This window comes from Lipophrys pholis (genome assembly GCF_963383615.2).
Source record: "Lipophrys pholis genome assembly, chromosome: 6".
Classification (NCBI taxonomy): domain Eukaryota; kingdom Metazoa; phylum Chordata; class Actinopteri; order Blenniiformes; family Blenniidae; genus Lipophrys; species Lipophrys pholis.
The window spans coordinates 11,526,919-11,599,007 of record NC_137629.1 but is presented as its reverse complement, the minus strand read 5'-3'; the positions used below and the strand labels follow the sequence as shown (position 1 = coordinate 11,599,007).

Genomic DNA, 72,089 nt, shown 5'->3' with positions numbered 1-72,089 from the left:
GTGGTTTAGAATTGGTTTAGAATTGGCAGCAAACACAGACATCATCCATGCAAGCAGCAGCAGAAGTGACCCATCACCTTCATCCCACTACAACAAACACTAACTGGGGCTGGTTGACATGGTTCTCTAAGAGTTTACAGTCTAAACTGTTCAAACCGACAGGAACCAGAGAAGAGCTTCTGTTTACTGGGTCAGTTTGTGAAGGTTTGAGCTGAGAAGTATTTATGAGTGTTGGTGAGGATCACCTCGGGCTGTGGCTACTTCTTGGCTTCAGGAATGGAAGCAGACAATGGAAGGACATCACAGAGAAAGGCAGGCCGAATATTTTTTTTTTTGTTTTTTGAGCTGATAGTAGGAGGGGTGTACTGTGTGCTCGGCTCTTCTACGCTGCGTGCAGACAATACAATTCTGTTTCAGCAACTGAAATAAATTCACCCCGGTGTCACTGAGCTGCACAAAATTCAGCTTTCCAAAGCCAGAATCAGCTCTCACAGATGTTTGTTTTTTTTTGTTTTTTTTCTCCTGGAAAACAGATAGGGAGTAATGAAAAAAAAACAGCCATGTAAATTAACCAACAAGTGCAGAGCAGAGAAACTTTTCTAATTAAACATTCATTAACTTGTTGGCATTTACAGATACATGCACAGGCTGCTACTGTGTTACTATTTGCTCAAACAGCAAATTAAAATAAAACCTCAAAGGATTTGTATTTCCAGACTCCTGCAGCGGTGTGTTCATGTGCAGGTCAGGGTAACGTGAGTCAGGTCAGCTCACAGGTTTTCCTCTCCCAGTAGATGTGTGTCAAGTCTGTACGCGCTCCAACAGCATCCCGAACTGGTCTGTAAAATAGAATATCAACATAGAAAAATCAAATAGATTGCATTGTTATTCATTAAGAAATCCATGTGGATTATTAAACTTTTAACTCAAAGCGAGCAAAATGATGGTTTTGGCTAAATTCAGTGTATTCTGAGTCAGATGTCTGATGTCAATCCATCAGGATTCATCCGAAGATCAGAATCCTCTAGAATCGTCCATCCCAACAAATCTGCATCAATAAAAGGCTGTTTAAGAAATAAATGTTTCATTTGCTCTCAAAGCGTAGAGAAAATAAAATCTGCAGAAAAAATATTAAAAGACTGTAGTTGAAAGAGCAGATTTTGATTTCTGTGTTCAAGATATTCATATGAGACTAGATGTTTACTCAAAGATGCTTTATAAGTTTAATATATTCAAAGTCTGCCTGCTCTGTGTTTATACAAAGTTTACTTACATAACAAAATATGCTCTCTCTATAGCCAACGATACTAATTGATATTGTACTCCACATGTTTTAATATGAACAATAATAATCTGAATATGACTGATAAATAAACAATAATAAAGATGTGACAAAGTACAACATAAAGAAATTGAAATTAAAATGAAAAAAAACCTATAACTGTCAAAAGTACAAAAAAATTATAAATAATTTATGATAATAAAAAAATTTCTGAATATACAAATTTTGGATGGAATGTAATCCACAATTAAAGACTTCATAAAGACTTAAGAAACATTTTATGAGCAGATTGGAGGTAAAGCTGCTCCTTCCTCTGAGATCAATCACAGGCTAGTACCTCCTACTCTCTTTGAAAAACAATAAACAAACATAAACAGACATTCTCACGAGTGTTTAAAACCACGCTAGACGCTCCAGTGAAAGGTGGACGTGTCTCCGTACCTCAGCTCCCACTTACCTGCTCTGTTGTGGACATTTGGTAAAAGATATTGTGGGTGTTTGTCTGTGAGCTCCTCCTTTGTTCCACTGACGGTTCCCCCTCTGACTGAACAGTTCGATCTTCGCTGCTGCCTTCATGACCCACAATGAGACCAGTAATTACTTCAGTTGTATTTTCGTGTAAAGACGAGGCAGCTGCAGCTGCTGGGTCATCGTCCAATCCCACGTTCAGCGGTTTGATCCCCGCCTCTCTTGGAAAGATCAAGTTGCTCTTGATGTTGCAGGTTGCATGGCAGCCAGTGTGCGTGTGCGTGTGCGTGTGCGTGTGCGTGTGCGTGTGCGTGTGCGTGTGCGTGTGCGTGTGTGTGACTGATCATGTAAAGTGCTTGAAGAAGGTTGAAGAGATAATAACGAGTGCTATAAGTGAAGTCCATTTGCCATTCGAGACTTTCGTGGCTCAATAGTCTGTGATTGCTTTTGCCTGATTCTCTCATTCATCAAATATAAACGCGGTGTGGATTGAAAGGCCTGCTGTTAGCACATGCCTGGCTGTGTCTTCCTGAAACAACCATGGACTTCTAAGGAAAGGATTGCTCTTTGATGGCAGTGTTTGCTTTTTAAAATCACAGCCAAGGCTCCTTCATAACCTTGAACACATGGAGGCCCTTCATTCCTGTGCATGAACGTACACCCATATGGTGACAGTCCCTTTGCTTGATAATTACAGAAAAATGCTATTTTCTGAGAAGTGGCTGAGCCGTACATGTATCTAACTTAAAGACGGGTAAATTTGTTTGCAGATGCCATTTATAAAAAGCTCAATGACCTTTTAGAAAACAAGGTTTTCTTTTATAACACTACACTATTGTTCATGTCTCATGAAAAGACACAAACGCCTCCTTTTTACACTCACTTTTCAGCAGCATGACTGAATGGTTGAAGTCAAGAGTTCCATCAGTATCAACTTGAAGAAGATTTGGTTCCACCAGGACTGGAACAGAGAAGGTCTGAGTCTCCAGCAGAACTTAAACAGAGAATGGCTGGAGTCAGAATTGGACCAGAGAAGGTCTTCATTTCTTCTGCCACATTCAGAATTTGGTGTCACAAAAATAAAAGCTTGGATCTACCTTGCCTGGTATCAATGGTGTGATGGTCTTGAGAAGATCTTCTTCTTCTTAGTATCAACTGAGCAGGTTGTAACTTCCCTGTCTACCTGAGGGTGTCCATCCCTTCATGACCACAGTGAAGCATCTTCTGGTGGAGACTTCCTGCTCACAGGAATCAAACCATCTCAAACTGGTTTCTGGAACATGACGACCAGTCCTCTGGACTCCAAAGACCTCCACAGTCACAGATCTCAGTCTAGCAGAGCTCCTCTGGGAGATTGAAGAACAGGACATTCATATGATGTTTAGTCCATAAATCTGCTTGATCTTCCTCTTCACCCACTTTTAAAGTTTCACCAGTAACATAGAAACAGTAAATTCTCAGTAGACCATAAAGTCTGACTGTCTCCTCCATCATGTTACTTGCTGTTTACACAATAATTACATGACACAACAAACTAATTAGAAATCCATCTGCAAATCTTTCGGTGATTTTGTAGAGGACTCTGTATTGGCGGGTCGGTTAGAGGAGGACAGATCTCAAGCAGGTTGCTCGATAAACACAGTTTTTGCGATCAATGTATCTGGTACACCGGCTTCAGGTCTTAAATCTATTACTATTGTGGGAGTATCATGGACAAATTGTCATCAATTTCCTTTTTTCCTTGCTGAGAGGCTTTTCAGGTCATCTGTCCTCGTCCACACTGAAGGTCTCAAGGAGGAGGGTGTCATGTGTCCATGTGTTCTTGCGATCCTTTAACTCAAATAATTGATTTGCCCTGTTAAACTATTTAATTAGGCTTTTTCCCACTGACCACCGCGCTTGTCATTAATAATTGTGTTCATTCCCAAAGACCATCTCACTCTCTGATAGAAAAAACCACCACAGCCTCCATGTCTGTTTTATTCTCCAGCTAGAAAGAGAAGGAGGGAGCAGAACGTAACATCAAGGGGCTCTCAAGCAGACGTGCTTTAGCCTTGAGGTTGAATTAATGATCAGTCCTGTTAATGTTTTATGAGGAGTAATAGTTAGCCTTGCTGGGGTATTTGCAACAACATGGAACAAGATGTCTTTTGACTTTGGATGCCGAGCTTAGACACCCAGGGATTTCCCATTGAAATCAGTTGAAGCAAAAGACCATAATTTGGATTTCTGCTCTCCATGATCTGAACAATCACATGTCTATTAAGGCTGATGTGAAGGAGGTAAACAAACACAGCTGAGAGGATTACCGGCACATTTTCTATTGATCTGTAATGCGGTTAAAGTAAACCGTGGCTACGCAGAGAGGACAGAGAATAATTGACTTTCATTTCAATCCTTTGACTCATTTTTCTTTAGCTGCTTTAAGCATGGCTCAGCCGGTGTGTTTTTACTTGGAGCGGCTGCAAAAAGCAGTGAATGGTGAGCAGCGGCGCTGCTGCTTCTCCGGCTCCTCACTGAAACTGTGCTCAAAAAACAGCTGTAAAAACCCTCCTGAGAAACACTTCAACCCAAAAGAAAAAGTTATAGGCTATAGCAGCATTTAATGTGGAGTGTAAAATCAGAGCAGGACGTTTGGATAAAACTATGACTGCAGAATCTCATGTTTTGTTTGTTTATTGTTTGTTTTATAAAACTAAAACACTAACAATTCAATGTGTCTACTTTACCTCCAATCATAAACTATCAAGACAGTTTTGAAGTCAATATTTCCACATGAAATGAGCCATGTTGCAGATGCATTTTTGATTTTGTGTTGAAATTTCTTGTTGTTAATGAAAAGAAGGAGACGGAATTGAAAAAAACCTTTTGCAAGGTTCTGTGTATATGGAATGTTTCTGCCACTGGGGTGCACCTGAAACATGTTCCTTTGTCTGCATGACATCAAACTAAATTCACTTCAGCAGTTATTTTGCAGGACCCAATGTAAACAGATTCTTATTAAAAACACGTTTATCCCCTTAGTCAGTGCCAATGTGTATGTCAAAGGCTCGCATGAAGATAAAATGTTGTGTATGAGCTCAGCAGTGAGAGTATAGATCACAGATACACCCTCCAGTTCTAGAAATGCTTGATGAGCAGTCAACTGTTGGTTTCGAAGGATAATTTGTTGATGTGTTTAAATAGAAGATAGTGGTGTACATTTTCACTCGCCGCACATTTCCCTCAATCTTGATTGGCACAGAACTTTGGCATGAAACCAGCCACATTGCACCAACAGTTTTTAGACTTTCTCTTGTGTACTGTTTCACTCCTTTTTAATCAACTTATACAAACAGGGAGCAGCACTTCCTTTGTGTTACTATGAGAAGACAGTTAGTTATATGAGGAGTAGTAGAACCTTCAGTCTCCTGTGCTCCGGACTGAATGCTCTGCTGTGAAGCCCTCGGACGTTTATTAGAGAACATTTGTGAATATACAGCATCATGAAGACTGAGGAACACAGCGGACAGATCAGGGAGAAGGTTGTGGAGACATTTAAAGCAGGGTTAACGTCTAAAAAAAGTAGTCTGACACAACTGAAAAACCTACCAAAACATGACTGTACACCTACACTGAAGGAGAAAGGAGAACGTTGATCAGAGATGCAGCACAAAAGCCCATTCTAACGCTGGAGAAGCTGCAGAGATCCACAATCTGTCCAGAGGACAACTATCAGTCTAAACCGGTTAGGAGTCTGAAAAGACTTGAGACTGTGGTGAAGGTTCAACTAAAGCCAAATTCAACTCTGTGGATGTTCACTGCTGGTGTTCAGCTGTGATTGCAGCTTATCGTAGCTCTACAAAGTATTGAATCAGGGGGAGGAAGACTTTAGCACCACGCATTTTGTTTATTTGTTAAAAAAAATGAAAAAACATTTATCACTTGTTTCATGTTGCGTTGGTCTATCACTCAAAATACATTTAGGTTTGTGGTTGTAATGTGACGAAATGTGGAAGAGTTCAAGGGGATCAATACTTTTGAAAGCCACTTTATTTTGCGAGTGTGAGTATGTCATGAATATTCTTCCTGCTTTTTGTTAATGTGTGCAGATGAGCGTCTCGTCTGAGAAACTGAAAAGTCATTTTTTTAGAGTCCTTCTTATGGAGGCTGGAGTGTACAACCCATAATTTAACAGATTGAAACTACATAGACTTGAGAAGTGTCCAACCAACAGTAACCCTGATCAAGTAGAGCCACGGTGACGCTCTACAAGCTTCACATACAGCTCGTGGATTATCTGCATCAGACGGATGGTGCTCTCCACACACTGGACACAATAAAACACATGTACAGTGTATTTAAATAAAACAGTGTCAAGGAATCAGATCTGATAAGCTGGAGAAAGGTGGTTCCACTGCAGAGATTCACAGACGGGACACACCATCACTGGGAGCCAGTCCTTAAAAGATGTGAAGTGAATTAAAAAAGTTCTAAACTCCACATAAACAATCATTTCGGAGGGTAACTGATATTCCACTAGAAACTACAGATTCAGTGAGACCAGATTTTAATAGAAAGGCTATGAGCAACATAAATAGATGTGTTTTGTTACAAGTTCAGTCTTATGGGTAATTATGGTACCACTTTTTAAAATCACCTACATTTATATTGTTAGATTTAATTGTATCTATATTCTCTAGATTCTGCATGTTCCTAAAGCTGTGGCTGGCCTAAGAAACAACAGATCTGAGATAGTTACGAATTAACACAATTATTCATTCAACAAAGACATTCTCACCACACGGTCAGCTGCACAGGTCACGGCCGTGTTCTCACCAACTTAAGGATGGAAAAGAGAGAGATTCTACTCAAACATTTACTTTTGAATCAGAGAGGTGGTTCTCCTTCCGTCTCTGTGAACCCCCTCTTGCGACCACTTCCCGTGTTACACTCTGCGCCAATCACAGTAGACTCTGTTCTCTGAGGCGGGCTCCAGTTTCCAGTCACTTCCTTGTTTACACATCAACAGGCTGTTGTTCTTGAGTATCAATGCAACCAACATGGAGGGAAATGGAGGTAAAAACACAGGAGGATGCAATCCTATTGTCTCTAACAGTGAAGCTAAAGTGGCAGACTACATAGAAGAATTCAAGTTAAAATAATCTCACAATATAGAAAAAGTGAAATACTTGTTTTATGTTGACATCATTTAGAAAGATTTGAAATTGATCTGTTGACTTGAGGTCTTTTGAAAGTGGTGGTACTCACACATCTTCAGTGGGTGTACTTTCTGTCTGGTTCAGTCTCTTCTGTGCAAATCAGCGCAGCTTCCACCAAAACAAGTGGATTTTTGTTTTTTTATTATTAGCAGAATAAAACACGAGCATGTGTATAAAATGCTGCAGATCACTCTGAGTGCTGCCTGGGGTTAGAATAAAAGTTAACTGCTCATTTTCCACATCTGTTTTTGTAGCAAATGTTCCAGTTAGCATCACTTAGCAGCAATGGAGCAGGGTCCAGGGATGTTGAACCCAAATGCAGACGCGAACAGTTCAAAATTCAGGCAGAGTCTATTTAATGTCCAAGGCAAAGGTATCATCAAATATAATCCAGGAGAGTCAGAGCCAAAACAGAGTTCAAAAATCCAAAGCCCTAGGCACACAAAGAGGAAACAGCGAAGAACACAGGATCTCAAAGACACAGGCTACAATGACAATCTGGCACTTAAACTAGAGGGAAGGGATTAATTATACACAGGGGAAGGGAAATACACAGGTGAAACATATCAACGCAATCACACACACAGAGGGAGGACCGACAGGAAGGTAATTATTTATTTTATTTTATTTTATTTTATTTTATTTTATTTTATTTTATTTTATTTTATTTTATTTTATTTTATTTTATTTTATTTAAAAAAAAAATTATTCTATTAAATAAAAACTGTTGTTTCGGTGTGGAACGTGGACTCAAAGCGTTTCACTGCACATTATACTGTGCATAATTGTTGTGTATGTGAAATGAAGGACTTGACTTGAGTACAAAATAAAACAAGAAAAGTCAAACAGGTAAGCGACAGGGTCAGGTCAACTTCAGCTACAAACTGTGCAATATTAACAATCTTAGAAGTTGACAGCAAGCCACATTGCACAACATGAAGTTCGCTGTGTGCAGATTGCAGAATGAAAACAAGCTGAATCACAGCCCACAACGACGGGATTACCCATGATTGCAAAAGAATAATGCATCAAAAGCATGTTGCATCTGTTCATGAAAAAGAAACTAGCGAAAAAGCAGTCACCATCACCCCAAATATCTGACACCGTCGGAATTTTATTGCAGGTCATCTTTGGTTGCAAGACCATGATAAAGGCCGTCTTTGAATCGGTCTCACGGTGCAATGTAGGACCAAAGACATAGAGCAAAGACTAAAGATTTTGCCACCATTCCTCCACAATTGTTATCTTTTCTCTTGGATGGCCGAACATTGCACAGTGAGTAGCAGGCATTAGCCACAGCATTCAAAATCTGACAAAGTGACTCACTCTCAGGTTTTGTAGACTTACAAACAATCCAGTGCAGAAGAGAGATATAAAGGGATTCATTTGAAGAAGAAACTTCTCTGACATCACATTCCCATTTCAACCGGCATCAACACCAACTGACGTCTCCTCTCAAAGTCTGCACAAATCTGTTGACCAGCAGCAGGTTTCACTGTGGAAAGTGAAAGACCCCTCTTGTTCCCACCCACATCACCACCACAGTGGACCCCTGAACTACAGTGGATGCCTGAACTACAGTGGACCCCTGAACTACAGTGGACCCCCGAACTACAGTGGACGCCTGAACTACAGTGGACCCCTGAACTACAGTGGACGCCTGAACTACAGTGGACGCCTGAACTACAGTGGACCCCTGAACTACAGTGGACGCCTGAACTACAGTGGACCCCTGAACTACAATGGACGCCTGAACTACAGTTACCGCCTGACAGTGTTGCCACAGTTACCTTGAAAAAATAATCCAATTACTGATTACAAGTTACTCCTTTAAAAAGTAACTTAGTTAAATTGTTGGAAAATATCTCACAGGCAGACGTGGAGTAGTGGTGAGGAAGAAGTAGTGAGGAATAAGTATTGAGAAAAGCATTCATTGATATCTGGTCTGAAGACTATATATCGCGATTGTTTGTGGCTACCCATTAGCCATGAGCTAATTAGCCTAGCCACCTCCTACGAGCCTTCCGCGTTCAGTCCGGACCGGGATTTGATTCGTGCTCAAAATGAAGTGTGAATGCAAACCAGACCCAAAGAAGGTGTAAAAAACCCCATCCACCCCCACCTGACACAAGTGAACACAGTCCCATACTGAGTTGGAAAAGGCCCCTGAGATGACAGTGAACCATCAACACACTCTGATGCTGCTTACAAATGTTTTTATGATTTTTAATCCAGGCCTTCAGCCATGTTTTCATAAAATTGTCTTACAGTGATGAAGAGGGAAGAATTTAAATAAAGAAATGGTTCACCATGATAAACTTCCTACCCTGTGAGATGAACGATCCCCTTGATTTCATTGACAGACTTCACATTATTTCAGTGTTGTTTGTCCTGCCGCAGCCTGAATATTTGGACTGCGGACGACAGGACAATGTGACGCACTGTGCTGATGCCAACGCTGTTACCAGTTTGGAACGGTGAACACTCTCAGTGTGTGTGTGTGTGTGTGTGTGTGTGTGTGTGTGTGTGTGTGTGTGTGTGTGTGTGTGTGTGTGTGTGTGTCTGTGTGTGTGTGTGTGTGTGTGTGTGTGTCTGTGTGTGTGTGTGTGTGTGTGTGTTGCCTCTAAGCTCAGATGTTTTGTGTTTGTTTGTGCTTCATAATGAAGAAGTAATGAGCAGTCGGACAAGCTGTTGATTATCTTTTTTCCAGCAGTCTGCAGAGCTCATGCAGATGGCTTGCAATTGTCTCTACTCAGGTAAGTGTATGAGCATCTGTTTACACGTAAGTGTGTGTGTGTGTGTGTGTGTGTGTGTGTGTGTGTGTGTGTGTGTGTGTGTGTGTGTGTGTGTGTGTGTGTGTGTGTGTGTGTGTGTGTGTGTGTGTGTGTGTGTGTGTGTGTGTGGGTGTGTGTAGATACGCTTCCTTTGTGTCCTGCATGCATATGAGGAGTAAATGAGTGAAGCATCGATAGGAGTTTCCATATGAAACAAAGCAGTCGGAGGCAGCCTCTCACCCCCGGGGTGAATTAGGATTTCCTTTGTAGTGAAGTACTTATAAGACCATTGGACAGTGATGGATGAAGTGCTCCTCGGGGACTGACATGTCAATTGTTCTTTCCATAATAGTTTCCTGTGAAGTGACTCAATCTAAGTTTTGCGGGAGACCTGTGAGTGAGAGTGAGCACCCATCATACGGAGAGGCAGCAGTCTAATATGAGATGATGAGGCTGATCTCAGAGCTAATACATGATGAAGACAGCCAGGGCCATCTATCACTGACAGTCATCTGCCACTGCTGCTTCCAGAATACCGCACCGTGGAAACTTCTCCTGCAGTTCACATGAAGCCTCACACTCACAGAATCAGTTTTACAGCTTTAGAAATGTTTCATAAGAAGAAGTTGAAGCATGTGACTTCAGTATTTTGTGCTCTAACATCAGTGGTCTTCTGTCTAAAGTCCACACTGGAAGGATTCATGTCCAGCAGCCATGTAAAATGTCCAAACAAAAGTTGCAGTAATTAAATGGACGATTTAATTACCAGCTTTACACACTGACTGCTGAGTGTGTTTCTCATTTCAGAACTCTGCACACACACTTCATTCAGACTCATATTTGGATAATGAATAAAGTTAAATGCGTATCAGCCCAGAGAAGTAGTGGCGTGTGCTGCATGTTTGTACAGACACACTTTTACCATGGTCCTGCTCCCCAAACAGAAAATACAAGTTGCACACGTACTTTACAGCTAAACATAAAGTGTATCACCACTGTGCCCACATTTTGTGTATGTATTGCTTTGTTTTCCAAATTGTTGTAACCATTATTTTTTTTAAAGCTGTTTTAAAGGGTATAATTGAATATTCTAAATAATTGTTATTGACTGAAACTATGATTTTCTCTTTGAAAATCCATAATATATTTGGCCTCCACGCAGACAAAAGGAAAGTACTTAGCACTGCCCCTTACAGGCAGGTAGGAGTACTAACTGCACCACTTCCTGACCAGACATATTTTAGATACATATTTCTGTGTACAAAGTGAGGACTTGACGCAGAAGACATGCTTGACTCAGATTTTGAACCCAGTTAGTAGAATCTGAGGAGAAGCTCATTTCGCTGCCCCCACAGTGACTCTCCTCACTGCTCTCACAGGAAACACACACATTACATTTTCATTATAAACATGTACTGAAATGATTTGAATCTGACAGAAAATTCATTCAAAGCTTATGCCACCATAGAAATAATGATATCCATTTATTTATTTCTTTTTGCCTCTCCTGACCACAAATCCCTGCAGGTAAGCCGATCAAATGTCTAACTCCCATCACCTTTACAAAGTTATGCACACCAACACTCTGAGCCATCATCAATAAGAAGGTGGATTCATGCAACATTTTACTCATGTCTGGAATAAATAAGTATATTTGCTCCAGCAACCACATGCATGAATGAACACAGAGATTCTGCTGCAGAATCGCGACACAAAGTGCTGATGTTGTGTTTAAACACCAACAGAGTGATGACACACACACACACACACACACACACACACACACACACACACACACACACACACACACACACACACACACACACACAGAAGCCTGGCTGTGGATGGTCAATGTTAAAAGCTCAATAATAAAGCCGCGTCTCATGAAATCGAAACAGTAATGCTCCACCTGTGCCTGACCAGACCTCATTTTAAGACTAACACACATATGAGTGGACATTCAAACGGCACACACATCTGGGTCATCATTTTCCTGAAATTACACTGTATTTCTACAGAAAAAATGTAGTTTGCACCAAAATAAAAGTCTATGTAAGACAATAATCTCACACTCTGATAGAGTGATGGATATGGAGTGCAGCCCATGAAGGAGCAATAGCACACATCAAGACATACAAATAACCTGTGAATTCTGCAAATGAGTGAACGTGATGAAAACCAGACACGCAAAAAGAAAAAACTTGAAAGTGAAAAAGTTCAATCAAATGAAGTTTCGAAGGGTATTTCAAGTATCAATTCATCCCTTTGACCAAGTTCAGGGTATTCACAGGTACACAGCGTTTAGACTCTTATTTTTCAGTGAGCATTGTGTACACTCTCCTCCAAATCCCCCCATGATGCACCACTCCACAGTATCTGCCAGCCAGATTTTTGCCTATTTTGCCTATTTCTTTCCCTATTATAGAATGATGAAGCCATGACCCATCCTATGAGCAAATACTATGAATGGATTTTTGCTAAAATTACATTCCACTAAAAAAGGCATTTCTGGACTGCTTTGAAAGAAGGCAAATATTGAGCGTGTACTTATTTCTCCAGAGACCATTACATCACTGCCCATGACATTCTAAAATCACATAAATTATTCACATGGAAATGTCATTTATTCATGATAAAGTCTGTTGGATTATAGTTAAACTGACCAATGCGTCACATGTTTTATCATTTATTTCTTACAAAAGTGTCTCACTAATTTATCCCTACCACCTACCAGAACCAGGGTTTGAATCCCCCGAACCCCAACCAGAGCAGCAGGACGTCTCCACCTCTGAGTCTGGTTCTGCAGAAAGTCTCCGCCCCTAGAGGTCTGGTTTTGGCCAATAGGCTGTTTGACACCCCTGATGTGTGCTAAACTGTCCTGAGAAACTGAACACGACTGATATAAAAAAAAGAATATTCTGCCTTTGCAGCTCTCAGGGTGTTTTTCTACATGAAAATATGAAGCATTGGAAAAGCTGCCTCATCAAACCTGTGGATCCGATCCTTGGCAGCATCAGCCTCAGGGAGTCGTCAGCACAGGGAAACTTTGTGAGGAGCTGACTCCACCTGCCTGCCCCGCTGAGCCCTGCTGTCCTGTTCCAAACCTTTTCTGACCCGAAGTAGCGGTTGAAATTGGCCCATATATTCAATACAGCCAACAGCCTCAACCTGTCCATCTACAGAGGTTACACATCCATCCTGGAAGAGAGTGACAAAACAGGCTGATTTATGGGAAATGAAGTAAGTTAAGTTACAGAAGAGAGAGTCATGGACATGTCCTCTCGGCTGATTGATTCTCTCCAGTGTGAACCGGCTGAAGGAAGCAGTCGTTTCCCTCACTGCACCCAGGCTGATTCATACTCAGAGCTCTTTTCACAAAATTTTACAGATTTATGATCCAAGTGACATCGAAAATATAATTCTGGGTTTGAAATGTCCATCAGACACCCAAACATTTCAGAGTGGTTTGAGTTTAGATTTTACAGGTGAGCAGAGATGCCACAGCATGCTGAATTGTTAGATTATGACTCCAAACCCAGAGGAAGAAACTCCTCTGGCGGGGCACCAAAGAGCTTCAACAAATCCCTGGGGATCAGAGAGATGCCTCTACCCACCATGTTTCCTTCTCTTTTAAAAGCACCTGATGCACCAAAAGAAGTCTCTTATAATTCAGGATTTAAGACTAAACAGTGACATTGATGTTTCATGTTGTAGTGGTTTTTAACATTCGTTGATGTATTTAGTTGTATGAAGTATACCGTGATGCAGAGGTGCAATGGAAAGCACTAAAGTCTCACAATGTCAATATCTCCATTTCAAATGCAGGCTAGATGTTTGATCATCCTGTGAGTGTGAGTTTCCTCTGGGTGATGATGACGGCTGCGGGTCTCTCAGCGTCCTGGTATGGACTGCTCACCCTGTCTCGGTGGAACCTGGGATCAGATCCAGGACCCTGAGGAGGATGGACACTGTGTCACTGATGCCTTTACAGATATGGACTGTAGAAGAGGACTATCTCAACCTGACAGGAACTTTTTCTCAAAGGAACAGAAAAAGACATTAAAATACTAAACATAGAAGGAGAGTAAAACTATAAATTTCATTAAAACACAATTTTATGACTGGATTAGTTGCAATGGAAGAGAATAAAACTGATAGAATATGCTTCAGAAACCTCTAACAGTAACTACAGTGACTATGTGAAGATAATAACCACATATTTCAAATTAAATGCTTCTAAAAGTTCAGCTTTTTAGTCTACCTCACAGCCCCCCCCCCCCCCCCCCCCCCCCCCGTCATTGTGCACTTCATAATTTTCATTTGCACTGTATATGGTTGGGAGATGGCACTGTATGTATGCACGCTGAGTGATGCAGGTGCCTAAAGGACTGGAGTGGAGTGTGGACAATGTGGGACTACAGGGGAGGTTTTACTTTGGGGGTGAGGACAGTCTTTACCTACATGAAGCCTTTATATTTTTGAATAATGCTATATTTTGATTTGTATTTTTGATATGGTGATGGAATGCAAAGCCCTTGTTTGTGGTTTATTATATGAAAAAACTTAACTAAAATCATTTAAAAAGAAAAGTAAAAGTTCAGGTTTTTATTACCTATTGATGTTAACAGCCATGAATATGTTGTGATGTGACACAGATTCAGAAGATCAACATTCAGCCACCAAACTCACTGAGTGGATGACTCAGTTGAGTTTTAAGACCACTGTCAGAAATCTTGAGTTTCACACACACGCACGCATGCACACACACACACACACACACACACACACACACACACACACACACAGACACACATCCCAGTAAGTGGACATATGCTTTTATGGGGCTTGAAGAGGCAGAATACAAGTTACAGCCGGATTCGAATCAGTAATAAAGATTAGGGCTTTGATTTGTACGATTAAAGGCGAGCTCAGAAATCTTCAACCAAATTAAGATCAAAGTGGTCCTGGGCTGCTCTCCCAGACTTCTGCAGGCTCAGAAGCAGCAGCACCATTTCATCTCGCTCACATTAAACACATCCAATACCTCCGTGAGTCAGACGCCACTCCTTCTCATCTTCTGGGGACGTAAATAGGCCCTCACACTCACATTGTTAGCACACACTTCTCTTCTTCAGGCTCACTTCAGTTTTATAACACTTCACATTAAGACTCAGCTTACCAGTGGCGGCTGGCCATAGAGGGCCATAGGGCGCCGGCCCCCAGTGGTTTGGATTTTTATTTGAACAATAACAATTTTTTATTAACAATAATCACTTATTGTATTGAAATTGTGTTTAAGTTTGCGCCAACATATATATAAAAATATTCAAAGGACCATTTAAGGACCAAAAAGCTGGACAGAGCAACAGTCCAGCAGCCAACCAATCACTGATAAGAGATTCGCACATGGCTACGGGGGTTTATCGAATCAGAGATTCTGATGCCTTAAGGGCGATAAAGATTTTGCCCCACGGCAAGATTTTCCTGAGGAACATCAAGTTACAGGATGGCCTGAATGGTTTGGTCAGGCTTTCCATGGAGAGGAAAACTTGTCAGAAACATTCCTGACTTCAGTAGAGGAGTCATCCAGAGCTTTGTCCCTTAGAAGGACAGAAGGGCAAAATCCCCGTACAAAGAGGATCTCAGGTAGACACGCACACACACACACACACACACACACACACACACACACACACACACACACACTGAGTAAAGAGTAAAGTGAGGTATAACATTTGCATAAACAATAATTAGATTACCGTTACTTTCCCCCAAGAAGGCCATGTTAGGGTGTTACTAAACCGTGGCTTGGTCTCGTGAGACTGTCCCGTAACAATGACGTATGGGTGGCACAACGTCAGAGTAAACAACAGACAGTGGAGTAATCCATAGGAGACAACATGGAATGCAGGAGAGAGCAGGACCTGCAGCGTTTAATGCTAGAAAATACTGACACTACTTTGAGTTCGACTCAGTAAAAGGTGACAAAAACATTGGCGCCTGCTGTGCACTCTGCGTGGGAAGAAAACTTTTATCTACAGCAGAAAAATTCCACCTCAAATCTGAGCAAGCAGCGAGAAAGCAGCAGAGCAAAGTGAAACCCAGTGAGAAAACCCCGGACTAGCCCCGCCGCCCCCCACCTGAGGTGTGTGTCGAGCAACACTTGGGGCTTTTCTACCAAAAAGAACCAGGAGCCAGTTCTTAAATGAGCACCGCCAAAGAACCGGTTCTTTTTCCACCGTTAACGGAGCCAAGTGAGAGCCACGTAATTGTGTCACTCCAAAACGTGATACGTCACTGATTTCCCCCACGCCGCGCTCATACAGGTACGAGGAGACGGACTGTAACATCAGTTTAGTCCGGATTGCTCCATCTGGTTTGGCCTGAACCTCAGATGTAGAACAAAGAGCGAGAAAACATTGTGTCTCTTCGTATCTCTGTTGGTGTTTTTTCATGTTTATCTTGTTTTAGTGGCCATAGATAATAATGACAATAATAATAATAATAATAATAAGAAGAAGAAGAAGAAGAAGAAGAAGAAGAAGAAGAAGAAGAAGAAGAAGAAGAAGAAGAAGAAGAAGAAGAAGAAGAAGAAGAAGAAGAAGAAGAAGAAGAAGAAGAAGAAGAAGAAGAAGAAGAAGAATAATAATAATAAAAAATCACCCGGCTAGCACCCTGTCCCACGCCGGGCGCCACCTTCCGGTGGGCTTACCACCGGCAGGAAAAGGTTCTTAATCGGTGCAATGCGATCTGGGTGACAGTGCTCAGACTGCCACCCCTGCGACCCAGAAACGGATAAGCGAGAGAAAATGGATGGATAATAATAAAAATAAATATAAGAATAATAACAATGCTTGAATAAGCTTGGGGCTTATTTTTCAACATTTCAGCGTTATATTGCGACTTTCTGCTCCTTTCACTTTATTTCTGGACGTGTCTGAATCAAATGCTTCAACGTCAGTGAAGAATGGAGGTGTAGAATGATGGAACGCAGCTCTACAGAACCAAAAGTATCGCTTCATTATCAATCTTTGTGGATTAGAAAACAATAATGGAGCGTCTCATAGCAGAGCACAACACAGCTTCATGCAGACCTCAGCCTGCAGTCATAACGCCATAAAAGACATGTAAAGACATTAAAGAAAGTAAAGTTTAGTTACAATGATGTTAAAATGAAAAGCTTGAAAAAGACCACAATAGAAAACTGTTTCTAAATTATAGTTCCGACGCAGCTGACTGACAGAGCCGGAGCACGGCAAGACAGTTCGAGAGCCACGGCTCCGAGAACACAGTTCCCTCGTATTATTAACTTGAGGGAGCGACTTATTATATCGTTCCCAAATGTTGTTTTTATTTTTTTTCTCTAAAACCACTCCGGGGCTCCGTGCTTGCTATAGATTTCAGAATGCCGGTTCAGAATCTCTTCTGCCTTGTCGGTAGCGATAACTCCGCCCCTCGCTGATGACGTGTCAGGCCCTGCTCTGGCCCAGCAACGAAGTGGGACCAGCGTAGCACCAGTTTAGAAACTGATAGGCTTTTGGTGATGGAAAGACAAAGAACTGGTGCTAAGTCTGGCCTTGGCTCTGAACCAGCACCTGGTTCTTTCTGGTGGAAAAGCCCCCACAGACACTCTGACGGTGGTTCACGGTTACAAATTGCCTTTGCGTGTCTGAATGTTTCCGCCAAAAACGATTTCTGACGGCAGATAAACACAAAGCAGTTTAGTTGAATCATGACTGTACAGTGTGTCATAACCTGTAAAGATGATATGGTGGATCCTTTTTGGACACTTTCAGGAAGGCTTGACAAAGTTATTGTTGTTCATTGGTCTGCAACCCTCCGTTCATGGGCCACATGTGGCTCATCAGTCCCTCTGTAGTGGGTCCATGAAGCTTCTACTAAATTACAAGTCAGTTAACAGTTTTATCTTTCTACTTCAATCTTTCAAAGGGCCTCGTTTTGCAGGGACTTCATTAAACATTGACAGACTCACTGAGTCCCACTGACAACCGACTGATTTTACCTGAAAACAAAATGTATGTGCAGAGAATCTATAAAAAGTTTAGCTTGAACGATCAGCTCACTGCAGGCTACAGATCTCTGGTCCGTACTGAGGTCTAAACCGAAGACTGTGACTTTAACCAGGTCAATCCTCAGAGCGCACATCTCTGCACACTGTGCTCCATCCCTGTGTCTGCTCCGCTAAGCCCCGTGAACGCTGTTTGCATTGAACAGAAAGAAGAACGGGGCTCAGTGATGACCTGACAACAGTGCTAATTAGCGGTAAGAGTCTTGTTAACATCCAGGCTTCATAAAAACCCAGAGTCTGTGCACCTCTGTGCACTGAAGGCCTTTTCATTTCCACCACCATTTATTGGTGTAGCAGCTCCCTCCTGACCCCCCCCACTCTTCCTCCCCAGCTGCTGAAACATATGGCGGAGAGTCCTGAGGAAGGCGTAGGACGAGATGTGTGTTTGGATGGTGCATTCTTCCAGGCATGCATTGCATGGTTGCAGTCATGCCGTGCATGCCTGTGTGGTGTGGTTGAGTGGGTGAGTGGGTGGGTGAGTGGATGGATGAGTGGGTGGGTGTTTGTTGCTGTGAAGAAAACAGGGTAGCATGCTGTGATTGACGACACTGACCGATCTGCGTGCTTTCAGACGAAGAGCAGGCGGAGGGACCAGCGACTGATGGAGGGCAGAGAGATGGAGCTGCAGACGAGCAACAGAGCATCCCGCAGTGAGACGTCTTCCTGGGCTGTGAATGGATGCTAACAGCTTCCCCTCTCATGGGGAAGCCCAAAAGTTAGCAGTGAACTCCATGTTTCTAAAGTGTGCTTCAAAGCTCCTCCACTGTGTGCAAATAGCTTCACTGCTGCTCTGCACGGCGCACACTCTCAGTATATCTGCCAGATATGCACCTTGTTATGGTACTGTACAAGCAATTCCACATATTAGTCTCTAGTCTGTAATAACACTGCAGTCAAGTCAAACTAAATAGTAAAAATGAATCATATTCCTGCAAATGCACAAAGAACAGAAAGATTTCAGGCGAGCAATCAAAGAGCAACTGACTGTAGAATGTAGGTTGCATCATTAACTTTTCATAAGAAGACCAAATAAAGAAGTGCTGTAAACTTACAGCACTTTATTCACACCATCTGCTGTGGTGAAGCTCTCCAGGAAACTCTTATTGGTCAACGCTTGACTCTACTCTTATATCTGAGAGAAAATGTGATGAAGGAGAGGTCCGACCTCACACTGTATGAATGGTGTGGAGGCTCAAACAGCTTCAGTCACAAACTTTACTTCAGATTAGATTAGAAAGGTTACACCTCAGAATGAATGTTTTCACTGCAACAAAAAGACCAGAACTACAACATCCTCACATCAACTAACTGATTGAAACACATCTTTTCTGCCCAAGCAGGTCAATTCATCTCAACCAGCCCTTCTCTGTACATCAATAGTTTGCAAAAAACATCCAAACCACTCTGCTTGCTTCACACACTGTATTTATTTCTGAATGTGTTGGTATTTGTCTCGTGCTGCTGGTTCAGAGCTGCTACTCTTGTTTCTTAACAATGTCCATAATTAAGACAGAAAACCATCATCAGAATCAAATGTTTGGGATCAGCAGGTTGAACTCTGGAGCCTCATGTGCCTCTTAAGACCCTTTTCTTTAATTTGTATTAAACGTTTCATGGCTGAGAGGGGTTAAATCAGTCAGATGAAATAAAGATAATAACAGTAGCTGCTTGATCTAAATGATTTCCTGGGAGTGGATGAGAGCACATGGTGAGTATGTGTGTCAGTCTGGCCTGCCAAACATAATGACGTGTTGTCCTCACATGCAAATGAATATAGACTCATTATAAACTGCATCATAACATTTGTTTGTGTTGTAAAAGAAAGAAAAGATCAAATCTGCCCAAAACGGCCACCAATGAATTTCAAAGTGTTTAATTACTGGGTTGCGGCTGTGAAGGCACTGAGATGTCATCTGAGATCAAACTGAAGCCCAGAGACAGACTGCACCTTCAAATCTGATCAAGCCCAGACTGTTGCCACAAACACAACCAGTGTGTGTGTGTGTGTGTGTGTGTGTGTGTGTGTGTGTGTGTGTGTGTGTGTGTGTGTGTGTGTGTGTGTGTGTGTGTTTCTTAGCTGTAACACAAAGCAGCTCCAGGACCTACGACCCCACATGGCTCCCGAGGGCAAAACGGTTGGAGCCGTCCTCCAGACCGGGGCAAGTCAGGGCAGCACAGTGGCAGTCACCGAGTCAGCACAGAGCGTGTGTCAGTGTCTCTGTGTGTGTCAGTGTGCGTTCTCTTTGAAGTCGGGGGTTGGAATGATCCACAGATAAAATCTTTGCTGGAGGCTTTATAGTCATCTCCTACTTATTGCTGTGTGTGTGTGTGTCTGTGTGTGTGTGTGTGTGTGTGTGTGTGTGTGTGTGTGTGTGTGTGTGTGTGTGTGTGTGTGCGTGTGTGTGTGTGTGTGTGGGTGTGTGTGTGTGTGTGTGTGTGTGTGTGTGTGTGTGTGTGTGTGTGTGTGTGTGTGTGTGTGTGTGTGTGCGTGCGTGTGTGTGTGTGTGTGTCCAGATATGTTCTCCAAAAAAAGAAAAGCAATTAGTCAATTAACATTAACTGTTCTGTATGTAAATATCTTTGTGTGGTTTATGGTTTTCATAGTGTCAGACACACACACACACACACACACACACACACACACACACACACACACACACACACACGCACACACACACACACACACACACACACACACACACACCCTCAGACGTTAGTTTGTGGACTGCAGGAGGAAACCAGTGGACCCAGAGAAAAGGTTTGGTCCAGTGACCTTCACACCATGTGCAGCCCTCATTTCACCTCCATGTGAGCCAAATATCCTGAATTATTCAAACTTGGTCTGCCTGCCATGCTGCGACATGGATCTACTCCATTACAAACTAGCAGGGTTAAATACTTATCAGATTTTCTTCCACCCTCAACAAACAATATTTAACCATGGGTGACAGAGTTTCAGTGTCTGTACAGGAAAAAGAAACTGAGCATTAGTGAAACTGTAGGAGTAGAGACTGTAGCCTGTCTCTGAAGCTGTTTTTGGTGTTTGCTGTACCAGCTGAGACGCAGCCCGAGTCCTTCTACTTCGTCTAATGTCTACTTAAACCACTGATTGTCTGTGTGCGTTGAAGAGATTCCTGACTCATACTTGCATAAATATCCACAAATATTTACAAATGAAAGGACCAGAGGAGGCTGCAGCAGTCACTGATGGGCCATTTGTTCCATGATGGGATTGTGTGAGCTCTAAAAGCACATATTCATCAGCCCTTGATTGTCCAATCATTTAAGACAGGGCTGCTATACTCTTCTAATTCAGGACGCACACAGTAAATCATGTGACATTGAATGAACTGGACCAGAAAACATGATTAATCTAGACCATGTAAATCAAAAAATCCTTGTTTTCTCCTTGGTTGTATTGCAAAAAACCCAATACATCGTTAATTAAAGTTACTCTACCAGAATAAATCTTCCCATAAAAGGTATCACTTCCACACAGAAAATAAGCCAATACACGAAACAAGACCATTACTACTCATTTCCACAAATTTCCGAGCTGCAGTTGCCTAAGTTGATCCCACCAAATGGGATATGTTTACAAACAAACTGGAATCTGTAGCCATCAAACTGTTTCTGTTACGCTGAATGACGTCATCTTGGAAAACCTGCTGCAAGGCTTTCTGGGATATCAAAGATGGCGCAGTGGCAGCGCGAACAAAGATATCAACATCTGACCGATTCAGTGAGGAACAAAAAGCCAGACTTTCTCAAAGTAAGAATCTTCAAGCCACAAGAACAGTCTTAAATGTTGTGAAATTGATCGTTGATCATTTTTTCAGTTTTTCAGAAATCGAGATCTCACGAGATCATCTACAAATGGGATCTTGACACACAATGCCTCGGGAAAGTTCAGGAGGTTTCCATGACCACATATGTCAACAAACCCGGGGCTGTTCCACCAAATTTTAATGCTGGAAATATATGTTTTTCTGAGTGTACTGACGAATTTCCTTCAGAACTGTATTGACAACGTATCAGAGATGTACATCAACAACTAAAACTACATCCTACATTTTAAATTTTTCTCATTTGAATTCTGGTAGAGTAACTTTAAATACAAGGTTTTCTTTAACTGTGGGGCAAAAACTTTTGTTTACCTTATTTTAGCATGCAGCCTCATTGTAGTAGTGATGAAAGCAAGCGTTTCACTGTCCTTGTCTTCTGACTTTGCTCAGCCAAATCACAGACCAGATTGAAAACTTTTGTCAGCCCGCAGGCTGCATGATGACATCCCTGATGAGTTTACATTTTCAAGTGAAAACCCAAAACCTTTCTGAAATGCTGCTACTGGTGCACACCATGTCCTTAGTAACTAGTTGTTCTGCACATGCTCAGTAGATGGACAATAACAACAATGTTTCCTCCAGCGTGTCATGAGTCCCAGTTCATATTCTCCTGGAACTTGGTTTAACAGTTGACAGTCACGGTAATAACAATCCAACTTGGTCGTCTGTTCACTAGAATGTCTGTGTTCCCCCGTTGTTGATGTTTATAGGTTATTGTTCTCTGCTACGTGTGTGTGGTTTCATCACAAAAACAGTAGCCACTAGTGGCTGAACATTAAAACTACATCATCTTCAGCATTTGCTCTGTTTCAATGGAAACAGACATTGTTTTCAAAAGGTTGCCGTGTAAACTGCAAACTTTTCTGAAACCAAAACGCACAAACGATGTGTTTTCACTTGAAACGCCGTGTAAACAGGGCCGGACAAAGTGATTTGAGCTGCTTAAACTGAAGGCAAACAACATCCTTCAAGGAGTTTATTGTATTAGTTTGATAGCTTCAGCCCTCACCGTGATGGACAAGTCCACACAGTAAAGTCTGGAGGTGATGCCATTCACACTCGCCTCACCTCACTTCCTTGTTTGTTTTGGAGCCACCACCCACACATTTCATGTCCACACCACAGATTATGTTTATTCATTTTACACTGTTCACACTGTTTAAATGGAGTACACACATTTTCAAATTGAAAGACCATAATTACTACATTTCATTTGTATTAATTATGTTTTTCTATTCAAGTTACCATGCTAGTGGGAGGAGTCATCCTGCAGTGGCAACAGACCAGAGACTCTTTTATGTAGCCGCCCAAACCATCAGCCATACCATCTCTTGCCATGGTAGAGGGGGGTTTGGAGTTTGGGTAGTTTTCCCCATCATTAGTTTAATGTAGTGTAATTTATGTTTTCCCATTGTGTCTTAGTTCTTTTTACCCATCCACTATATATACTCCCCCATGGCTCATTCTGTTAGGTCAGTTTGTTGTGTTAACACCTCAGTTTGAGTTTCTTTTGTTGACCTTGTTTATCATCCAGGAATATCAAGTTTGTATCTTGCATTTTTGGGGGAAATCAAAAACCCTTTTTCAAAAAACCTGTTTTCCTCGTTGCGTAACTGCTACTTAAAGTCCCTGACACTCACATTAAGATGCCTTTAGAGTTTTATGGAGAATGTGGACATAACTTTTACAATTTCACATTGTTTGTCTTGCATGGACAGCACACAGATGAAATCCATAAAATAAAGGACTGGATTGGTTTCCTGTATTGTGATTTTGATGGTTTGTTTATTTATTTAAACAGAAGGAAACACACTTTACATCTCATTGACCCACGCGCTGTACATGAGTGCTCTCATATCGCTCTTCATCAGAGTCAGATTGGTTGACAATGTGACCAACACTTTGCTGGATTTTTAATTTTCATTCATGGCAGCTGCATGGATAAATCAATACCCAGACCAACTCTAAAAGGATAGAAATGAGAGTCGCTGTCATTCGGTGTTTGTGTTCTGCTGGGTTTTATAAAACAGACTGCAGAGGTCATTCTCTAATATGGTTAAACAATGACATTGATTGGGAGGATTTAATATGTGAAGTGGGCCAGTGGGTATGTTCATGGTTACTGTGCTCATTGATTCTGGATTTGACTCTAGAATATGTTTTGAAATGGTTAAAGCACAGTAGTTCTGCAGGGGAGCGTCACACATTCAAACAACATGAAGAAGAAAGAGGAGGAAAGTGGAGCATGTCTGCCTCCTCTCTGTTTTTCATTCTGCTTTTATTTTAGGCTTATCTCTTTATCAATTCCACTGACATCCTCTCTGTGTGTCTCTGGAGGTTTTATCTGCCGTCCTGAAGCTGAACACCTCCTCAGAGACAGTTGCATCCCACCTCTCAATGCCCCCAGCAGAGTGAGGGAGGGGATAAAGCCATCCTGCTCCCTCACATACTGTAACAACATGTGATGTGAGGAGCATAAGGAGGTAATGTGAGGAGAGGTCATCACAGTGGAGAAGCATGCAGAGACTTTTCATAGTGAGGAACCTGTCATGCTCGTTTAGCATCTGATTCAGGGGTCAGTGGGTCTCCAGTCTGAGGTCATTAAACACCAACCTGGACGTACGTGAATGTTTCTGGCACATGGACTTGTCAGATTGATCAAATCAATAATTTTAATGAATGTATGCAGACCTGTCAGCGATGTGTCCAAACATTTAGATTATGTTGCACGTTCACAGAAACCACTACTGTTAGGATGAAGCTCAGCTTTTTGTCAGTTATCTTTAGTCTGTGGCTGGAGAGACGTCTGGATGAAACCCTCACTTTAAGAAATGATTGTGTTTGAGTGACAGAAGTGACAATGTCTGTATAAAACCAGATAGGTACTAGTATACTGTACATTAGCAATATTTCTTAGGAACACTGTCTGTTCGGATGTGATTGGCAGACAAACATCATGAACCTTCACAGCGTATTACTCAGTAGAGTTTGCGATCAGATCGTGGATTCGGCATGGAGTATCGTCCCCCAATCCGATCAGGAATAGGGATATTCATTTCCCATATATTTGTCTCTCTTTCCGTCCATGCTGTCTTTGTCTGTGGAAGGCTGCAGACCAACATGGAGGCTGGTTAGAGGGCGAAGAAGGGGAAGAGTCATTGTACTTTGAGTCTCCCGTCCTTTTATTCTGAGATTTGTTCAAAGTCTGTCACTCATTCATCCACATCTGAAGAGCCCATAATCAACCTTCATGCAGACCATCCACGCCCGCCTGCAGTCTGATTTCCACCCGCCCTGATCAGCGGGGAATTCAAGCACCGATTCACCGTGATGACTCTTTTTCTTCTCTCCCCTTCTTTCTTTTTTGGAGTGTGTCCGGCGGCATCTGCAGAAAAGTGGAGCTCTGACATGAAAAAGTTCAACTTCAGTTCATAATCCGCTTTGCCTTTGTGAAGTGACTGACTTTGAAACTCTCTATCGCAATTACCTCCCCACCCCACCCCCAAACTCACCGGAAATAGAAAGAGAGCCGGCACCCTCTCCTTATTTCACCGTCCGCCTCTCTTGGAATCCTTCCATTTGTTTGGGGAATTGTAAGTCTCTCTTTTTTTTTTTTGTTCTTAATTTATCTTTCATTATACTCTAATGGTTTTTCTCATTTGGAGCCTGGTGTGCATTAATGCACATGGAAATTAAAACTTTTTGGTTTGTGACAGAGATTAGCGTCGAGTGGAGGTCAAACATAATGGCTCCCATTCAACAAGAAAATAGATATGATTATACTGCACTTGCTCTCCGTTCAACTTTTGTCCTCAATCTAAACTGTGCTGCCACGATAGCTCTGCCCTCATTACGCAGCTACAAAGGGGCCGGGGTCCACGCTTCACACTGCTGCTCTCCTTATTTGCCGCCCTATATTTGATGTTAGGAAAGGATTCTGCTGCCAAAAAAAGACAGAGTGAGATATTTCATCTGTAGTTTATCCCCCGCTCTCTGTTTGCTTGTAATATTTATAGTTTGTACCAACAAAGACTTGAGGCTTTTGTCGCGGGATGAGCAAATCAATGAATATTCAGCGTGTACTGAAAGATTAAGCTGGCCTACAGATGACTTAGTGTGTGTCTGAACTCTACCTCCTTATTGGTTCATCACCATCTGTAACTGCCATAATCTACCTTGGATTACAGCTGCAACATGTACTTCAGATGGATAAAAACACCCCACAACGCCTCCTAAATCTACAGAGAGGTTGTAAAAAGAAATGAGTGGATTACAAAATGTGTGTCAACACCAGCGAGGAGACAAAAAAAGCTTCATTCTTTCCTTTTTTTTCTTTTTTTTTTTACTGGTGAACATATTGAGGTCATGTTCACCTTTTATCAGATGTTTTGGGGGAAGTAATCACAAGTGTTCATTTCATGCTCAGATTAGTGGGATGGAAAGCTTTAATCACGCAAACACCACAGGGCCATTGCCCTCACACAAAATCAAGCGTTTTCACTTACTAACCTCTCAGATGCCCTTAAATCTGAGTGGAAGACATCAAATGAAATAACTATTGGTAAAAGGTTGACTGATTTAAAAGCATCCACCATTTAAGTGAACGGCAGGTTTGAGCCTGTAATAAAAGTGGGCCATATGTTTGTCTGTGAAGAGCTTTAACCTGTTCAGTCACACACAACTGCGCTCACCACTTTCTTATTGACAGTAAAAGACAATGAGCGGGAGTTTTACTGAGGACAGGACCAGTCTGAGTACTCCACTGAAACTCAGTGACATCAAAGTCATAGCGGAGATTATACTGTATCTCTTAACCATTTAAATCCACAATAATGATTCCCCTAAATCCAGAATACAAATAAATACATCTCAATCTGGACAAGCATGTCAGAGATAAGGGACATGGGGACATGGTCCCAGCAGAAGTGTCCTGCACAGTCACCTCATAATGTAAAATAGAAGTAGCTGCTAATTGTGCTTGGTTGTGATCACACTGTTTGATGAACCACACTGAGACCTCACAGATCCTTGATGCAGCAGGGCGCACTGCGAGCAGAGGAGCAGCAGCAACAAAACCAAACTGTGAGGGGGATGAATTTATGAACACACGCATGCTGCACACGAGCAACACCCTTGTCTCAAGACTGATCCCAAGGATTAGACTGCTTCTCGCTGTTTTGCCCATCAAGGAGCAGTTTCATTATTTGTTTCTGAATAATAATAATAATAATAATAATAATAATAATAATAATAATAATAATAATAATAATAATAATAATAATAATTATAATTATAATAATAATAATAATAATAATAATAATAATAATAATAATAATAATAAGAAGAAGAAGAAGAAGAAGAAGAAGAAGAAGAAGAAGTGGTATCAAAGTTCAATGCATGGATGGATGGATGGATGGATGGATGGATGGATGGATGGATGGATGGATGGATGGATGGATGGATGGATGGATGATGGATGATGGATGGATGGATGGGTGGATGGATAATAGCTTAATGTTATTATGTTTATGGCTTTATGTTGTTTTAATCACTGCGAGTCAGTAAGATGAATCCTCTAAACTGAAATCAACCCTTTTCCTCTCCTTGTATGTAGAAGACTGTTATTAACTTCATTTATTCACTCATTCATATCCTTATATCCAGGCTCATACAGTTTGAATAACATCTCTGGTCAACATTGATAGTAATAATAGAAGAAAGAACCAAAATGCTCTCAATATTTGCTGTATTTATTACTGCCCAAACTCTTCCACACAGGTATAAAAATTAATTGAGGTTATTTCAGCTTGATTTCTTCTTGCCAGTGTTGTAAAATATCAGAATTAAATCAAAACAAGAGAGTGGCTCCTGCAAATTTGTAGAAATAAAGGGAAATACAGAGTACTCTGTGAGCTTCACATTTACAGATTATAGATTTACATTTAAACCATCTAAACCATCTATTTTCCACTGAGAACTCAGTTGTATCCAAAACAGAATGATATAAAATGACCACACACCTCTGTTTGCATGATTAAAATAAATAAGTGTAGTCACTTCCTACCACTGATAGTGAGATATTTTTATCCTTTATCCCCAGTCGGCCTTCAGATTCTGCATTTTTGAAGAAGTGTGATCTGAGGGCTTCATGCCAAAGAGCCACAACGTGCAGTAGTGAGCAGGACGGGTCTTCACTGCTCTTTCTTTGTGATTTACTGTCTCCCATCTGCCCCCATTCAGGGTTGTGTTTTAAATGTTCTCTCCGTTAATCAGGTTTCTATTAACAGTAAAGCTGAACTCCACAACTTTGCTTTCAACACAGCCCAGGTGGAAAAACAACAGAAAACAGGCTCCGTCACAGCTGATGGGCAACAGAGGCAAGAGAAACAGCACTGTTATCTGGAAGAACCAATGTCAGAACACAAAGACATTAACATAATGTATCTCAGTCAGGGGTGCTCAACATAAGGCCTGTGGGCCAAAACCGGCCAGCAAATGGTCCACCAAAAAGAGGCAAATGGTTAAAATCTCAAAGAAAACATTGATTTTTAATTTTTTTTTTAACACATTTCTTAAGCGGAGCAGACACAACACGACAATGACTGGAGCCGATATATCAGTAATGCTGCCGTGAAAAATACCAGCAAACGAGCATTGGGCTCGAAACCCTTTTGTAAAAACACCCATAATGCAACAGCTCTAGAGGTTTTCACTGGATTTTGCACCAGATGGTTTCATTAAAATTGTTGAGATTGCAGTAATTTTTAGTACCAATTTTTTAGATTTGGAAAAATGCAAACTTAGTTATGGTACCGTTTTATATTATTGGACATCCCTTATTTAGCGAAGTTTTTCAGTTCATCACGACTCATCCACAACATGTTTGCATATTGCACATTACCCTGCAGCACAAAACACAAAGAAAGGCAGATGAGACCTTCTGTTTCACCATTTTTCAGTTTATTGTTGGCATATTGGTGTGTTTGTAACGTGTGAGAAAGAAATGTGTGTATACTGGATTGCAACTCCACTGTGTACAACACTCTTGGCATTCAATCGAGGTTTCTGTTTCATTAGAAATGGACCCTTCAAAGTTTTGGTTACAATGACACAGAATTACCATTTCAATCAAAAATCATGACCTCCTCTTTAATAATAGACATGATCTTTATCAATATCCAAAGGTGTAAAATAAAAGTATGAAATAATGTGAAGGGATGAGGAATTGAGTTTGACACCTACTGAGGCTGTTGTGTCTCTTCAGGTCTCCCCGAGCCTTCAACAAGAGTCAGACCTCTGAATCAGAATGTGGAACCCAGCAAACAAATAGCACGCCTTCAGAACAAGTAGATATAGATAGATTTATATATAGTTTTATATTCAGCTTGAAACTTTTTAAAAGAGTACAGTAAACACTTCTCACACATGATAGAAACTACTTGACGCCTCAGAGTCAGAATCAGTGCAGGCCCAGTGCGGCTCAGGCCTGCGGCATGGTGAACAAAATCAACCCCAAAGTAAACCAAAAAGAATCAAAAGAACGGCTTTTATTTTTAAGAAACATAAATAAAAATAAAAATAGATCCTGCCCACAATCTTTTCTTACAAAGTTTGAAGTAGTTTGGAATAGAGACACCTGACCACACAACAGAATAGAAAAATCTAAAACAGTGGTATTGCATTGTGAAATGCACAAAGATCCTCCTGTACATTTTGGCGTCTCCCTCGGTGAGTACAAACGCCTAAAGGGCTCAGTGGCGGCTTCTCCGGGTGGCTGTGGTTTTGGATTTGCCTTTCATAGTTCGCACACATTTTGAGTTCAAGATGTGTACATCAGCGCTGTAAACAGGCACACGCAGATTGGAAAAGGGCGGACTGAGTCAGCGTCCAGGTTCGTCTCCGTCCACCTCTGGTGGGTTTCTCAGTCCTGCTGAGACAATGGGGGTCTCCCTGTAAGGCGATCCATCTACCTGGCTGCACCTTGCTCCTCCTGCACCCTGCTGCTGCTGCTCCTCTTCCTCCTCCTCGTCCTCCTCAGACTGTCTGGGTGCCTTCAAGACCGGGCAGTGCTCCAAGCGCTTTCCAAAAGGAGGAACTTGTAGCTCCGTCAGAGGGTTTGTTCATCTGGTAGTTCAGGAGAAGTCTGTGTTTCTTATGTTACTTGTGTTTTTTGCAGAGTGAGGGGAGATTGGAGGGGGGTGGGGGGGGATGATTGGAAAACTGATGCTTTTATAGCCTTGGTTGTCTGGGAGCAATTGTGCAAAGTCACGCAGTCTCCGGTATGTCCACACGAAAGGAGCTAGCAAAGCCCTTTCCTCGCTGCGAAGCACACAATGACAGAAAGAGAAAAGCACAAAGGAATGTTAGATGGGTGGATTTCGGGGGGGTGGGGGGGAGGACAACACGGTCAAGTTTGTCTGAGAGGGATGAAACAGAAGAAACAAAACCAGCATTTAAATGGCCTCATTCACACAGAATTAGTGGGTTTACACATGCACAGAAAAAAAGGGGGGGGGGGGGGGGGGGTAGGAAACTTCACATCCCTCAGCTGGGACGTTTCACTGTGGTGAAATGGCTCATGGATAATGTGTGTGTGTGTGTGTGTGTGTGTGTGTGTGTGTGTGTGTGTGTGTGTGTGTGTGTGTGTGTGTGTGTGTGTGTGTGTGTGTGTGTGTGAACAGAGGACGGGCTGTGTGCAGCGCTGACACATTTCAGGGGTTGAACTGGTGAATATTGCCAATTTATTTAGGGCGACAACAAAAAGAGGTTGCCCCCTTCAGTCCCAGAGTGTGATGACCGTAATCTCTGGCTATCGACCCCCACCCACCCCTCCCAGCTTGGGGCCCAGGGGTCGGCCCCTCCCAGGACAAAGAGCCTCTGTGTATCAGTGGCTCACTTGATCAGATTAGAGAGCTTCAGCTTCTCGGTATCATCCTTCAGTCCTTCCCTCCTCCACCCCCGTCTTTCTCTCTCTCGCCCTCCGACTGTTGTTCCCTCTTCGCCATTATCCGCCCCCTCGCCACCGCCCCCTCTCTCATTAGCATACGGGCCACAGTGATCCACTTTGAGAGTGCACTGAGTGCCAGTGTTCGTGGGAAACACTGCGAGATTGGGAGCTCTTCACTTGGAGAGCTGCATAATAAGGCACATCCACATCCACTATTAGGAGCAGAGCAACACGCAACAACAGCAAAAACAAAAAAACACAGCAGGGCTGAGAGGAGGTTTTTAATTCACATCTCCATCAGTAATTGCAGTTGTTTGATGGTTGGGCTTTAAATTGCACATTTTAAATCTCATCATGTCTAATAAGGGCTTTTCAAACTGTTAAATCTTAGACTGGAAAGTTTGTAAAAACACACAAATCATGTTTTCACATTAGTTTGATTGTGTTTAATTGAAACTGAAAGGCAATTTTCTTTTACTGCACAGAGATTTGAAGGAAAACTTGCAATTTGTTATAATTATTCTCATCATTATCTGTGGATGCGAGCTTTTAGATTGATCTTCCTTAAAAAGGAAAAGAATGTAAAGTCATCTTGGTTGAGGACTCGCTTTTCCTCCAGGACATTTACTCCTATTGAAGAATGGAGGTTCACACGGTCACAATATAGAAAACCCACTGAATTCATAGCACATATTCACCTGGTTTGGTTTGTTACAAACAGCAGACAGTCTGTTAAAGAGCTTTGTTGAGACCTGAATAACTAAAATACTATTGGTTATATTGGTAAGTATCCTTGGGTTTGTAACAGGCCAAATATTTAAATCACCTTGGGTTTGTAAAAGGCCAAGTCAGGTGAAAAGGTGTTGTGAACTCAAGAGTTTTAATTGTTTTAACAGTGAGAACCGCCTTCCTCATAGAAGTGAATGTACTAGAGACCTTATCCAAGATGGCCATCATGCTGACACGACAACTCCAATGGGCAGCAACAGTCAATGATGCGTGTCCTCGTGTAGACGTCATGTGTCCATAACGCTATGTTGAAGCATCACGAATCAGCCAATCAAACTGCACCACTAAAAACCACTAATAATATGAAATCTTCAAGCATTTAACCACCTGAATATTAGTACAATTCTAATTGTCCTCAATAAAAGAAACACTGGAGAACATTGACACTGCGACTTGATAAGAGCTGGTGCTGTTCTTTGTTTTTGCATTTGCAGGAATGAAGACAGTCTTTATCTGCATTGCTTGATCTGATGTGCAGCCTCAATGTTAACTTAAAGACCTTCCTCCTCCTCTCTTGTCAGCGCTGCCAGCACAGCGTCTCTGCAGCCACACCAAAAGACAAAGACATTCTTAAGTGAGCGGTTTGGTGGCGTGGACGCTCGACATAAGAGTCATTTTTTGATCTCAGATAGAAAAAAGCAGAGCAACTGAATAAAACATTAATTAACGAGGGGAAAAAGCATTTTCCTGCTGTTCCTCTCAGCATGCTGTGGTTTTAAATGATGGCGCTATGGAAGCAGCAGGGCTCTGACAGTTTGATAATTCCAGCTCGCTGTGTTGGATGATGAGAGAGGGGGCCTCTTCAGGCACTGCTTGACAAAATTATAATTAAGCATTATCACCAAATTGCAGTGATTGAGGATGTATCTCTTTGTGGCCTTTGAATAAGAGTTTAGGAAACAGCAAATCTTTTGGAAATGCATCTTTTCCTTATTTTCTCCTCAATAATGTGAAACTGGTTTCTGACGCTGGGCTCCAGCGCAGTGACGTCTCCTGAATGAGAATGAGATGTTAAGCTCAGTGGCTGCCGCTCTTCTTCTCCCCTGATTAAAAACAGCCATTTTATATTGCCTGTCTGTGTGAGAGGGCCGGAGACTCTTATATTACAGACGTCGTTTCTTTGCCATAATGAGACAGAGCTTTCTTAATGCTAACATCTCCTCCCACGTCAAAGCAGCCTTATAGATCATAATTACTTTTGGCATGTGTAATTTGGAAGGGCCCACAGGACCCCACCACAGTGTGTGTGTGTGTGTGTGTGTGTGTGTGTGTGTGTGTGTGTGTGTGTGTGTGTGTGTGTGTGTGTGTGTGTGTGTGTGTGTGTGTGTGTGTGTGTGTGTGTGTGTGCGTGTGTGTGTGTGTGTGTGTGTGTGTAAAACAGTAGGTGAGGGAAGATAAGATCATCACAGTCGGTGATAATGGACATGCTTGAGAAAGAGGGAAGAGTTAGTCTAACACTCTGACAAGAGAGTTGTGAGAACAGGGGTCAGACCTGAAATGAATTTTACGCTTCCTTCCACCAGCCAATCCAAGGAGAAAATTGAATTTGGTACCTTTTTCTTTTTCACCTAATTTGATCAGTGGATCAGAGAGCGGCACAGGCGCCGAGGCCGGAGCAAACAGAATACTCACTTAAATAAGTCGGGTTATAAGGCGCTCGGGGACTAGGCAGAAATGCCTCCAACTCTTTCCTCTCTAGGGAGCCGTGCTGGTGGCTGAGCGGATGGTTTTGGTGGTGGAAGTGATGGAGGTGTTGGTGACTGAGGGGCGTCTCTTTGCCAAACGTGGAGAATGACTCAGGGCTTTCAAATACCTCTGTGTCTGGGACCGAGTCCATGCCGGGCACGTGGAGGTTGCTGCGATAGTCCGGGCCTTGGCGCCCGTCAGAGGGCACAAAGCTCGGCATCCAGCAGCGGTCAGAGTGGCCGAGGGCCTTACATTCCTCTGTGCAGTTAGAGAACAGATCAGCACCTGGACACGGGAGCAGAGAGAGGGAAAATTATTTTACTCCATCTGGTGTGACGAGAACGTTTCATTCTTCTCTGTGACACAATTCAAACCTCATCCCAGCTGGTCACACATGGCATAAAGGAGAATGTTTGATCTGCACACTCATCTTTCAAAGGTTGATGAAGACATAGTCACTAAAACTGCACGACTTTCGCTAAACACACATGTTTTTTGATAATATAATATGGCGAAAAGTAGAGCATGGACACAATGTGTGTGACCAGAACTCACTGCAGTTCAGACAGTCTTTGGTGATATGGACTATACTCTGTTCTATAATGCAAAAATTACAACTCAAATTATTGAAACGATTGATTGAACTGAACGATTCAAAGGTCCTGCAGCCTGAAAAACCTTGGTGTGCAGTACTGTTTGTTGGATGTAGGATGAGTGTAAAACTGTCAGCTTTCTGACTTCTTCTACAGCAGCATAGGAGAGGAAACGTGGTCGGTCAAAATCAAGATGTAAATCCACAAAGTAGTCTTCACTGTTACTTCCTTTGGAATCCGTCCAACCCAGAATGGAATTCCATGTTGATTGATTTGCCAGATTCAAATCTTGGCATTGATTTCATATATTTAGTTGTATTGTATTTTATGTAAGTTGAAGTGGGTAAGCGCCCTGTCGAGGCCTGTAGTACCATTTTAAAACACCAGATGGGGTGTTGAGTAATTCAGCATCAGTACAATCAGTTGTTTCCATGATGATTGATGTCAACAGTAAACACATTGCTTAGAACTAATAATGAGAGGACAGACTGCAGAGACACACCTGTAGAAACCCAACACACACAAACAGAACAATTTCAACAAAAACAAACAACAAACACACCAAAACAAGAGACGAGATCAGCATCAGACTTTAACTAAACCCATGTAGTTTGTCTGGATTAGATACTACGTTGATGATGCTATACACATGCACGCACACACGCACACACACACGCTCACACACACAGCGGGAATTTTATGGTATGTATTTATGCAACCTGCTCTTTGATTCTTCGAGTCAAAGCTTTCCATTTCACCAGCGTTAAGATCAAAGCTGCCCATACAATAGATAGAAAAACCTCTCTGCAACACGCACACACACCCACACACACACACACACACACACACACACACACACACACACACACACACACACACACACACACACACACACACACACACACACACACACACACACACACGCACACACACAGAAGCATCATGGAACTAAAATGACTCATGGGACTGCTGCTCCTGCTTTGTACCAGCGGAACTCAATGTAAAAAGAAATGTGATGTTTTCAGGACTTCTCCTGCTTAATTTTCATACATGAGCCCACACAGTAGTTCTACATTTAACTAGTAGACAAGTAAATGTCCTCAGCTCGGATCCAAGACACTAATCTTTTCACAAACACTGAAAAACATTAACCTGCAAAGCGATTTTAACTTAATTGAATCTGTGAAATTAACAATATAAATTAAAGTTAGTGTCTTTACACAAATGTATTAAATAGATTAATGTCAAAATTATTTGTTCAAAATACAGGACACTGTGATTTTTTTTGGGGGGGAGGGTAAATAATTTTATAATCTGAGCCAATCTTTTCAAATTCATCCACAAGACAAAAAATACACCATCTTGTTATCTTTACTAAGTTGCATTCAGTATTTTTAAAACACCAAATACTACAATTCCCATAAGCCATCAGCGTCCCCAAGTGCCACAGATGCGCAGAATGAAGATATACAAAGACAAATGTATTTCAAACTACTTGGATTTTACTTGATCAACATAAATAAGTTGAGCAAAAAAAATAAATTGCCCTTTTTAAAGTAGATCTAGTAGAATCATATTATCAGTGTACTTATGACCTTAAATATTTATCCAGGCTGATTTCACAAGACTGGAGGCTAAATACTGATCATGTCTGAGTTCTGCTCTTGGTGGAATTGATATCAATCATACTATTGTAATCTTGTGATCTTGAGATTCAGTGCTGAATCGGTCTCGGCTGAAGCCACAACATTTTAAAGTTTGTCACCAGTTTCTTCTTTCCACTCTTTTTTGATCACGTTCTTGTTTTTCTTCATAGATGCTGACTTCTAGACAACTTGACTCCACAGACACAGTCTTATTTTTATTTTTTTCTCACAACCAATTGCAAGCCTTTGCTTCTCCAAAATGAGCTATATTCTGCAGCCTTTCCTTGAAAATGAAACAGAGAACTGTGTCAGTGCATTGAGTTTGTGAGGCAAATGAAGGACATTTGAATCCATTTAAAACTACTCAAAGTGTCCCGGTTCACAGAGCAGCTGGGGTGAAATGAACTTACTAATGACATCCAGCATGGACACAGACACATCAGACCGGAGAAAGAACACCAGCACAACGCTGAAATTAAAGTTAATTCAAAGACGTTGGTGCATATTGTGCATAAGCTGGAATATACAGACTCCATGTCTGAGAGTATATTTATTTTAATGACATTTAACAGAAGAAGAGGTGTGGTCACCCTATGACCTCTTCAATGCTCTGCTGTGTGTGTGTGTGTGTGTGTGTGTGTGTGTGTGTGTGTGTGTGTGTGTGTGTGTGTGTGTGTGTGTGTATGTGTGTGTGTGTGTGTGTGTGTGTGTGTGTGTGTGTGTGTGTGTGTGTGTGTGTGTGTGTGTGTGTGTGTGTGTGTGTGTGTGTGTGAGACCCAGGCTTGAACACGCATCGACAAGCACACATTTAGGGGAGTGCTCTTGAACAAGGTGGGATAACAAAGAGAGGAACATGTGAGTGAGAGCACCGTGTGTGTGTGTGTGTGTGTGTTGTTGCTCCCTCTAGCCTGGGCATTAAATTAACTAAACTCCGAACTCAATAGTATTGGATTACACCCCGTCCCCCCCCTCCCCCCCTCCCCCCGGGCCTATTGTCCTGCATGAAAAGCCGGCTGCAGGTACGACTGGAAACCAGTTTGAGTGGGACCTTTCATGTGGAGTAATTATTTGTGCGGCTTTCTTCCTTTTTAATGGCAGGAAAAGCACCTTTTGTCAGCGAGCAGCGGAGTTTTCTGGAACGTGAGCTATTCAGGCCGAGTGTAAGCCTTAAGCCAAACTGTGTTTTCATTGCCCCATATGTTTTTTCTTTTTTTTTCTAGTCGGGTCTACATCTTGCTTATGCTTGTTTTTTGAAGCCTAAATCCTCTTGTTATGTGTGTGTGTGTGTGTGTGTGTGTGTGTGTGTGTGTGTGTGTGTGTGTGTGTGTGTGTGTGTGTGTGAGTTGCTTGTTTGGGGCTAAAAATCTGAACTGTCCAGCTCAGGCTATCTGCTGCTAATCCCTCTGAATACAGACTGATTAGGGTAAGACCGCCGCCATCCCAGTAAGCACAGTGTGAGTGTGTGTGTGTGTGTGTGTGTGTGTGTGTGTGTGTGTGTGTAGCGGTCAGCAAAGGGGGAATTTGCTTTGTTACAAAGCGGATTAATTTGGCTTGCCGTCACTAACAGCTTGGAAAAGTGCCCGGTCTCCTAACGAGAGGGGTTCCTTATTAAATATTAACCAACATGCCATAAATACACCAGCACTATTACATTTTAATACGGCTCCTACATGAGGAGGAAACAACTTATTGTACAGTTTGATGAGGCCTGCTGACATGGAGTGTGGAGCACCTGCAGCTGAAGGAGGGAGGACGCTCGGCTCTGCAGCCATTACAAAATGGATGCTGTGTTAATTCTCCAAATGGAAACGGGAAATGTGGCATTTAGGCTCTGTCAGGGAGATAAGACTCGCACAGAGAGAGAGAGAGAGAGAGGAAGACAGAGCCAGAGACACAAAGAGAGAGAGAGGCGCAGAGAGAGAGAGAGAGAGAGAGAGAGAGAGAGAGAGCAGACACAGAGGTGGAGGGGGGGTAATTTCAGCCACAAAGCCAGATCAAGACATTGTGATATTTCCTGACATTTTGGCAAAATTAGATGTTCCCCCGGCACATTAGACAGTGGCTCCACAATCAGGAGGATAAAAACATTTTGGGCTGTAAAACTGAGCACACACACACGCACACACACACGCACACACACACGCACACACACACGCGCAGGCTGAGCGGAGCTTACATTCTGAATAAAGGTTGTGGGTAATACCTTTATCTTCTCTGCCTAGTTTCTTCAGTTTCGCTGCCCGGCTCGCTGCCCTCTAACTCCAGAAGAGCTGTGTCACCCACGAGGGGGTTGGGGGGGGGGGGGGGGGGGGGGGGGGGGGAATCGGGGCTCATCGACCCTCGTTACTTGTGATGCCCGGTCTCGTCTTAGCATTCTGCATAGCGCTCGCGCAGGGCAAACGCAGAGTCCTGATAATAACCTTCATTTGGTAATTGGTATGCAGAGGTCTGAAAAATGAATTACTGATCAGCGAGCTGTTACCACGGTGATAACGTGAACCGCAGGCCTAAGGAGGGATTCATCACAGCAAGTGGGGGAGAGCGACGGGAGCGGAGGGGGGACGAGGGGGGATCGAAAAGTGGATAAGCGCCTCGACTCAATCTTCTCCGAGTGCGTGACATTGGCCGTATTGAGAAAAAAAAGTACTTTATACATGTAGCAGGATGGGAGACGGGTCCCTGAAGGCTGGGCGGTGTTGGGGGATGGAGGAGGGTGGAGGAGGGCCCCAAAGTGGGTGAAGAGCACTTTAATTCTATTCAGGAGTAAACAGGCTCATCACAGAGACACTACAGAGAAATCCCAACTCTGGAGAGAAAATCCTGAAATGAAAATCCTTCACTCTTCTCACTCACAGACACACGAGCTGATGAATACTCCTCACCAGGCGCCTTCACATATCAGATACGGACAAGCAAACCAAATAAAACCCTCACCTGACATCAGACAAGATGACATCTATCTGTTCTTTTAACGACACTGACGATGAGAAGCTATGTCAAGAGTTTTTTTATCATCATATAAATGCAATGATATTTTGTTTCTCTTAACTTTGTTTTGATCAAATAGAAAAAGTGTCAATTACAGTAATTCCGTTTGCACCTACTCAATTGAAAAAAGTAGTGTTCACAATAATTAACATTATATTGCAGCACAAAAGTACTAGGACAATAAAAATGTTGTCAGAAAAATAGTTTAGAATTAATTTTCCTGTTCTCAGAAAGCCACTGTAATAAAAACACTAATAATATATTTCAGGCCTAAAAAAAGAGCTGAGCATGTTTTTGGAGATACGTCCGTTTTATGTCAGTCACATGCTGTTCGTACATCAGAACTTTAATTAAATGTATTTTAATTCCAGGGTTTAACACACTGAATGAAATAATAAAAACACACATGTAGAATTGTGAGTGTGTCCTAGAATAGAGGTCTGCAACCTGCTCTTCTGTCATGGCTCCCTGAAGCTTTAACTAAATTATACGTCAAGAAACATTTCATTTTAAATGTATTGTTTACATAACAGGGCCATTTTAAAAGGATTTTTAAAACTCTCGGTTAAAAAGGGATCTAAAAAAAGCACAATAACTAACTAACAAAAAAAAAAACTAAAATGATTAAATTTCTTAAAGGAAAAATCAAAAAAACATACAAAACTGCTTTAAATGAGTGAAAATGCTTGAAATAAATAAATTGTCTCCAAAATGCTGAAACAAATGTGTGTGGGGCTGTGAACAACCCAGCTGGAATTAGAATGAAATGTTGATCATTATAATTGAAAGTTCCTAAATGTTTCTGTGTATTATATCAAAACTGTATATATGAAAAGTTAAGATGTGCTTTGCGTCATTTTCACTGGTGTTTTGCGACTCCAGGTAAATTATATCTGCTGGAAAGTGACAAAGTCATCTCTTTTGGTCATAAAGGCTGCAGATCCTTGTCCCAGAAGTTGTGCATGTGATAACATAATCCCTGTTTGGATCATGGCTGCACTGTTTTCAGTTTTCTCCTTCTGCTGAACGACGCTGGCTGCACTGTTTTTAGTTTCTGCTGGTATAAAGTTGTAAAACTACAGTTCACAGTTAACCTCAATGTTCATGAAAGAACCAAAGAAAACATTTCGATTGAAGGGGAAGCTCCTCTCACGTCTTCTTTTATACATAAAACTACTGATTCTAAAACTGAACACAGAACAAAAAAAAAACCCTATAAAAAGCTAAATGTGGCAGCCTGTGGGAAATAAAGAGAAGTAAAAACACCAATTATGTACTCATACGTGCATATTTTGTTTAATTTTCTTGCTTCTCATCTAAAGGAATCGTGAATGTGAGAGTAAAGTGCACGTGTGGAGGTGTGTGTTAACTCCTCCTGAAGCCGGCTGAAGAGTGAGATTGTGAGTGCACTGATGTGTTTTCTCCCCCAACCGCTGTCGCTCCTGATCAATCCAGAGCCTCTGGGCTTTTTTGACTGGCGGTCAGACAGAATCCGCAGCCTTGCTTTGATGGCTCTGCATGAACTCATTGTTCTGGACATCTTATAGACTGAGCATTTTTTTTTTTCAGGAGGCCAGAAAAATCAAGACATGACTTTGCCCCGTATGGCCAGCAGCAGACCTGTGCCCAGTGCAGCCTCCTGTGTGAGCGGGTCTGAGCTCAATTAGCACATTATGAGGTGCATCAAGGCTGAAACTACATCTCCATCACATCACCGTTGCTTTACGCTGCAGAGCTCAAGAGCACATAATGTGCTGATTTTGTTGATCCGGCTCCTTCGCGGCTCTGCAGTGTGAACTGGAGGAGTTTGATCCCACCTGAGCACAATGCAAGCTACAGAATGTGACGGAGGGAATGTGTGTGTTCCATCCTGTGACCATCACAGACGATCTGTGGTTCCGTTTTAAAGGCATCCTTGATCAGGACAAAAAGTGAGTGGCTTTTGATCAGCCAACGGTGGAGCACGCTGCTTGAAGCAGCAGACAATTTTGGCATGGCGACGCCGAGAGTCTCAGGAAAAAGAAAAAAAAATAAATCTCTGTGTCAACAAAAAAATACAAGGAGCATGCGGGGAAGGAAAAAAAGAGGAGTGACGGCTGCGTCCTCCTCTGTGAGGCCTGTTTTATTCCATGTCTCTGCCCGAGAGCAGCGATTTGAAACATTTACAGAGAGTCTGAGTGACGGAGGAAGGCTAACCGGCCCGTGATGGACGAGCCGGACACGTGTTCATCCACCATTAGCATTTATTAAACACTGATGCAGTCGGAGTGAACCCTCTGCTCAGGCAAACTCAATTAGCACACAAAGAAACACGCTCTCCGGCACAATCATACGGACGCTAAGCCACACTATCAATTATCCTAATCAAACAAAGACTTAATGCACAGCAAATAATCTGTTTAATGGCTTTAAGCTGCCCTGATCACTGAACACTGAACACTGAGTAACTGCCGACTATTTGCCACACCAAGGGGACTCAAAGTCAGTGCTGAAGTGCTGCTGAGCCACCAGAGTGCAGTTTGTTGGTTTCACCGCTCTCCACAAAGTCATTCCAGGAGCTATCGGTGGATTTCTCTTCAGTGGATAATGTTCAACTATTCCCAGTGTGAAACTGTCAGTCTTCCCTGAAATGAAGTGAAAATCAGGACTGAACCAGAGTGTGCAGTTCAAAGACAGTGAAATAAACGGAGAGGCCCACTAGTCACAGTCTTCACACGGAAAACACTGTTTGAATTGTGGTTCCAGGGAAAAAAAGAACGTTTTCTTTGTCATAGAAAGACATTTTAAAACCTGACGTTTATGTTAGGATGAATTCATGACAACATTACTAAACTGTGGTGCAGTTTTCAGTCTAAGAACTAATGTTGGTGTAATAAAACTGAATGTTAAAGCAGTGAACCTGTGAGTCTGAGCAGTTCACTGTGGATGAAGCGAGGGTCTGTGTTAACCGTCCAGACCCCTGCTGGGAGTGACGGAGTGACCCCCCGCTGAGGCTGAGCAGACATGATGACAGGGTGGATCCAGGGAGGGTCGGCACCAACACAAAGATCTGCACTGAATCAAGACATTCAGCTTCAGGATTGTTTCAGCTCCGAAGACTCTTTTAGGCGGGAGAGATTCCAAGAGGAGAAAGAAGGGAGGATTGGAGGGAGGGAGGTGGGGAGCGGCAGCATGAATGAATACATTAATTAATCTAATGAACGAATGAATCGCCTGTTTTGTTTGCTGAGACCTATTTGGTGCGCTTCCTGAGCGCCGCCTCATTAAGAAGCCTGTCACATCTCGTCGAGTGGTCTCCAGCGCCGAATGGCCGAGCTCGGGGAGAGAGGGCTGCTCGTTACCACCGCCACGTACGGACAAACAGCAGCTCCGCTTCACTTTCTGTTCCGTCGTCACATGACGGAGAAGACGCTGGCTTCTCAGGCCATCAACACCACACTAATCCGCAAGTATTTTGGTGGTTAATGAATCCCTCAGCCTCTGTTTGGTTGAGTTGAAGAAAGTAAACATGTCTGATGAACTTGTTCTGTATGTTGCTATATTAAATGTCTTGTTTACTGAGGCCAAAGACTTCAGGAATCATCCAACAACTGTTATTTTTCACAATCACTGAACAGATGATTCTTGAAAACATTTCCAAGACTGAATCTTCCATGAACTCCCAGAGCAGGGTGACCAGAGAAAACAGGCCAGTAGCATTGGAGATGACCGTCAGACACCAAACTGCCCCACATGAGGCCGACTCCAGCCGTGTCATTAAAAACAGCTTTCATTTTTCCAGACCGGCACAATGTGCTGCTGCTGAGCAACACAACAGCACCGGGACAGAGGCAGCAATCTGCTCACACTGCATAGTAACCACATGCTAATCAGCAGATCCTCCACCACAGCGGAGAGCTGTGAGCGGTCAGACGGCTCTTACCAGAGGAATGGCCTCGATTGGTGGCATCGTGGTCACTGTCTCCCTGCTCACTGTCTCCGTGGCCGCTATCTTTGGAGCTGACCAGGTCTGCTTCCTGGAAGGCCGAACTGAAAGCAAACAGATCACTCCATCACATCCCCACCTCCTATTAATCTGGTCACATCGGAGTGATGACGCACAGATCAGTTTGTGAAACAGCAGGAAAAAGTCCCGCCATGAGAAGGTCCGTCCATATTTACCTGTTGACACGTCTCGGCCTGTCGACCAGGTAGCTGAGTTCAGCTCGCTGATGTTTGGTCTGAAAGAGAAGGGGGGAGGGGGGGGTCAGTGTCGCTGGAGCGTCTTACATAATACGATTAGCATAGAGAGAAAAAGGCAAGAGGGAAAACATCAGCACCATCGAGCCAGAGATGATGCAACCCACACAGTACCCTGCTCGCCATGAAATGACTGTTTCAGACATTATATCTGTGTGTTGTGTGAAGAGGTGTGTTTTCCTACACGGTGGCGGCGACGGGAGGGAGGGAAAAGAGGAGTGGGGAGTGAGGGGGGGGAGTTGGGGAGCGTGGCTCTACAGATATGTTGCCAAGATTAAGTAGTGCATCTATTCAGGCTGGCACGGCCCAGAGACGCATCTTTGTTCTAGTGCGACTCAGCAACATTGTGACCAGCGTGCTTAATGCAAAAGCTCCTCTACACACACACACACACACACACACACACACACACACACACACACACACACACACACACACACACACACACACACACACACACACACACACACACACACACACACACACACACACACACACACACACACACAGATTCTCCCATAGCAATCAGCAGCCTCTGAGCCAGGCACTGATGCAGTGAGGATTGTTAAACTGAAGGCGTTGTGTAGCAGCACGTAAACATATTAACTTGTAAACATTTAAATTTGTTAACATGTAAACATGCAGTCGTTCCCTGTAAGGCAACATGTTAGTGGCTGGTAGAGAAATGACTATGAATATTTCTGATGTGTGTCGGAGGACACACACTGTGTGTTTTGTAAATCCTGGATGCTGATCTCAAGAGAAAGAATTTAGGATGATGGATGAGGCTCCAGTCTGAAACATTCTGGATCTGAAATGTAAAATCTCATCATCAAACAGGCAGGCGTCATGTGTCTGAAGGTTTTGGACATGCGGAGGGTCTCGGTATGGAGGAGGAGGTTAAATCACAGGTATGAGAAGGACTCTTACCTCATTTGATAAAATGCTGCCGTTTGATATGATGTCAGGCTGCTGGTCTGTGTACCCTGTCACTATGGCCCCGCACGGGTTGTGATCGGTGTCTGAGCTCCTAGACGGACTACACGGCTTTAGGAACATGAGGTCGGTTTTGGCAGACTCTGGAGTCAGACATACCTGGTAGCAATAGTTCTGGTTTTGATGGTGGGAGCCGAAGCTCCCTGACTCCTCCACAGGGACCTGAGCCGTACCAGTCCCGCTGACGTTAACAGCACTTTGCACCAGCATGATATCCGACTTGCTGAGCTTTTTCTTGCGTGCCCGGCCCTGCCGCGAGCAGCAGGAGCTGCAGCCGAGGCAGCACTCACTGGTGAGGCAGGTGTAGATGTTGAGCTTTTTGTCTTTCTGGCAGCGCACGGCCAGCACGATCATGACGAGGAGGAAGATGAAGGAGACGGAGCCCAGGGCGATGATGAGGATGAGGGTGAGGTCCAGGGTGCCATCCTTGGCCTTGGTGGCACCCGCACGGTCCCCGCTGTTGCCACGGCCTTCAGCCACGCTGTCCACCAGCACCACCAGCACGCTTGCACTGGAGGACAGTGGCGGCTGGCCGTGGTCCCTGACCTCAATCAGCAGGTCGTAGAGCTGGTGGGGGTCGCGCTTGGGGGAAACTCTCCTGGCTGTCCTGAGCTCGCCCGTCCTCCAGTCCATCCGGAACATGCCGTTCTCGTTACCCCTCTGGATGCTGTAGGACAAGCGGGCATTCTCGCCGTCATCCCCATCCATGGCCACGATTCGGGTCACCAGGTAGCCCGGCTCGGCAGAGCGGGGCAGGGGCTCCTTGGCAGTGCCGTTCTTTCCTAGGGGGGCCAGCACCAGGGGGGCATTGTCGTTCTGGTCCACAATGATGACTTTGACAGTGGCGTTGGAGGAGAGCTCCGGGGTGCCCGCATCTATGGCCTGGACCATGAAGGTGAAATCCTTCAGCTGCTCATAATCAAAGGACCTAAGAGCATACAGATAACCGGTCTCCTCATTGATGGACACGTAGGTTTTGACTGACATGCCCTGAATGTCGCACTCTAATATGGAGTAGCTGATGAGCGCGTTCTGCCCCACGTCGGGGTCCAGGGCCGTCACTGCGTGGATGTACGCCCCTGGCACGTTGTTCTCTGTCACATACACATCATAGCTGGCCTGCGTGAACGTGGGCGCGTTGTCGTTCTCGTCTGACACCTGGACCCTGATGGACTTGCTGGTGGTCAGAGACGGTGTGCCTTTATCCCGCGCGACCACCGTGACGGAGTAGGAGTCCGCCTGCTCGCGGTTTAACGGCCCGTCGGTCACTATGGTGAAATAATTCCTGAAGGAAGATTTTAATTTAAACGGCACATCACCGAGAATCTCCACGTGGATCTGTCCGTTCTCCTCCGCGTCTCGGTCCGTGACGCTGAGCAGCGCGATGACGGTGCCCGGAGCCGCTTTCTCACTCACGGACTCGGTGACGGTGCTGAAGGTGATCTCCGGCGCGTTGTCGTTCAGGTCACTGACTTTCACCAGCACTTTGCAGTGCGCGGGCACGGCGTTTGGCCCCAAATCCTTGGCTTGGACAAAGATCTGATACAAGCTGCTCTCCTCGAAGTCCACCTCTCCGCGCACCTCGATGCGCCCGGTGCGCGGGTCAATGCTGAACAGGTCTTTGACGCGGTTGGAGATGTGGTTGCTGAAGGAATAAACGATCTCCCCGTTCAGACCCTCGTCCATATCCGTGGCGTTCAGCTGAATGACCAGCGTGCCCACCGGTGCGTTCTCCGAGAGGCTCACCGTGTAGACGGGCTGGTCAAACACAGGTACGTTATCGTTGGAGTCCAACACTTTAACCACCAGAAGCGCCGTCCCGGTGCGCGGAGGCTGACCACCGTCTACCGCGGTGAGCACGTACCTGTGCGCAGCCTGCTGCTCCCGGTCCAGTGGCTTCTCCAAGACCAACTCTGCGAACTTGTTTCCGTCCGTTTGGGTCTGCACGTCCAGGTAAAAGTAGTTGTTCGTGGTGATGTCGTACGTGCGTAAAGCGTTGGAGCCCACGTCCGGGTCGAAGGCGCTCTCCAGGGGGAAACGGGTGCCCGGAGTGGCGCTCTCGGAAATCTCCACCGTGATGTCCGTCTCCGGGAAGCTTGGCGGGTTGTCGTTTATGTCTACCACCTCAATTTCAACCCGAAACAGTTCCAGCGGGTTCTCCAGAAACACCTCCATGTTCAGCTGGCACGTAGCGCTCTGCTTGCAGATCTGCTCCCGGTCGATTTTCTCGTTAACGAACAGGACGCCGTTCTCCAAGTTTACCTCCAGGTACGGGGAGCGTGAACTGGGCACCACCTGGAAGCGGCGGGAGGCCAGCTTGGTGAGGTCCAGCCCCAGATCCTCGGCTATGTTCCCCACCAAGGTCCCATGGTCCGCCTCCTCCGGGACAGAGTAACGTATCTGAGAGAGCGCTCCATCCGCGATGCACAGGGCAATCAAAAGCACAATCATCGCCGGAAAAAACAAGTGCACTTGGGAAAAATAGATCTCATAAACCGTATTATCCTCTCTTTAATGGTAAAATGTCAATTTCCATCACCCGTTACAATGAGGAGCAAGACTCTCCAAAAATGCGTAAAAGTCTCCAAAAATGCGTAAAGCGACGGGACAGACGCGTACTACTAAAATAAAGACATTTTCATTTTAAAAAGACTTATTTTTAAAACTGCAGCTGCGATTTATCTCTATTTTCTCTGCGCCGTTTGGCTTTTCAGATGCGTCCTGGAGAAGCCACAGCGCGCATCCTCGTTGAAGCGCAGTGCAGCCGGAGAGAAGCGGCCGGGCTGCGCAGGAGTTGGAAAAATAAATTATAATCCACATAAGAAACAGGATGGATGTGTCTTCTGTGCCAGAAGATGAAGGCAGGGTTTGTCCTTTTGTGTTTGTGGCTCTGTGCCTTCTGTTGGCACTCTGCTCCTGGACTGCGGTCTTCTCCACTACACGCTCTCCACTGATGCTTTCCACTCAACTATTTGCTTTTTCCCCGCATCGCGCCTCCCCCTGCAGCCTCCTAGGCTGGAAATCACGCTGAGCACCTACTTCTGATTGGTTAGGAGGGCTGTCGGTCAATGGTTTGGACCCGGCCCTGGCCTCCCTCACCGCGTCCCTGCCTCACTCTGCCTCACTTTGCCTCACTCTCCCACCCCGAGCCGGACCGGCCTCACTTTTAATGCCGCTTAGAAACAGAAAGCATTTTGAATAGTTTTGAACACTCCAACTCCCAACATTGATCTTCACATGTTCCCCTCAGTAATGATGAAAATGAGCAGAGGACTTGTTGACTTGGTGGCACGGCCGCTGTCAGCCCTGGGACGAACGGGGTTAATGCATGCAAATGTTGTGATATGCATGCAGTGAATCATTCACCATTCATGTGCACTTCTCAAGGCAGTGCGCAATAATTACAGTGGTAACGTTATTATCTCTCCTGCAGCCGCACGGCGCGCAGAGCAGAGGAGAGGAGAGGAGAGGAGAGGAGAGGAGAGGAGAGGAGAGGAGAGGAGAGGAGAGGAGAGGAGAGTCAGGCGGAGTGGCGCTTCTGCGGAGCGCATACGACTCCTAGCGACGGATCCGCAGAGTGGCAGTGCGGCTCCCGATGTAGATCAGGTATAACACACACACACACACACACACACACACACACACACACACACACACACACACACACACACACACACACACACACACACACACACACACACACACACACACAAGAAGCACATTGACCGATAAATAACTCCCAAAGCACGTCAACATTTAACCAAATGTTTTTTTTTTCTAAACTTTAATCAGTTTAATCATTGAAAAAAATAAATGCCGTTTCAGAAACATGCAATCTTCACAATGGAAGATACTTCTTTTATTTTGTTGCAAACCAAAAAATGCTAAAATGGGTTGATTTTGTCCTGAAGGGAAGTTTATTTGTAAAGCACCATTCACACACAAGGCAATTCAAAAAGCTTCAAAGACATTTAAATGACAAGAGAGAATTAAAATAGGACAATATTTAAGAATCTAAAATGTAGCTAATAAAAATGCATTTAAGATTAGTAAAATATAGAATGATTACAAGGAGTAATGTATTAAAATTATGAGAATTCTTGAGCGAGTCTCCATCCCTGACCTCAGGGTTCAGTTTGATTCACTACTGTTACATAAACTGGAATTATCTCCAGTCAACATATCAGAAATATGAAAAAGACAAGGCAGGTGTTTGTGTTACAAATTCATCCTGCAGCTGGAGATAATTCATAACCGTGACTAGAGTCACTTTCATCATTTATCCACTTAATCTATGGCAAATAAAAGACACATTGTGATATTGATCAATAACTTTTGTCACATACAATCGGACCACTTTTAGTCAAATATTCCATACCAACACTTTAAACAAAGACTGGACAGAAAAGGGACAACAATATTACTCATATACAATGGAACAGTTGTTTCTTGATCTGAAGTGAAGAACCACAGCAAAGCATTTTTAAAATCACCTTTTCAGTCTTTTCACTCATGTAAAAAAACAGATACGAGCTCTTTGCCAGTTGAACTCTCATACATTATAGCACCACCTTAGAAATAGACCCATTTTAGAATAACTATTCTATTTTCAAACCTTTGTGATATTTCTTGAAGGTTATTTCGAGCAAAGCCACAGTTTTTCAAGTCACAAATTGACTTGTTAACACCATTAAGTTCATTCTTAATCTAATCTTACTCTTATTACTACGTTATGTATGATTACAATGGTTTAACAAAATAGATGTAATTTCTTTATATCTTTTCAACAGATAATTGATCTGAACATAATAGTTCTAACATGATTAAATGAATTATGTATTAAATAGGTGGAAGCTACAATACAATCTTGCTATGTATGTTGGAGGGATAAGTTGTATTTCTTCTGACTGCTTTTCGTAACCTGAATATAATGCCCTGCTGTTATTTATTCACTGTTTGTTTGTTGAGATATCTTTTAGTTGTTTGGTGTGAACAGTTTTCTTTGATTATGTGCATGTTTGAAATAAAAACATAAAATGACATTTTGAGTGAACTGTGCCAGATAAGCGGACTACAGTATTTCTTGTGTGGTACACAGAACATTGACATGAAACGGTCACTCCTTCACTAAAATGAGATCACGATGACCAACAGTTGTATATGTTTTGTTTCATGATCATCTTGAAGATGTAGATTCTCTGTAGAAGCTGTTCATGTTGATTATTGGTTGTGTGATGGTTTAAAGGTCTTGAGAAGAATGCTGCTTTGTTGTGGTCCAGTGATCCTCATGGACACTCCTCCATGGTTCTGTTCTAAATATTATTTCTGAATAAAACTCTCAGCACATTCCGTTTCAAAAATCAGTTGCTTAACACACTAATTGATCATTTTACAATCCCCTGCACTGCTCATAATGACAGTTACATGAAAGAGAGTCGATGAATATTCATTCTCAACAAGGCTGAGTACAGAAAGTGAAACATTTATCCATCTGCTGTACTTTGTCCTCCTCATTGTAGTGAACAAACACAGGCACAACTAGACTACCTTAGCAAAACCCACATTTACACATGGAGAACATGCAAACTCTACAAAGAACAGCTCCCACACCTGGAACCAAACAAGCCAACCAATACAACATAGTGGCGCCTGAAGGCTACAACAATGTACAGGAACGAGCAGGAGAGATCACGTCACTGCAATATCAGCTTCGCTTTATTGGCTTAGAATAGAATTTCACATACTTCTTTTAACCTATAAAGCTCTTAACAACAATTCTCCACCATATGTTAAAGACCTATTAGTCCCATATTACCTAGAATAACACTTGGTTCTCGGAGTGCTGCTTACTGGAGGTTTGTTAGGAAAATCTTGCTTTGTCTCATAATGATTCAAATCAAATCAAATGAAATAATAAGATTAGCAAACATTTTTTCATTGCAAGAGTAGTAGAGAATGTAAAAAAAAATAAAACAAGAACATTTGAAAACCACCAGCCATCAGAGTTGTGAGGGCGAAAAACCTGTCAAGAGTGGTCATGTCATACATATAAATATACATACAAATAAAAACAAACAAAAACACATAAGATAGGCAAGACAGACAAATCTCATAAAATGCACAAACCTTCTTCAGCTGCATCATCGCCACACCGAACAATTGTATATGAGAAATGTCCATGATTAAAATTATATAACTTGATTGATTTATAAAACATAATCATACCCTAAATAGGAGACATTGTCTAAAAAGTAATAAAATACCGAAGGAGGAGGTCCACTCAACCTGTCACATCTCCTTCCCGTGGTCTTGGCCCTGCTTAAACAATCACTATCCCGAACAAACAAAGGCTAAAAAACCTAAGTCATTTTCTCCTAATCAGTTATTGCAACCTAATTATTGACAATTAACAGTTTCACTTGATGTTGGTGGGCGGTGCAGCCAACAACAGTTTCACCATCTGGTCCACCTGCAACAAGGTTTTCTAGAAGTAGAGAATGGTGTCATAGATGTGGGTGGATGCAGAAGGAGACTCACAGACTTCCATAAAAAATAGAGTTAATTTGTATAATAAATTGTTCAGTGGGGTAAAATTCCCAAACAAAGCAGAGTTCAAAAGCCAAAACACACACAGACGACAATGGGGAGCAGGGAACGGGACAAGGACAAAATTACTGGACTCAGGCCATGTTTACACGTACCTAGGTCAATACCAGGTCCAAATGCAGAGAAATATCACGGTTTCCTAAATACCCGGGTATGGGTACTGCCAAAGTCTCTACTTTTAAAGTTAGGCTAAAGACTTTTCTATTTGATATAGCTTACTGTTATAGCTGGTTCAGGCACCCGGGACCATTTTCTAGTGAAGCTGCTTAAGGTTAGACTGCTAGAGGTCCTGCAACAAATGACTTCCACTCCAAACACACATATCAACCTTAAAGAGCTCCAAATAAATATAGACAGTAAAGTGATGAGGAAAGAAATGACATTTCTAAATGGGTAATCAGATTGTGCAGAGGGCTGAAAAGCTTAAAAAGCAATATGAAATGTACAGGAATACAATGGAGCAAATACACCAACTTATCAGGACCACAAGTAATAACACAACACTGTGAAAACAACCTTCTTCTGTCTCTGACCCACTGAGACTCACTTTGACCTTTGTTCCCATTAAAAATGTTTTCATGACACACAGTCGCAGAGTGGAGAACTTTGATGAAGGAGAAATGTGTCACGAGCAAGCACAGGGAGATTTTTTATTTCAATTCCATCTGAACAACCTGCATTAATGTTCTGTGTGCCGCGAGTGAAAGAGAAGAGCAGCTCAAGTCAGACTGAGTGCGCCCCCTAGTGAGCTGCTGCCTCACTGCACTGCACTGCACTGCACCTCGCACGCATACACACGCACACACACACGCACACACACACACACGCACACTGAGCAGAGCACTGGAGGAGAAGCATGCGTTGTCTCAGAGAAGAGAGTCCATCAAGTCAGCAGTGCAGTCAGACATACATGAGAACGCCAGACTGATGCTGCAGGGCAGTAATCCAGGGTGGTCATTAATACACAAACCACATTCACACTCATGACCAACAGCTACACAGACGTGATTATTACACTGTCCTCACTGACCATGCAGATCACTTCACCACCGCTCACTGACACAGCCACACATACTGAGCAGCGTCTCATCCTGACTTACATCCCTGACGTGAAATCCTCCCGTCACTTTGAAAATGCTCAGCAGCGACCATCAAGTGTTTATTCATTCAGATTTCTCCATTAGCACACATTGAGAGTCACTCCCAGTGTGAAAATATAGATGTTAGGATGTCAGATAACAGACTCACAGACATTTTTCTGCATCTGCATCTGTCTACATCTGTCTACATCTCGCTGCATGTCTGTATCTGCCTGCAGAGCCTTCAGTCCACACGTGAGCAGCTCTTTCCACATGTGTTGTGTCTGTTCCTCTTGTCTATGCAGCATTTCTCCTGGTTGACTGAGTGAGAAAAGCCTTCCTTCAAACTGCTCTGGTTCTAATTGTTCCTCACTTTTAAAAGTGTGTGAAGATCTTGTAGTTATTAGCTTTGATGGGACCCAAGAACCCACACTTCAGACAGTCTGCTGTGTGTAGCAAATGAAGCCTGTGGATGTCTGATTCAGTGAGACCGCAGGGCGGAGTGGAGGTGCAGCAGGTCCAGAAGATCCACAACAACCATGCAAAACATTCAGACACATCGGCAGCCACAGCTGCCCACAGCAGTCTACACACTGTGTCTGTCAGATCTTTACAGCTGATTTAAGTACGAATCCAAAAACATTTGAAAAATATTAGAAACTCCTGAGTGTGTTTACTGATGTGCTGTTCCAGATGTTTAATCCTCCATGTTTCCAGTCCTAACATCTGTGATCCCGACATTTAAATGAATCAACTGTGTTCCTTTAACAGGCTGGATCTTATTCTGTACCATCATTGATGGTGTTAGAAGGATCCATTTTAAATGCAAAACCTAACTAACCCTGATTAGTGACATCAGAACTAAAATGTTTTATTAAGATGCTTTTTAGCTGGTGTTTCTTTCTGGTGTGTGTGTGTGTGTGTGTGTGTGTGTGTGTGTGTGTTATTCAGAGGGGAAAAAGGAAAAAGCGATATGAACTCTATTTGAATGTTTACATTCAGAACATGTAGAGCCTCACTTCTGTAGAGAATCATATTTTCATTCATTGCACATGAGAGAAGGACGGGGACCAGAGGCTTGTTCCAGTAAATCGCATAGTTATTTGAGAAATATGTGACAAGTCCAGAAATAGGATGCAGATTCTCCATGGGCAGTGTTTGCTGAATGTGGTCCGTCATCAGGATCATTGTGTGAAATTTACGAGGTAAACATGTTGCTTCCTTGTTTGGCAGCCAATGAAGACGCTTCTGTTAGTCTGACATGCAACGACCCCTTTTAACAAATAAGACAAACAGCCCAGGTGTCAGAGGTGTAATTGCATTAAAAAGCGTGTGACAGGCATGAATCCTGAAGTAATTGACACGTCCCCACTGTGCTCACCCTGTACAAAGCCAGAGGATGTCGACTGTACTGCAGAGTGTGAGCAGACAGCCGGGCCGAGTGGGAACACGTCATCAAAGTTTCTCTCACAGACAACATGTTTCATTGCACCGCTGGTGTTTGGAGCTGCAGTGTGGACTGGAAAGCGGCTGAAGCCCGTCTCCTCTCCCAGAGTTCACTTGTCACTTCGACTCATTTAGCCCCGACTCTCACACACTGCCTGTGACATCTCAAAGACCCACTTACAGGCACTGCAATTTTTAATAAAACCTACAGAGGGGCTGCTTCTCAATCAAAACACACACACACACCCACACCCACACCCACACCCACACACAGACACACACACACACACACACACACACACACACACACACACACACCCATACACGCACACACACGGACAAAGTCCTGGATGGTGCTGTCACTGTGCCATCACTGAAACGCGGCGGCTTCAGTCAGGCTGTGTGAAGCCAACACGAGGCTCCACGAACAGACAGACAGACAGACACGTAGACAGACAGGCGGAGGACTGAGGTGGGTGGAGGACAGACAGACAGATGGAGGACAGATCGATGTGAGGGAAGAGAGCTCCCCCAAACCAGCCTTTTCCCAGCCCTTTGGTCCTTTTTCAGTTCAGTGTGAAAGTTATTTTAAACCAAATGAGGGTGGGAATTTCTTTCACAATATTGTATCACTCTGGAATCTAGTCTATCCTCAGTGGTAGAAGAAATAGATAATACTCTGAGAGCTGGAAGAGGATAGAAAAGCATAAATTAATTGTTACTTGTGTCTTTCTCAAGGTTCTTTAACTCTCTACATGTACCATGGTTTCTGATTTAAGTTGGTTGATGTAAATCCAAGGCCCCATTTACACAACAGTGTTTCAGGGGACTGAAACACTGTTGTCAAAATCGCCATGTAGACGAACATCCAATGAAAGTTTTCTGTTTGCATGTGAAAACGTTGTGGTGTTAACGGGGCCCCAGTTCAGAGCAACGATCATAATTTCCACGTATTCAGATTGATGATCTTGGAAAAAGTGCTGCAGCTGTACTCTCTGTGACTGTTGCTATTTCCTCTTTAATCTACAAAACAATGAATGAGAGAGAGAAACAAACCAGCTGACCTGTTTCTCTTCAGACTGGCAGCCTCAGCTCAGTGGAGCTGCTATCCTATTAACTCCAGGTAGTAATAACTTGTTCGAAAGCTTTTTGCACAAATAAAACTGTCACTATTAGACATGAGGTTGAAGTGAGATTTCCCACAGCAGTCACCTCTCTATCAAATACATGATTATATTTAGTTTCTCTTCTTTGAATCACTCCGCGTTTCCGTTAGTAACCATCAACAGGAACCTCATTGAAACCTTTCTGATTTCTGTTTCTGAGCACCTCCAAAAGCCTACAGTTGACCCGGCTCTTTCAGTCTAATGTCTAAACTCCCCATTCTTACTAAAAGTCAATCATACAACCAGTCAGAAAAAGGGCCGGTCCTTGTTGTTTTCCATTACCAAAAGATGGAGAAGATCTCTGGGGGAAAGTCTTCAAAAAAGCTTCACTTGATGGACTGGTAACTAGTTTATGTTGTAAGAAGTTCTACCTGGAAATATCATCCGTTGAGGTTTTGTTCTGAAGCTGAATTCTAAATTGCTCATTTCTACTCTGTCATGTTGGCAGTCTGTCAGATGGCTCCTGTACGTGTTGTCGCCATTATAAGAATAACTCAATTAACTTTCAAGTGTCATTAAGCCTCATTAAATGATTTCTTTGCTCAACACAGCCTCTGGTGTACATGCTGAAAACGCCGGCATTTTAGAGAGCACACGGAATTCATCAAACTAAACACTTATTGGTACGTTTCCAGAGGAGCTGAGATGATGGGAGACAGAAAAGTCTGCAGCCCATTACTGTGATTCTAAAAGGTTCTACCACCACTGTGTAAAACCTCCTGGGACATAGTGATTATTTAAATCACACAGATGGAAATGCATATTTGTGGCACTTATTCAGCGATACCTGAACAGCACGAAGACGCTTTTAGATCATCTGAAACTTCAGAAAGCTATAACCCACAGTGAGGCCAAACCCTGGCACTTCAATGATCCTGAATGAAAGTAGAGGGGGAGCGAGGCACGGCTAAATTGGATGAGAACGTAAATAAAATGCCCTCCTGAAAGGCTCCATCTGTGGGGCCGCCCAGAGAAATTCATCCTTATTTGCTGGCGGAAATTTAAGTTTGCTGCATCATTATTTAGAGGAGAAAATAAGACAGAGGAGCAACGAGGAGAGATTGGTGTGTGTGTGTGTGTGTGTGCGTGCGTGCGTGCGTGCGTGCGTGCGTGCATGTGTGCGTGCGTGCGTGCGTGCGTGCGTGCGTGCGTGCGTGCGTGCGTGCGTGCGTGCGTGCGTGCGTGCGTGCGTGCGTGTGTGTGTGTGTTCACCATCACCCTCCATGGTGGAACAAACAGGATGAAGGTTCCCATCAGCACAATTCAGACTTAGAAGAAGTCCACAGTCAGGACTGTACACTAGGTGGCATGCACAAGACAGGAGACAGTGAACCCGGCTGAGACTGAACTTTCGACCACTGGGGGTGTGTGTGTGTGTGTGTGTGTGTGTGTTGGGGGGGGGGGGGGGTCAAGTTCTTGTTTTTGCTAATTTTGCAAACAACTCCCTTATCGATTCCAATGTGTGCGAATAAGATCACCACGCACGGCTAAACATGGCACCCAAGCAGTCCAAATGCTCGAAGGTTTTGTTTCATTCCACGAGAGAGGATAACAACAGAGTAACTTGCAATACTTGCAAAGTGGATATATAAGAAATTGTATCAATATGCGGCATTAGCATGTCCTCTGCTGTTAATACAACCCTAGGCTGCGTGCCTCTTCAGACCTGACTGTTGGGTTGTAAGGTCAGGTGACTTCTAAGCTAAACAAAGTTGATGCTAATCGTTTGTTCTTTTACCCCCCCCCAAATGAGAACCGATAAGAGAATCGATAAAGAACCCAATTGTTAAGCAAAATCAAAAATGGAATCGGAATCATAAAAACGTCATCAATTTCCCACCTGTGGTCATTTGGAAACATTCCTACAGCCACCTTTAATAAACCTAAAAGGAAAGACGACATTGAGTTGAACTACATGGGAACAAACAATCTGCAGGAGGATCAAAGGGCCTGAGGACTCATTTAGAAATCGTTGCATAGGATTAAAAATGTACGTGCGCCCAAAAGCTGAAAATGCCGTGCACCAAAAAGAATTAGGATCAGTAAAACCGTGCGTACACACATCTACACACACTTTCCTTTTATAGTCCACCTGGAAGGTTGACAGTTCAGGCCCCGCCCTCAACACGCCCACTTCCTACCATAAATGGTCAATGCAAAGTGCCTCGTCACTATATTTGCATCTCAATCAGCCTGTTGATCGCCGGCATTGGACGCTAAATCCTGGCAGACAAGACAAAGAAAAGGAATTGTACGGGCAGAGAAATAGTCATGGAGGAGGTGGAGGTCAGGAGAATGATATTATTTGGTCTCACAGTAGTGTCTTCACTCATAAAAGAAAGACAAGCGATCGGCAGCACGTCGTCACTGCTGGAAATAGTGTGAGAGTCACAGAGAGATCAGTGACTGCAGAGGTGGAGAAAAAGAGTCTGATGTGAAGGTGGAGGCCAGAGGAGAGCGACATCATGGGGGGGCATCACCCCAAAACAGCCCCCATGGTTGTGACGTGTGTTGGAGAGGGAAGGAGACATTTTGGTGGAGACACAGCAGACCAATAAAGTTCCGTTTTATCTGTTTATTAAATGTATGAATTAAATATTTGAACAGGAACTCGAGAGTTGGAGGTATTTTTTGAGATCACAAACTGCGAGGGAAGTGACGTACACCTCTTTCAGGAACCGTTCTGTGCATGAGCAACCTTTATAAATGAGGCCCCTGAACATTACCTCATCCAGATTCTCAGCCAGTTGATTTCCCGCTCCGCCCATCTAAACTCTTCTCATGGTGCAAGATTGAGCCGACAGCAGGTACCCTGTGTGAAGATGAGGAGGAGCCATGGTGCTGTCTCAGCAGGGCCACAGCCATGTGCTGAAGGTGGTTTACCAGGGAAAACAGCTTCATATCATGTCTACTGCACCGTGACAGCATCCTACTTCCTCCTGGGAACGGCACAGGACCGGAGGAGGAGGGTCGTCCTGGAGACACGACTCAGATCCACACAACACATCAAGCAGACGAGCCCCGGGCCAGACATTGTGCTGTTCTACAAACAATCCAAACTGGTGGTCTGACACCTTGGCACCAGAGGATGGAGGCAGCCAGTCAAAGAAAGGCAGAGAGGTGCTGGAGGCAGGTGGAGAACTGCTGCAGACTGAGGTGCATCAAGAGGAGGGGAGCAAAGGCTGTGAGGGAAGGTTTACAGCACCCCGAGGATCATGGGAACATGTACAGTTTAATCTGTGAGCAGAGCTCAGAAGAGAAGGTCACGTGACTCTGGTTTGAAACGGGAAGCTGTGGATTCATGTGTCTTAGACACATGAAGTGATCACCTCTGGTCCTGTTGGCTGGTCTGACACGGACAAAACAACATCTGAGCTAAATGTTTCAGTCAACATGAAGGTAAAACGCACATGTTTGTGTAAAAAGATGATTTCAACCCATTGTGGGGCAAGATGCATTATGTGGTCGTGTGCCCTGGTTTCTTATAACCTGGTGAATTGAGTAAATGGACAGATATACTGTACATAGTTGTTTTGTTACCTTATCTATGTAAATTTAACCTTTATTAATACAGGTAGTCTCATTGAGAGACATCTTCTCATTTTCAAGACAAACACGTTAAAACACATGTTGTACAATTACATAATGTTGCATAAAGTGACAGACAGAATTCAATAACAGGACAAGGACTGATCAAAAACAGCAGCAGTAGATTATAAACCTTTTCCAAACGTTGAGACTTCAGCTTTTTTATGAGATTTCCAGAATGTGCTAAAATGATGAAAATGCACATTTCTGCTTTGTGCAAAATGCCACAAAGATGCTTTGGCCTTTAGTTTCTCTCAGTCACAGGCTTTTACTAATGCATTCCACACACTTAACTCACTGATTCTTTATTCTTATATCCAGGTTTCCCTGTGTTTTTTTGTTGTTGTTGTTGTTGTTGATTAGAAGTTTAAACTTCAATAACGGTGTTGAAACTATTCATCGAGGAGCTTGTGAAGGTTTAAAAAGAGGACACACAGGGAAACACAATAGTGGGAATGAATGTCATTTTTTCTGATGGCGAGTTATGTTGAATCCTTGACCTTTACTTTTACGACTTCCAGAGCAAAAAATACGATGTTGAGCATGATTGTATTAATGTGTGAGATGAGGATGAAGTAACTCATACAGAGAAATGACCCTTTCAGTCATCTCGCTCACGTAATGACTCCATCATTCTTTTTTCATGCTGTTGATCTTTGTTTTGTTCTGTCCGACAAGATGCTCTTGGTCACAACATGTGCTCTGTTGTATCTCTGTGTCCTCCCTCTTGTCTCTGTCTCTCTGCTCCATTTGTCCTATGACACTATTGTAAGTGGCTTCGTTTGCTCTAGTTCTTTCAGGGCAAGAGGGAAGGGTGGAAATTGCCTCGCTTAATTGAGTTACCTCACATTTCTATTCCCTATTCCCACCCGATCTGATCTCTCTCCCTCTCCCTCTCCCCCTCGCTCTCTCTCGCTCTGTCTCTCTCTCTCTCTGTCTCTGTCTCTCTCTCTCTCTCTATCTCTCTCTGTCACTTGATCACATGATCAATTGGCTTGTCAACAGATTTCAGGCAGCCTTCTGCTCTCATTTTCCCTTCGAATCGGTTTAATAATCGACCCCCTTTTTCTTTTAGAGGAGGCTTCATAAACCTGACGACCACACAAGGACAAAGTCAAAGTGCCTTTCTCGCCCTCGCCAGAAGACAATCATTCCCCACTTCAACAACCCTGCAGGTTTTGTCACTTTTATCTTATTGTATCTGAATCCACAAGTCTGTCAAACACGGATGTCCTCATGTTATATAAAGTTAGAAATATAACATATAAAGTCTGAAACTCATGAGTGAATTTTTGGTTACTTACTAACCATTAGTGACGGGAAACCCGACTCCTTAAACTGACTCAAGGGTTTTTGAGTCGTTCATCCAAGTGAATCGGGTGTCTGATTCATTTGAATTATTTGAGTCATTTGAGTCAGTTGTGCAGGCGCACCATTTCCACCCTCTCAGGGACCTGGACGCTCAGCTGAACAGCGTCATGAAGCTCAGGGAGCGTCTCGTATCAATAGGAAGATGCTGAAACTCTTCTGAGGGAAATAAACAATAAGTACACTCTAGTTTTTAGTGGCACTGGTCTTTTTATTCTACATATTTGGGTTGTTTTTGAGGTTTATTTGAACCAGGAACTAAGTTAAATAAATCATTAAACATAAAGTAAATACAAGGTATCCAGAATGGAAAATATACAGTATATATTTATATATTTATGATTTTAAAGTTTCATTTTTTCCTCTAAAATTCAGATTTTCGTCTTACAAATTTGAAAAATTGTTTGACTAGTTTTAATAAATAATGTGATATTTAAAGGGCGGAACTAATTATAGAGGACAGCATTAAACGCAGCACAATACATGCTATGGTCATTTTTTTTACATTATTTATTATGTATTAATTCAAGTATTTATTTGCGGGTTTTGAACGATTCGTTCAAACTCGCACATCACTACTAACTACTTTGCTTGTATTGATGGTTATCCTGATAGCTGGAGGTTGTGGTGAGGTAGGCTTCAGTCATCCGTCCAACCTCATCACACCTAAAACATCTCTTTCTATATGAAATGGTCTTGATGAATATTTATTTCAGACAAATGTTCAAACCACACAGCTTTGGACAGTTGTAAGATTTGTTTTTACCAACAGATTCATTAAAACAATTTTCATTATTAAGTTGATATTGTAATAACTTTGTGATGTTGTTCATGCTGAGGGACCTTGTAGAAATATTGAGATGGCAAGGTATAAAATACTAAAATCTTCCTCACATGTAATGAAAACAGTAATATTTTCCATGTTCCTGCTGTATTTCTACTAGATAAAGAGGAGCTGCAGCTTTGATCAGTTGAAGTGTCTGTTATAGAACGGCTGTTTTGTACAGTAACAATGATTCACAAAGAATCCTCATATCAGGAGGACACATGTTTCCTCTGAATTCTTCACAGATCTTCATAATGGATCTTCAGCAGTGACGTACAGTCATGAGAGGCTCTGCCTCACCTGTAGTCACTGGAGAGACAAGAATATATAATATGAAATAAATTGAATGCTTATATTTATCCAATGTTTTGAACCATATATTAATTTTCCTTTTAACCAAAAATAGGTCTTCTTTTTTTAATATTTTTTTTAATTATAAATCACTAAATTTGCACATTTCTGTTTAATAATGGGAAGTGACCTGTGCGTACCGTAGGGAGGCAAGCACTGATTGAGCCTTACCCTAATTGGACAACTTCCACAAACCAGCTGTCAGGCACAGATAAACGCACAGGCTGACTTCGGCTGCAGCGTTGGGACCCCTCGTGTGGAAGGGCCCACTGATTGGTCAGATACATACATACATAATACAGTATACATCAATGGGAAATTGGCTTAGCTTCTAATGGTCTGTCAGGTAAGAAACAAAAAATGAAGCACCTGACTGATTTATTTACTTTTGTCACCATTGACAGGTGGTGCTGTCACTCAGCCTCCAAAGCAGCAAAATGTCAGACAAAATCTTCACCTGGTTGTCAGGAAGTCGGTGACCATCCGCAGCAGGTGGAGGGAAACTGTGAGCAAGCGAACATCAGAGTAGCCGCAGTTAGTTCCAGCCCCGGTAAAGTTACTGGCGATAGTGAGCACAACCATGAAGCCTAATCTGAGGGAGTGTGAGGGAATGTGATTGTCCTGAGCCGCCCAACACACTGGCGTGTTGTGCTTCCAGTGAACCAGCAGTGAGTCGTGATGAGCCAGCCTCCACCAAGCCTCCCACTGCTTTGGACACGTTTGGGTTTTTGAGCGCCGTTGCATCCTTGCCCATACAAGATCTCCTGCTCAGGAGCAACTGATCTGCAGAAGAAATGTCCAGGTGAACTAGAGTAGTGATTCCCAACCAGGGGGCCCCAGTTTGATTTTAAAGTGGTGTCAAACTAAAGGTCTGTTGACCAAAACTGGCCCGCAAGAGGCTCCAACCAGGCCGCCAACCCACCAAGCAAATTGTAAAAATTCAAATAAAACATCGCTTTTTGAACACATTTTTTTGAAGTAAGGAACACAACACAACACTTAGCTGAGATGTTTGTGATGCTCGTTGCTATGAAACTCGCCTGAAAGTCATGCCGCCAGGGGGAGTTTGTGAACACGAGCATAATTTAACAGCTACAGGACATTTCACTGTGTTTCGCACCAGAAGGCCTGGTTCGGGTCTTTCAACCGACCATTACTGTCTTCAGATGATAAGCAAGCTGCTTACACTGTTTGGCAGTAACGTTTTAAGAAACATGGAAATACTGTATTAGTGAATGCGTGTATTGAAGGAGGCTGCATGGTGGTGCAGTGGTTAGCGCTCTTGCCTCACACCGAGACGGTCATTGGTACAAGTAAGCATGTTCTCCTCCTCTGGGCATGAGTTTCCTCCGGATGCTCCAGTTTCCTTCCACAGTCCAAAAACATGCATGAGAGGTCAACTGGTTTTGCTACATTGCCCTTAGGTGTGAGTGTGTGTGGTTGTTTTTCTATGTGTGTGTTTACCCTGTGACAAACTGGCGACCTGTCCAAGGTGTATCCTACCCTCGCCCACAGTAGGCTGAGATCAGCTCCAGCACCCCGCGACCCTAAACTCGAAAAACGGAAAAGAAGATGGATGGATGGATGGATGGATGTATTGAAAGATTCATATTTATTTCTTTTATATTTGCATCATTAAGCAAATACTCACTGGAAGTCAATTTGCTCTGGGAATTGTAAGGGCCTAATGTAGTGATTTAGTTTTAAAAAAAATTGATAAACAGCGTGTCCCCGGCAAGCTCAGTTGGTAGAGCATGAGATTTAAAATCTCAAGGTAGAGGGTTCATGTCCCACGCCAGGCACCACCTTGCCCTGGGCTCACCGCCTGCAGGAAGGTTCTTAATTGGTGCAATGAGATCTGGGTGACGGTGCTCAGACTGACACCCCCGCAACCCAGAAATGGATAAGCGGGAGAAAATGGATGGATGGATGATAAACAGTGTCAATATGTGGAACCTTTTTTTGCATCATTTTATTTATTTGTTTTACATGTTTACATTCATCATGGTACTAGTGAGAGTTTATGATTTGGCTCTCGAGTTGTAATCAAGTCAAAATGAACAAGAATGAAACAGAAACCACCTGATTTCTTTCTTTAGTTGGTTAGATTGGTTGATTCTAAAAAATATAATGAAATATTAGAAAATGAGTGGTTATTGGCAGCACTAGTGCTGTGGTCATTGTCTCTAAGATTCAGTGACCCTCAGTCCGCCTTCAGCCACATCACCTCCTATACTTCTCCCTTCAGTCTGTGGCTTTTCTTCAGTCTCTGTTTGGTGAGTCGCTTCTCATCCCGGCGTTCCTCTCAGAACTGCTGTGTCCTCCTATCTACTTCAATTATTTTGTCTTTTGTTTTCTCTGTACTACTTCACTTCCCTTTTGTCTTTTTGGTTTTTTTCTCACAAAAAGCCATTTAACTTGCTTTGCTCCACGTTTACTTCTTGAAACAATTTCTTTGCTTTTCAGTCTCCGTGGTCTTCTCCGGTAAATCTCCTCCAAAAGAAAGAAGGGGCGCGGTTACTCTTGTAATGGTGATGACAAAAAGACTGTTCACTGTCCACTCCATCAGTCAAATTATCTTTTGTGTTGTGTTTAATCTTCATGGTTTTTCATTAAAGTAATAATCAGCAGGGATGAGGGGAAGTAGGGTGTGTGGATTTTGAGTAGGGGAAGTTATAGGGGTTAAAAGTTCATAGGTTTGTCATATATGTTGCATTTGGATATTAAAAAATATTAATAATAAAAAGGTAATAATTGTTATGAACACAGTAGACCTAAAAGTAGACTGAGTCAGTGGTGACTGATGCAGTTGAACAGAGAGTCAAAGCTGAGGGATCCAAAAGGGTTGAAGCAGAAAGCAGGTCCAAAAACAGGCAGAAAGTCTAAATACCAAAGAGTCCCAGAACACAGAGAAGCACAAGGAGTAGCTGGAAGTCTGCATGGTTATGTAAAATTACGAATGTTTTCTTGAGGTGTCAGAGAACCGTGATGGAATCACCGTTTTAATATCTGATTCAGTTAATTCAGGTTTAAATCATGCTCAAAAACACACCATTCACAGTTCAATTATATCAGTATTTAACAAAGATAAATCTGATGTTGGCTGCAATAATGTAAATGCAGGCTATTGATACATTCTGCAGACAGTTTTGCTTAATAAGAATTATCTCTTGATAAATCGCAGTCTTATTCTTTGTTAACCTTTTTTATTTTTAAGTCAAACACCAATTTTGTTTTAGCTCTGCTGGCCAAGGTGCTCCACACGACCAATGATGTAGTAAGGACCAATGATGTGAAACATGTAACCATTTCAAATGTCAATAATAAGTCATTTTCACTTGATTGAGGATTTCTCAGTTTCACCCTGAAGGCTGGTCAAACAGAGCTGAAGGGACATTTATTTTTCTGATCATCCGTTTAAAAATTAATTCAGCCTCATTTTCTGTGCCTTTAATGAGGAAGAGGGAAGGAGTCAGACGGCCAAACACAGTGAAGATAAATGTAAATTTGATGAAGATGAAGATGTATCAGAATGGAGCCCATTGGACTGTGGGGGCAGAAACACAAAGGGTCTCCTGCCTGAACTGAATTCACTGATCACTGAGCAGCAACACCAACATTCAATGGAAAAGTGTGAGAAATAACCAAAAACTGACAGGAAGCGGCGATGAGCCAAATCTGGAATTTGACACCAGCCTCTTGTTTTGATTCTGATCTTTTTATCAGACTCTTCAAAAATGAAAGAATTACTACAGGTGTAAATCACCAGTTTCATTAGGATAAGATATTGATTTTGCTGATAGAGCAAAGTCTGTCATGAAATATTTGGATTGGATTCAGGGGGCTTAATCGAAACGAGGCAATATATGAAATGCACAATTCACAATATCAATTTCATTTTTATCAACTTCCAAAAAAAGAGACCTGCTCACCATAAAGTGCCACATTCATCTGATCACTTAAAGTGCTATTTTACCAATGTACCGGTAAACTTTCAATCATATTGTGTGTCATAAAAAATGGTTTTGTTGGTTAAAGTGTCAGGTGTGGTGTGTGGAGGATTCAAGCGCCGACAGGACGAGGAAGGTAAGTTGGAAAAAGGGTTTATTAAGTTGATCTTTCCAGCGGATTGGTAATCTTCGGAGAGTGGCGTGGAGGCGGAGGTCGACATCACTGGGAAGCGATCTCCTGAGCAGGACAGAGCGGAGCACACCGGGACTGCACAGGAGAGTAGAAGACAGATAGATAACTCCAAGTATCTTTGAACACGTGTAATTCACATTTCAAAAGAAAAATGTACCTGAAAGACGACAATCTATATCAAAGTTTTCACTTTGCATCAATGATATCTGATCGTTGATTATTTAATCGTTGATCAATCCATATCGATGGATCGTTACACCCCTAAGAATTACAGACTCTTATTCCACAGTGGCACCATGCACATTCAGTCCTTTTAGATTTCAACTTGTTTGTTGTGTGAACCTTAGGAGATAGTAAATGTTGTTTATGTACACTAGAAAAATCTACCCATTTTCTATCTAAGATGTTGTTCACTGAGTCTATTTTAAGATGTTCAGCAGATATAAACACATTTTCCTTGCACAGCGGTCCAGTGTTAACCACTGATTCATGGTTGTGATGAAAGAGGCGGTGAGCAGGACCGCGAGCAGGGTCACGGCGATCAATAACCACTCATTAGTACCAACACCCAGGACACGGTGCTCTCCACTGCCGGTCAGCAACAAGCCTCTGAGGAGAATGATTCTGGAAGAGTGCGAATCCTCGTCCGTCCTCTGCTATCATCTGCCCGTCTTCCTCCATCTCCTCCTCCTCCTCTTCACACAGAGAAGATGGATTCAGCAGCTCGACACTTCAAGGTCAACAGTACCTTCCCAGAGGGTCGATCTTGGAGCAGGCTGCAGTAAAACACTAGGAACAGATGCAACACCAACATTTATCAATGTTTTTATAGATAGAAAGCAGAGCAATGGCAGCAGGAATAAAAGGTTAACTGATGGCAACAACTTTAAACCATACTCCACACTTTATTTTCAGGATGAGGGACTAAAAGACGGATGACAATGCCAGGAAAGATTATTCAGGGATCAGTTTTCTACTGCGGCTCCTCTTCTTGGCCTTCAGTCATGACAACATCATCATCCTCATCATCACCTCCCTCCAATCTTGCCCTAATTACGTACGCTTTTAACATTTATCTTAATTACCCCCACTCCCCGTTGTACCCCTTCTGACTTAATTAATGTAATCAATAATTAATTTAAATATCTCTTTTTGAATTAATTATTGTTGCATTGCAGCTAATTAACCATGCTAATTAACAGAAAGTGTCAGTATCCCCTCTGTGTATGTCACAGATCAGATCATAAAGTGTTTCAACTATTGTTTACTGGCGAGGCCTCATTATCTGCTGCTGAGACGCCCCGTCTCATCCTCAAACATTCAGCTCTCTCTCTACTCTCTCCATCTTAATCACGTTTCTTTCCATCCGATCCTTTAAAAAAAACAAAAAAGAAACGAATACATGTGAAACACCTTTAACTGGCTGTTCCAGCTCAGTGTTTGCTCCTGCGGGTCCCTCTGGGTCCTGACATCTACACAGAGCTATAATCATGTGCTTCACCTACAGCAACACAGACGCTATACTGACGAGAGATGTCTCACTTCTAATTGTCGGGAAAAACTTCTGCCACAATCAGTCAGGCGATGCTTCAGTATTTTTATAGGTTACTCGAGCAGTTGGACCGTGTGTCAAAGGATTTCCCATCATGCCTTTCAAACAAGTTTATACTGAAAGCCTACATATGGTATCTAACATGTCCATGAGTGTGTGTGCGTGCGTGCGTGCGTGCGTGCGTGTGTGCCATTTTCTTTATTACTTTGACCTTGAGAAGGACTTGGGTTGAGTTTAATTGTTGTTTCAAGGACATAGATCTATATCTGAAATCTAGTATATCTACGTTTTTCTGCAGATTTATTCATAACCATGATTAATGTGGTTCAAAACATTTCTGGCAATGCATGTCAGGCAGTTTGTCCCAGTAGCCCAAATGGGTCAGTCGACTCAGTAGTGACGCAGAACCAACTCAATATAGAAAATGTTAAACGACACGTTGGCCCTCTCCATTGGAAATTTAAGAACAAAAAACCTGAAGATGGAAGAGCTGATCAACATAAAGTAAAACATACAATCGACCGGAAGGAGTTTTCTTTCCCTGGTCCAGATTCCAGAACCCTGGTCCACATCCATAGTCCAGACCCCAGTCCAAACTCCAGACTTCTGGTCCATATCCCTAGTCTAGACCCCAGTCCAGACTCCAGACCCCCAGATCAAACCCCTGGTCCAGACTCCAGATCCCTAGTTCAGATCAGCAGTCTAGACTCCAGACACCTGGTCCAGATCCCTGGTCCAGACCCCTGATCTAGACTCCAGACCCACGGTTGGAGTAGACCAAAGGTCTCTTTGCTGTCACAGAGACCTTCAGCAGCACCAGAACCACAGGAAACACAAGGTTTCAATTGTAGACCTGCACAAATCAGAGTATTTATTTGCAGCCATATTTTTTATTTAATTTTTCAATCAAAATTCCAGCCTTTGAGCAGCTGTGTGTGTGTGTGTGTGTGTGTGTGGGGGGGGGGGGGGGGGGGGGGGGGGGGGGGGGGGCACTAATGATCCTGTTGCAGCAAATATGTGTAATCCCTCTAAATCATTCTGCACCTCGGGTTGGATTGTGTTTTGTAAAAGTGTAGGGAGGCTGCGAGCAGGAAGGAGCAGTGAGCTCAGCTGACTTTCATCGGATTAGGAGGGGACTGACTGGGAAGCTCGTCAGATCTCCACGGGGGAGGAGACAGTTAAAAACAGGTCTGATCCCAGAAGCCTCCTTCCCAGAGCAGGCTCTGCTGGATGCTTTCATTTAAAAGGCCATTACTCCTCATCATGTCAGACACAGAAACACACCCGATATAGAAAAGAGGGCATTAGCATGTCGAAGCTATTCACTGAAGCCAGATAAGAAGGAATGCAATCAAAACTCCTGATCCCAATACCAGCTTCAATCCTGACCTGAGTGTCTGCAGAAGAACAACTGTTGTGTGATTCCCTCAAAATTACCTGACAACAGAAAACCCGGTTTTCTGATCTGCTCATACAGGATGTTTTCTCCCAGAAAGAGATCTCTGATGAAGAGGGTGAGGACAACTTTTTAAAGGAGAGCCAAATCTCAAATCCTGTGCAGAGAATTTTACAACAGGTGTTTCAGCAGCAAACAGCCCAAACAGACACAGCAGAGCCATTTCTTACATTTCAGAAGAAAATATACTGAACAGGGCACACACTTTTTCAATGTTTGCTCCAGGAGGCAAAACAAAAAGAAACCTTTATATTTTAATCATGTTTTAACTCCTTACGGGAACAATAACTATTGTTAATAATGTTCTAGTTTTTATTTGAGAGTTGATGGGAATCATGAAATACATCATGAAATAGTTATAATTCCTGTTGTGAATATCTTCTTTGGCATTAAAGTAGTGTACATAAGTTTACACTTCCAATCCTCTAGTCATATGTAAATCAGCGATGTTTCAAAGGACAGTGGCAATAAAATGCTTGTAATCATTTTTGTTTTTTTTAACAAAAATCCATCAGGAATCTTTCCAATTGAGAGACATTTTGAGATGGAAATGCTGACCTCTGCTCAGTTAAATGTTGTTTAACAACAACATGTTTATCTACAATGATTTTAAAAGTTCTAAAGTTTTGAAATATCTTTTAACCTCTACGATTGGAATATTTTAATTTCAATGGGTTTTAGTGCATACCCTCTACATGGAAGGGTTAATGGTGTCTTAAGGTGCGTTGACACAGAACAACGACAAGTCTGGAATAGCACGAATCTCAATTCCTGACCGCGGATCACGATTTTGACCTGAATTATATGATTCAGGGCCGAGGCATCACGCGCCGTCATGGACAGTCAGGACCTGTAATCACGTGTTACAAGTAAGCGCACGAAACGGTGGCAGATCTTCACGAGTCATTACGCAGTGTCACTTTCTCTCACCAATCTGTCGGGAATGTGGCGAATCGGGAGGATTTGGTATTTACAGTGGTGGATTTTGCAATGACTGATGTGGGCAGCTACTCACGAGGGGAAATAAGAATCGCCCCGTCTCAACTGCGTCTGAGAGGCGCGGGTGTTCGCCCAGGGTATAAAACCAGCCAGGTGCGAATGCTGTAACGCTGGTTAACATATCAACACGCATCACAACTGATTGAAACTACAAACTTCCTGAATACAGGTGATTCTTGATATTCTTGGAAGCCTTTTTTGGCAGCCAAGAATTTGCTCCACCAATATCAACAATCAACAATTATTAGAAAAAATACAGGCTATGTTACATGATAACTGTGAAAAATCACATTTTGTAATTTTGATATTTGTGTTATTCCAATCGGGATTTTTTAAATAAAACCTTCTAATTTAATAATCATAGCAAAACTAAAAGTCATGAGGACCTTCTTTCTGGTGTTGACTCGGTCTCCATGTAGTTTGCGCTGCACTGCCCCCTACAGGGAGGTGGAGGTACTGACAGGACGGTTCCCGCATTTCATTTACATCAGATCAGGAAGACTGAACATCTTAGAGACACATATGGAATAATTTGCTGTTCTGTGGAAAGTGAGGACGGACAATAAAAGTCTCAAGAAACATTCTTTACTTGAGTGACAAAATGTAGGAAAGCAAATAACCAAGAGACTGAGCTCAGGTGAGGGCAGGTTCAGCTTGAACTTCCTCAACTGCTCGTCATTTTGATTATAAAAGGATCATTGAAATGATTAGAAATAAACATAATGTGCATTTATTTACACATGATCAATGTGTTGTACTTTTAGGTGACAGAATAAATATGTGTGTAATACACATGAGCATGAGGTTGCTGTGGACTCTTCACACTGGAGGCCGGTTCACACCGACATTGTGGAATTGGCTGCAGAAGAAGAGGAAGAAGAGGAAGAAGAAGCCTGTGAGGCACAGCCAAAAGCAGGCTGAATTTAATGACATAGAGGACAATTATTGTGCATCCCGTGGAGACCGAGCTAATTTAATAAGTTATGCATTTGTTCGGTGTGCCTTCCCTCCAGCCTCATCAGCGACGGGCGTTCACAGGGACTGCCACCAGACCCCGGCCCCCCTCGTCCCCCCTCTCTCCATTCCTCCATTATGATAAGCTGTGGCTTAATTAATTTAATAGGGTCAGGAATTATTACCACCTCCACTGCACACACTTTATTACCAGGAAGCATCACCTCCATTATAAATCCTTTTTCAGAGCACATATTTCTGAAGACTTTGCTCTCAGACCTGAACGGGTGAACAGAGAAGGAGTGAGTCGAGCACAGATTAGACACTAGAAGCAATGCAGTAAAGCAGAGAATCTACCTGCTGCCACAGTGACAGTCAGAATATGTTCACGTTTCAAGTGATGATCCAGATAGATATAAGTAGAAATCATCCTGTACTACAAGACGCTTCAGGGTAGAAAACTCACAGGAACCAAGACAAAGACATCTGCAGTGTCTTCTTCAACACTAACATAAATACTCGAGTCGGACTTGGCTTTTTCTCTTTCTTCCTGTCAGTAAATGAGTAGAAAATGATTTTAATTATCTTGTACATCTGGTATATGCAGACCGAAGACCAGCCTGTCCCATTAGCACTTAAAAAGCTGTGAACAGAGCGGTTTGGGGAATAGCCAATACATTGACCCAAAAACAGAAATGAGGACAAGAACAATAAGGACAAAGTTATCTCACTTCCAATTAATTGGTCATTTCTACCCCCCCCCCCCATAAAATCGTTTTATTTTCAACAAAAACACAGGAGATTATTCCAGCTATCATAAGATTTCAGTTTTTAGTCTGACGCTGACTGAATGACAACTTAAAGTTATCTGAGCTGAGTCCAAACATGAAGAGAGGACGGATATTACTTCTTTGACGGTACAGCTGAGCAGACACGTCCACTCTTACAAGCATTCAATCTCTCCTCTCTCCAAGACAAGCTCATTAAAGTAAAGTATGGGCTCAGATGACTTTTAGGATGTCATGAAATCTTACTTCACTAAAGTTTCAGAATTTAAAATAATTCAATTAATGAGCACATTTCATTTTCTGTATGAGTGTCTTTAGCTATAACTGATCAAATCTTACTCTTTCTTGAATTGTGTAGTTTTCAGCGAGAAGAGGTGGGGTTTCCCTTCTAACTCATGATCTGACAGGAGAGAGATATGTGTTCATACTGTTTTTCACATACACTGTATAGGCAAAAGTGTTGTAAGATGAGCCAGAGGGTAAGTTGACGCATCCCTTGTGTCCAGGGAACCGTGCACCTTTTTGTCATATGTGCATAAATTCAGGAAGCAGCCACCAGTTCCATCTTGCTGTGATACAGGGAAGCACAAAGGAGATGGGGATGACTGTTACACCAAAGCAAATGTATCCAGGTCTAAAATTCTGTAATATGCATGTTGGTGATTTGCTCACATGTAAAATCGTGTGACTCACTAAAGACTAGCCTGAATGTCAAAGCCAGCCCGTTTTTCTTTAACTGGTGGGGTAAAGTGAGCCACAGGAGGTGGGGTAAGTTGAGCCAGTGGTTCAACGGTCTCTGACCTATTCAATTTTATAGTATACTCAACTGGTTTGGTGTGTTTGTTACTGTATATGTTAAACATTGTACAAATGGTATCATGCTGAGAACCTTGAAGAAGAAAACAAGCTGGAGCCCAACTCCCCTTGAAGAGACTGAGAACGTGGCCAATGATGTCAAGGGGTGGAAAGTCCATCAGATCAGTGGTAAAAGAGATAAATATTGACAAGTTAATATTGAAGTCAACATTGAGGAGGTCCATGTTAGAAGACCATGTGATGGTTTCAACCTTTGCATTCAAGGAAAAGGGTGAGACATCTCTCCCAGAGTGATGTGCTGAAGAAGCTCCCTCAACCTTAGGCTGGAGGAGCTGAAGGAGCTGAAGGAGCTGAAGGAGCTGAAGGAGGGAGCAATAGCTCATGTTCCCCCACAACCTTGACAGTTGGAATAATAAATAGCTGTTTTAAATAAACGTTTTTTAAACAAACTGGTTGTTTGTTCTCACAAGTTCCAAAACTGTTAAAAGTGTTTCTTAGCACAATATGCTCAGGTTTGTATTTCAAAACTTTTTAAACAGATCTTGCAGTCTATCCGAGCAGAGATAAGGAGCCGGTGGAGTTTTGGAAGATGGGTGTGATAAGTTCAAATTATCTCAGTCTTCAGGATCCTGGGTCTGATGAGGGGTTCCAATAAGAGTTGCTTCAGCTTCAGAGCTGTTCAGCTGAAGAACATTCTTTTGCATTGATCTCCTCCAGACAGGTAGTTAGTTTGGTGAGAAATGTGTGGGATGAGGGAGAATCCTGTGCCCATATTCACAAAGCATCCTAAGGCCAAAAGTAGCTGTTAGTGATGTCACTCTTAAAAAAAATCATAGAATTCCTTGAATTTTGATTTTTGTTAAAATGTTCCCTTACTAAGATAAAAGTAATTCACAAAGCATCTTAAGCCCCGAGAGAGCTCTTAAGGTGGAAAACCGCTAAAAGGAGCGAGGAGGACTTTTAAGAAGCCTAAGACTTTCTCAAACAGACAAGATGGTGGGAAGACAAAGAGAAAGGAAAGATGTTCTCCGTATGTTTAACGACAATGATTTAATGACACGCTACCGGCTCAATCGTGCAGGAATAATGTTTATGGTCAAATGCTGTAAAGCACTCTGAGTCTCCAAGAAAAAAGCACTATATAAAACCCATCCATCATTATTATTATTATCATTATTATTATTATTGTGGTCGACCTCATCAGGGACGAGCTTATAGGGATGAGCTCACAGCAGGTACTGCTCTTCTGTCCAGTCAGGCTTTCTATTTCCTTTTTTTGGTTTCCATTCCATTTGTTGCTTTCATCATTAATATATATATATATATATATATATATATATATATATATATATATATATATATATATATATATATATATATATATATATATATATATATATATATATAT

The 72,089-nt window shown here is 42.8% G+C and overlaps 1 protein-coding gene across 1 annotated transcript; it reads right to left on the bottom strand.

Annotated features, from left to right (window-relative positions):
- Window positions 1-28,605: 28,605 nt before the first annotated feature.
- pcdh10b (protocadherin 10b) lies at window positions 28,606-46,526 on the bottom strand. Its single transcript, XM_080465445.1, has 5 exons — window positions 43,478-46,526; window positions 42,470-42,528; window positions 42,231-42,337; window positions 33,209-33,366; window positions 28,606-29,978 (listed from the first exon to the last, which is right to left on the bottom strand). Exons 1-5 carry the CDS (start codon window positions 45,992-45,994, stop codon window positions 29,925-29,927), a joined length of 2,895 nt encoding a protein of 964 aa, XP_080321571.1. The 5' UTR covers window positions 45,995-46,526; the 3' UTR covers window positions 28,606-29,924.
- Window positions 46,527-72,089: the final 25,563 nt, after the last annotated feature.

Coding starts and splice junctions, on each gene's coding strand:
- pcdh10b (XM_080465445.1), bottom strand. CDS start 45,994: ATGATTGTGCTTTTGATTGCCCTGTGCATCGCGGATGGAGCGCTCTCT. Junction 42,529..43,477: donor GCAGCATTTTATCAAATGAG/GTAAGAGTCCTT, acceptor CTTCTCTTTCAG/ACCAAACATCAGCGAGCTGA. Junction 33,367..42,230: donor CAATCGAGGCCATTCCTCTG/GTAAGAGCCGTC, acceptor TCCCGTGTCCAG/GTGCTGATCTGTTCTCTAAC.